The sequence below is a fragment of the Triticum urartu genome, chromosome 1A (genome assembly GCF_056163025.1).
Source record: "Triticum urartu cultivar PI428250 chromosome 1A, HENAU_Tu73, whole genome shotgun sequence".
Lineage (NCBI taxonomy): Eukaryota > Viridiplantae > Streptophyta > Magnoliopsida > Poales > Poaceae > Triticum > Triticum urartu.
The window spans coordinates 483801313-483873401 of NC_141873.1; the positions used below are offsets into that span (position 1 = coordinate 483801313).

The 72089-nt window shown below is 45.8% G+C and overlaps 1 pseudogene; it reads right to left on the reverse strand.

Annotated features, from left to right (window-relative positions):
• Positions 1 to 2388: 2388 nt before the first annotated feature.
• On the reverse strand, positions 2389 to 18823 carry LOC147991827 (uncharacterized; annotated as a pseudogene).
• Positions 18824 to 72089: the final 53266 nt, after the last annotated feature.

The window sequence follows — 72089 nt, forward strand, 5'->3', positions numbered from 1 at the left end:
CAGTAGGTGAAACCACTGTTCACTGGGTGCATCTAGCATTTTTCGGGAGTTTGATCTCGAATGCCCCTAGCCATGGATATAACCAGGTTTGCCTCATCTCTCTTTGGGTGTACCAATTATCGGTGCCCCAACTCGTTTGAATTTAAACAACGGGTTAAAAATTAACCCAGAGGTTTTTCTCCGGAGTTGTTATTTTTTCGTTTGTGTTGTAACCCTAGGAATCTCGAGGACGAGATTCTTTTGAAGGGGGGAAGAGTTGTAACAGCCCCAAAATTGGGTTATCAATTTTTGTGCTGTTATTCTCTCCTGACACTCATTTTCAAAATTTTCTCTTGAGTTTGCTGGATGACTCTGAGAAATTTTATCATTTCCAACCCTTCACAATCTTGCTCATGTCTTTTCAGTGGGCAAGACCTCATTTGCATCCTCCCAAACCCTCTCAAACCCTAATTCCAAAATTTTGGAATTTGAATATGCCCTTTGTGATTACAAAGGAGCTATCATTTCCTTTGATCTGTTGGTCCTTCCAATTGTTCCCAGAAATCATCCTATCTTTCTAAACCTTGGATATGCAAAAATGTTGCTAAGTCCAATGCAATTTTTTGACTTATGGTTTATTCCTTTTCTTGCCTTTCTGAGGAATAAAATCCAAAGGCATAGCTAGCCATCTCCTAAATTCATAAGAATTGGTGGAGTTGATGCTTATGCCTAATCCAAGCTCTGGCAAGTATATTGGCCATAATTAAACAAGGAAAATTGCCTTTTCCTATTTAATGCCAATATTGCATTTCTGCCATTTTCCAAAGGAACTACTATTTTTATAGCAGAGAAAATTCCTACATAAATTTTGGAGCTTGTCCTTGCTATATAATCACTAGTTCCATCCTAATATTATGATTCTTCAGTTCAAAATTTGGCACATGATCCAATGCAAGTTTCTGCCTTCTCTGAAATTTTGCAAAGGAAGTGCTTTATTTCTAACTCCAATTGAGCTACAATTTGGCAGGGTGTTTAACATTGTTAAATAACCCACGGATACCAAAGATGAGCTCAATCCATTCAACCTAGCTCCCTGTGCAATTTTTCAAAGTTTCTGACCAGAATACAAATTTGTGAAGGAAGTACCTTCATAGAGTTTCCAAATGGGATGAAACTTTTCCATCCTCTCATGTATCTCAAATCATTAGCCTCCACCCAAATTCAGTTCATTTAATTGAACTATATGAGCACAGGAGCAATTCTTGTTTTCTGTCCAAATTTTCAGTTTGTGAAGCAAGTGTATTTTATCTTGCTCCATTATGGATGATAATTTTCCCAGACCTTATCCTACTCATATAACCTATCTCCACAAGATTGTGGCTCATTTCATCTAGCCAATTTCCCTGAGGTTTTTTCTGAAGTTTTTAGACAGAAATGATAACTGTGAAGGAAGTACCATTTGGGTGAGTCCATTTGGTATGAAATTTTTACAGCATCATGGTATGTTCAAATCATCAGGCTTTGACAAGTTATAGCTCAATCCATCACTCCTAGTGAGTGCTTCATCATGATTCAGTTTCTAGGTCAGATTTCGTGGTTGTACAACAACTATGGTAAATAGTTGTCAATTTTACCTCAAAGCTCCCAGGACCGTAGTCCTTTCTACCCTAAGCCTCCCAGACATCAATTTTACCTTTTACCCTCTCTGGTTTAACCTCTGGAGTGTGGCCAAGTTTGCAACAACAAACTTGTGGAGCTTGATTTACTCAGCTGAGTTTGTCTCTGCCCATCTCTTTACCATGGTAGTACTCCACGCTGGAAGGACTACGCGGTAGACATGAACTTACCTTAGTAAAAACCCAGAGCGTGCCATGCCAGTGGTGACGATGAGTGTAACCAGCCAAAACGGTCGTCTAGCCACTGTTGTCGTCGGCATCGCTGCTCCGGCCATCTCTGACCTCGCCATTAATGCCCAACAGCTCCCCTTCGACGTAGCGCTCGTCCGCACCCTCCTCATCGCCTTCCCGTGCCTCCCCATGATTGCTGAGCACGGCAGAGCCGCGGCCGGACGTGCTCGGCGGTGCCCGGCTCGGGTGCCCCTGCCCCGGCTATAAATAGCCCGTCCGCGCCTCGTCCGAGCTCATCAGCAGCTCCCCCGCCCTCTTCTACGCCTCCCCAACCTCTCCTCTCGTCCCCGGAGTCGCTCTCTGACCACCATCGTCGCCATAGCCGCCGCCGATCCCCTCGGCCATTCCTGCCCGTGGCCCTTCCCCCGCAACTCGTGTGCATCCTGGATGGATGCGCCACACCCCTGCGACCCTCCCTAGCCCGCCGCCCCTCCGTTTCCCCCACCTGAACCCCATGCCCACCAGTGGCCGAAGCTCCTCTCTGCTGCGAGCTCAACCGCGGCTAGTCCAGCGCCCATCGGCGGCAGATCTCGCCGCCATCCGATGCGCCTCCGTCCCCTGAGCAGATCGGTGGGTCGTGCGCCTTCTGCCGTGGCCGGACGCGCCGGCGAGCGCCGTCGGGGCAGGCGTCTCCCTTGGCCAGTCGCGCCCCCGAGCGGGAGGAAGAAGAAGGCCAAGCGGGCCCCGCGCCTTCCCCGGTCCCACCTGGCAGCGTCTCGGCGTTGACCTCGCCCCGGTCCCGCCACTGCCAGCGTGTATAAGTGGAAGCGTACTCCGTAGAGTACGTTTTCCCTTAGAGGAAACGCATCCATTGGTGCGTCTAGGTAAAAATACGTTTTCTCAGTTCTGAAAGCGTAATCACGTTGCACTTCGGCTCAAAATGCGTTTCCCTGTGCAGAAAAACAATCATAACTTTTTACTCGCAACTCCAAATGAGGTGATTCCAAAGCCCACGTCTTCGTTTCGTCGAGCCCGTTCTGTTGATGTCATTTTCATAATATTTTCACCCAGTAAAAATGACCATTTTGCCCTTGCCCGTAAACAGCCCCCTTCGAAAAGGAACTGTTTCCGGCAAATCTTTTTGCGATCATTTCGCACTTCTTCCCGGAGTATTTGTCCACCCCCAGGCAAGCCAACCTTTTATCATGAGCCCCGAACTTGCATGTTGACTTTGCTTGCACCTTGTGTGTGTGTGTAGTTGCAGTTGTTTCATATCGTTTTTGTCGGCAGTTATTTCTTTATGCCTATCTTGCATGCTTGTGTTTTCATGATATCCTTGTCATGCTAATTAGAATGTTATTATTATTAATAATGTCATGTCACTACTCTATTTTATTTGCATGTCATCGTTATAAAATGTTGTGAGGATTTTAAATGCACCGTTGATATGCTATTGTCATGTTCTTTATGTTAGAGTTGTGCACTTGAGAAGTTCGATATTTTGCCATGCATTTGTATGCTGCATGCTCATTGTTGAAGGAAATATGCCCTAGAGGCAATAATAAAGTTATTATTTATTTCCTTATATCATGATAAATGTTTATTATTCATGCTAGAATTGTATTAACCGGAAACATAATACATGTGTGAATACATAGACAAACAGAGTATCACTAGTATGCCTCTACTTGACTAGCTCGTTAATCAAAGATGGTTATGTTTCCTAACCATGGACAAAGAGTTGTTATTTGATTAACGGGATCACATCATTAGGTGAATGATCTGATTGACATGACCCATTCCATTAGCTTAGCACCCGATCGTTTAGTATGTTGCTATTGCTTTCTTCATGACTTATATATGTTCCTATGACTATGAGATTATGCAACTCCCGTTTGCCGAAGGAACACTTTGTGTGCTACCAAACGTCACAACGTAACTGGGTGATTATAAAGGTGCTCTACAGGTGTCTCCAAAGGTACATGTTGGGTTGGCGTATTTCGAGATTAGGATTTGTCACTCCGATTGCCGGAGTGGTATCTCTGGGCCCTCTCGGTAATGCACACCACATAAGCCTTGCAAGCATTGCAACTAATAAGTTAGTTGTGAGATGATGTATTACGGAACGAGTAAAGAGACTTGCCGGTAACGAGATTGAACTAGGTATTGAGATACCGACGATCGAATCTCGGGCAAGTAACATACCGATGACAAAGGGAACAACGTATGTTGTTATGCAGTCTGACCGATAAAGATCTTCGTAGAATATGTAGGAGACAATATGAGCATCCAGGTTCCGCTATTGGTTATTGACCGGAGATGTGTCTCGGTCATGTCCACATTGTTCTCGAACCGTAGGGTCCGCACGCTTAACGTTACGATGACAGTTTCATTATGAGTTTATGTATTTTGATGTACCGAAGTTTTTCGGGGTCCCGGATGTGATCACGGACATGACGAGGAGTCTCGAAATGGTCGAGACATAAAGATCGATATATTGGACGGCTATATTCGGACACCGGAAATGTTCCGGGTGATTTCGGAGAATACCGAAGTGCCGGAGGGTTACCGGAACCCCCCGGGAGTAGTAATGGGCCTTAGTGGAGAGAGAGAGGGGCGGCCAGGTTGGGCCGCGCACCCCCTCCCCCTCTGGTCCGAATTGGACTAGGAGAGGGGGGGGCGGCGCCCCCCTTTCCTTCTCCCTCTCCCCCTTACTTTCCCCCTCCTAGTAGGAGTAGGAAAGAGGGAGTCCTACTCCTACTAGGAGGAGGATTCCTCCTCCCTGGCGCGCCCCAAGGGCCGGCCGGCCTCCCCCCTTGCTCCTTTATATACGGGGGCAGGGGGGCACCTCTAGACACACAAGTTGATCTTCGTGATTGTTCCTTAGCCGTGTGCGGTGCCCCCCTCCACCATATTCCACCTCGGTCATATTGTAGCGGTGCTTAGGCGAAGCCCTGTGACAGTAGAACATCAAGATCGTCACCACGCCGTCGTGCTGACGGAACTCCTCCCTGACGCTTTGCTGGATCGGAGCCCAGGGATCGTCATCGAGCTGAACGTGTGCCAAGAACTCGGAGGTGCCGGAGTAACGGTGCTTGTATCGGTCTGATTGGGAAGACGTACGACTACTTCCTCTATGTTGCGTCAACGCTTCTGCTTCGGTCTACGAGGGTACGTAGACAACACTCTCCCCTCTCGTTGCTATGCATCACCATGATTTTGCGTGTGCGTAGGAAAATATTTTGAAATTACTACGTTCCCCAACAGTGGCATCCGAGCCTAGGTTTTATGTGTTGATGTTATATGCACGAGTAGAACACAAGTGAGTTGTGGGCGATATAAGTCATACTGCTTACCAGCATGTCATACTTTGGTTCGGCGGTATTGTTGGATGAAGCGGCCCGGACTGACATTACGCGTACGCTTACGCGAGACTGGTTCTACCGCCGTGCTTTGCACACAGGTGGCTGGCGGGTGTCAGTTTCTCCAACTTTAGTTGAACCGAGTGTGGCTACGCCCGGTCCTTGCGAAGGTTAAAACAGCACCAACTTGACAAACTATCGTTGTGGTTTTGATGCGTAGGTAAGATTGGTTCTTGCTTAAGCCCGTAGCAGCCACATAAAATTTGCAACAAACAAAGTAGAGGACGTCTAACTTGTTTTTGCAGGGCATGTTGTGATGTGATATGGTCAAGGCATGATGCTAAATTTTATTGTATGAGATGATCATGTTTTGTAACCGAGTTATCGGCAACTGGCAGTAGCCATATGGTTGTCGCTTTATTGTATGCAATGCAATCGCCCTGTAATGCTTTACTTTATCACTAAGCGGTAGCGATAGTCGTAGAAGCATAAGATTGGCGAGACGACAATGATGCTACGATGGAGATCAAGGTGTTGCGCCGGTGACGATGGTGATCATGACGATGCTTTGGAGATGGAGATCACAAGCACAAGATGATGATGGCAATATCATATCACTTATATTGATTGCATGTGATGTTTATCTTTTATGCATCTTATCTTGCTTTGATTGATGGTAGCATTATAAGATGATCTCTCACTAAATTTCAAGATAAAAGTGTTCTCCCTGAGTATGCACCGTTGCCAAAGTTCGTCGTGCCCAGACACCACGTGATGATCGGGTGTGATAAGCTCTACGTCCATCTACAACGGGTGCAAGCCAGTTTTGCACACGCAGAATACTCAGGTTAAACTTGACGAGCCTAGCATATGCAGATATGGCCTCGGAACACTAAGACCGAAAGGTCGAGCGTGAATCATATAGTAGATATGATCAACATAGTGATGTTCACCATTGAAAAGTACTCCATTTCACGTGATGATCGGTTATGGTTTAGTTGATTTGGATCACGTGATCACTTAGATGATTAGAGGGATGTCTATCTAAGTGGGAGTTCTTAAGTAATATGATTAATTAAACTTAAATTTATCATGAACTTAGTACCTGATAGTATCTTGCTTGTTTATGTTTGATTGTAGATAGATGGCCCGTGCTGTTGTTCCGTTGAATTTTAATGCATTCCTTGAGAAAGCAAAGTTGAAAGATGATGGTAGCAATTACACGGACTGGGTCCGTAACTTGAGGATTATCCTCATTGCTGCACAGAAGAGTTACGTCCTGGAAGCACCGCTGGGTGCCAGGCCTGCTGCTAATGCAACTGACGACGTTAAGAACGTCTGGCAGAGCAAAGCTGATGACTACTCGATAGTTCAATGTGCCATGCTTTACGGCTTAGAATCGGGTCTTCAACGACGTTTTGAACGTCATGGAGCATATGAGATGTTCCAGGAGTTGGAGTTAATATTTCAAGCAAATGCCCGAATTGAGAGATATGAAGTCTCCAATAAGTTCTATAGCTGCAAGATGGAGGACAACAGTTCTGTCAGTGAGCATATACTCAAAATGTCCGGGTATAATAATCACTTGATTCAATTGGGAGTTAATCTTCCGGATGATTGCATCATTGACAGAATTCTCCAATCACTTCCACCTAGCTACAAGAGCTTCGTGATGAACTATAACATGCAAGGGATGGATAAGACAATTCCCGAGCTCTTCACAATGCTAAAAGCTGCGGAGGTAGAAATCAAGAAGGAGCATCAAGTGTTGATGGTCAATAAGACCATTGGTTTCAAGAAAAGGGGCAAAGGGAAGAAGAAAGGGAACTTCAAGAAGAACAACAAGCAAGTTGCTGCTCAAGAGAAGAAACCCAAGTCTGGACCTAAGCCTGAAACTGAGTGCTTCTACTGCAAGCAGATTGGACACTGGAAGCGGAACTGCCCCAAGTATTTGGCGGATAAGAAGGATGGCAAGGTGAACAAAGGTATATGTGATATACATGTTATTGATATGTACCTTACTAGAGCTCGCAGTAGCACCTGGGTATTTGATACTGGTTCTGTTGCTAATATTTGCAACTCGAAACAGGGACTACGGATTAAGCGAACACTGGCGAAGGATGAGGTGACGATGCGCGTGGGAAATGGTTCCAAAGTCGATGTGATCGCGGTCGGCACGCTACCTCTACATCTACCATCGGGATTAGTATTAGACCTAAATAATTGTTATTTTGTGCCAGGGTTGAGCATGGACATTATATCTGGATCTTGTTTGATGCGAGACGGTTATTCATTTAAATCAGAGAATAATGGTTGTTCTATTTATATGAGTAATATCTTTTATGGTCATGCACCCTTGAAGAGTGGTCTATTTTTAATGAATCTCGATAGTAGTGATACACATATTCATAATGTTGAAGCCAAAAGATGCAGAGTTGATAATGATAGTGCAACTTATTTGTGGAACTGCCGTTTAGGTCATATCGGTGTAAAACGCATGAAGAAACTCCATATTGATGGACTTTTGGAACCACTTGATTATGAATCACTTGGTACTTGCGAACCGTGCCTCATGGGCAAGATGACTAAAACGCCGTTCTCCGGTACTATGGAGAGAGCAACAGATTTGTTGGAAATCATACATACAGATGTATGTGGTCCGATGAATATTGAGGCTCGTGGCAGATATCGTTATTTTCTCACCTTCACAGATGATTTGAGCGGATATGGATATATCTACTTAATGAAGAATAAGTCTGAAACATTTGAAAAGTTCAAAGAATTTCAGAGTGAAGTCAAAAATCATCGTAACAAGAAAATAAAGTTTCTACGATCTGATCGTGGAGGAGAATATTTGAGTTACGAGTTTGGTCTACATTTGAAACAATGCGGAATAGTTTCGCAACTCACGCCACCTGGAACACCACAACGTAATGGTGTGTCCGAACGTTGTAATCGTACTTTACTTGATATGGTGCGATCTATGATGTCTCTTACAGATTTACCGCTATCGTTTTGGGGTTATGCTTTAGAGATGGCTGCATTCACGTTAAATAGGGCACCATCAAAATCCGTTGAGACAACGCCTTATGAACTGTGGTTTGGCAAGAAACCAAAGTTGTCATTTCTGAAAATTTGGGGCTGCAATGCTTATGTGAAAAAACTTCAACCTGATAAGCTCGAACCCAAATCGGAGAAATGTGTCTTCATAGGATACCCAAAGGAGACTGTTGGGTACACCTTCTATCACAGATCCGAAGGCAAGACATTTGTCGCCAAGAATGGATCCTTTCTAGAGAAGGAGTTTCTCTCGAAAGAAGTGAGTGGGAGGAAAGTAGAACTTGATGAGGTAACTGTACCTGCTCCCTTATTGGAAAGTAGTACATCACAGAAACCGGTTTCTGTGACACCTACACCAATTAGTGAGGAAGCTAATGATAATGATCATGAAACTTCAGAACAAGTTACTACTGAACCTCGTAGATCAAACAGAGTAAGATCCGCACCAGAGTGGTACGGTAATCCTATTCTGGAGGTCATGCTACTAGATCATGATGAACCTACGAACTATGAAGAAGCGATGGTGAGCCCAGATTCCGCAAAATGGCTTGAAGCCATGAAATCTGAGATGGGATCCATGTATGAGAACAAAGTGTGGACTTTGGTTGACTTGCCCGATGATCGGCAAGCAATTGAGAATAAATGGATCTTCAAGAAGAAGACTGATGCTGACGGTAATGTTACTGTCTACAAAGCTCGACTTGTCGCAAAAGGTTTTCGACAAGTTCAAGGGATTGACTACAATGAGACCTTCTCACCCGTAGCGATGCTTAAGTCTGTCCGAATCATGTTAGCAATTGCCGCATTTTATGATTATGAAATTTGGCAGATGGATGTCAAAACTGCGTTCCTGAATGGATTTCTGGAAGAAGAGTTGTATATGATGCAACCAGAAGGTTTTATCGATCCAAAAGGAGCTAACAAAGTGTGCAAGCTCCAGCGATCCATTTATGGACTGGTGCAAGCCTCTCGGAGTTGGAATAAACGCTTTGATAGTGTGATCAAAGCATTTGGGTTTGTACAGACTTTTGGAGAAGCCTGTATTTACAAGAAAGTGAGTGGGAGCTCTGTAGCATTTCTGATATTATATGTGGATGACATATTACTAATCGGAAATGATATAGAATTTCTGGATAGCATAAAGGGATACTTGAATAAGAGTTTTTCAATGAAAGACCTCGGTGAAGCTGCTTACATATTGGGCATTAAGATCTATAGAGACAGATCAAAACGCTTAATTGGACTTTCACAAAGCACTTACCTTGACAAAGTTTAGAAGAAGTTCAAAATGGATCAGGCTAAGAAAGGGTTCTTGCCTGTGTTACAAGGTGTGAAATTGAGTAAGACTCAATGCCCGACCACTGCAGAAGATAGAGAGAAAATGAAAGATGTTCCCTATGCTCCGGCCATAGGCTCTATCATGTATGCAATGCTGTGTACCAGACCTGATGTGTGTCTTGCTATAAGTCTAGCAGGGAGGTACCAAAGTAATCCAGGAGTGGATCACTGGACAGCGGTCAAGAACATCCTGAAATACCTGAAAAAGGACTAAGGATATGTTTCTCGTATATGGAGGTGACAAAGAGCTCATCGTAAACGGTTACGTTGATGCAAGCTTTGACACTGATCCGAATGATTCTAAATCGCAAAACGGATATGTGTTTACATTAAATGGTGGAGCTGTCAGTTGGTGCAGTTCTAAACAAAGCGTCGTGGCGGGATCTACATGTGAAGCGGAGTACATAGCTGCTTCGGAAGCAGCAAACGAAGGAGTCTGGATGAAGGAGTTCATATCCGATCTAGGTGTCATACCTAGTGCATCGGGTCCAATGAAAATCTTTTGTGACAATACTGGTGCAATTGCCTTGGCAAAGGAATCCAGATTTCACAAGAGAACCAAGCACATCAAGAGACGCTTCAATTCCATCCGGGATCTAGTCCAGGTGGGAGACATAGAGATTTGTAAGATACATACGGATCTGAATGTAGCAGACCTGTTGACTAAGCCTCTTCCACGAGCAAAACATGATCAGCACCAAGGCTCCATGGGTGTTAGAATCATTACTGTGTAATCTAGATTATTGACTCTAGTGCAAGTGGGAGACTGTAGGAAATATGCCCTAGAGGCAATAATAAAGTTATTATTTATTTCCTTATATCATGATAAATGTTTATTATTCATGCTAGAATTGTATTAACCGGAAACATAATACATGTGTGAATACATAGACAAACAGAGTATCACTAGTATGCCTCTACTTGACTAGCTCGTTAATCAAAGATGGTTATGTTTCCTAACCATGGACAAAGAGTTGTTATTTGATTAACGGGATCACATCATTAGGTGAATGATCTGATTGACATGACCCATTCCATTAGCTTAGCACCCGATCGTTTAGTATGTTGCTATTGCTTTCTTCATGACTTATATATGTTCCTATGACTATGAGATTATGCAACTCCCGTTTGCCGAAGGAACACTTTGTGTGCTACCAATGTCACAACGTAACCAGGTGATTATAAAGGTGCTCTACAGGTGTCTCCAAAGGTACATGTTGGATTGGCGTATTTCGAGATTAGGATTTGTCACTCCGATTGTCGGAGAGGTATCTCTGGGCCCTCTCGGTAATGCACATCACATAAGCCTTGCAAGCATTGCAACTAATAAGTTAGTTGTGAGATGATGTATTACGGAACAAGTAAAGAGACTTGCCGGTAACGAGATTGAACTAGGTATTGAGATACCGACGATCGAATCTCGGGCAAGTAACATACCGATGACAAAGGGAACAACGTATGTTGTTATGCGGTCTAACCGATAAAGATCTTCGTAGAATATGTAGGAGCCAATATGAGCATCCAGGTTCCGCTATTGGTTATTGACCGGAGATGTGTCTCGGTCATGTCTACATTGTTCTCGAACCGTAGGGTCCGCACGCTTAACGTTACGATGACAGTTTCATTATGAGTTTATGTATTTTGATGTACCGAAGTTTGTACAGGGTCCCGGATGTGATCACGGACATGACGAGGAGTCTCGAAATGGTCGAGACATAAAGATCGATATATTGGACGGCTATATTCAGACACCGGAAATGTTCCGGGTGATTTCGGAGAATACCGGAGTGCCGGAGGGTTACCGGAACCCCCCGGGAGTAGTAATGGGCCTTATGGGCCTTAGTGGAGAGAGAGAGGGGCGGCCAAGGTGGGCCGCGCGCCCCCTCCCCCTCTGGTCCAAATTGGACTAGGAGAGGGGGGGCGGCGCCCCCCTTTCCTTCTCCCTCTCCCCCTTCCTTTCCCCCTCCTAGTAGGAGTAGGAAAGAGGGAGTCCTACACCTACTAGGAGGAGGATTCCTCCTCCCTGGCGCTCCCCAAGGGCCGGCCGGCCTCCCCCCCTTGCTCCTTTATATACGGGGGCAGGGGGGCACCTCTAGACACACAAGTTGATCTTCGTGATCGTTCCTTAGCCGTGTGCGGTGCCCCTCCACCATATTCCACCTCGGTCATATTGTAGCGGTGCTTAGGCGAAGCCCTGCGACAGTAGAACATCAATATCGTCACCACATCGTCATGCTGACGGAACTCCTCCCCGACGCTTTGCTGGATCGGAGCCCGGGGATCGTCATCGAGCTGAACGTGTGCCAAGAACTCGGAGGTGCCGGAGTAACGGTGCTTGGATCGGTCGGATCGGGAAGACGTACGACTACTTCCTCTACGTTGCGTCAACGCTTCCGCTTCGGTCTACGAGGGTACGTAGACAACACTCTCCCCTCTCGTTGCTATGCATCACCATGATTTTGCGTGTGTGTAGGATTTTTTTTTGAAATTACTACATTCCCCAACAATTGTTGCATTCATGTTAAATATGCTCATGATGATGGAGAAGTTATTAAAATGACGTATTAATAAAAAAACCCTCCGTCATCGATGGGATCGAGTCATAGTGCCGCCAAATCGAACCTTTTCAGTGCAGCCACATTTGCCTTCGTGGGAAGGCCTTAATGCGAGCTATTGTCGTGCCTCTCGTCGGTGCCTCCCACTAGGGAAGGTTATGGGCGTGCTTACCCTGATCAGGTAGGCAGACATAACCTTGTGTGTCTGTTGTTAGAATTTTTGGTCACGGTCCCTGTGAGGGACGTTTTGGCTACGACGGTGGTCGGTGTGTCTTTGGTAGACACGGGGCCACCCAGGACTAGCCCAGTTGGGAGTGGGTCGGAGTGGCCGGGAGAGTGTCATGGCAGTAGGTCGGTTTCGTCGGAATGCCTTTGGTCCACCCGACTGGGATGATGAGGCCATGGGTTCCATGGTGTGGGTACAGTGTGCTACCTCTGCAAAGTGTATATAAAGTCTATCGATAGCAACAATTCGTAGTAGGTCCCACTATCAGGTCTTGGTCGAAATGGAGGATAAACCTGAAATAATTAAGTTGGTAAATAAATATGTGATAACAAAAATATGGTGGCTTGGACTATGAGATAGTCGTGAGAAGTCATGGCGATGGTTTGATATGATCACGAGACGAGGTCTCGGTGAGTGTTGGAGATCAAGTGTTGGTCATGGTTGTGATCGCCGGAAAGATCACCGTTTGGTTGCAAGGCCACCCGTTGGTAAGAGAGTCGGAGGGACTCGGTGCATAAGTTTGGTCGCATTGTATAAGTAATATGTTGCATTTAAATACCAAGGCAGAACAGAAGATGATTGCATAAAGTTAACATGCTATGTCTGCATTGGATATAATTGGTAGTTTATTTTCAGCATAATTTCATGATGCCATGCCATGCTTGGATTGATACGTTAAATTATGCCATGATTGAGATGATATGCTATGTTTTGCCTTTGCCATGTTAGAAGCATGATCTGATATGCCATGTTAGTAGATGCTATGATTTTTGTTCATGCTTAGTTGATTTTTATCATGCCATGTTTAGTAATTGATATGAGATAGGCTATTGCTTGCGCTCGGTTCTCGCTTTTTCTTCTGCTTGTTTGTATGCTATGTATTTGGTTGTCTTGCAAGTACATTCAATGTACTGACCTGGCGTGTCATGCCAGTTTTGTAGGTCATACCCGAGTTGTTCGCTTGATCCGTCGTGCTAGGCCGTAACCTTGCCAGTCCTGTGAGTTGTGGAGCCCAGCCAGAGTTGTTATGCTGTCAAACTAAGACTTCCACCGCCATTTAAATCAGACTTCCACTGTCATTTAATAGTCTTAGGGCTATGCCAGATAATTGTATTCATCAATGATGTAATCTCATGTACATGTATTTGATGAATATTCTTGTACCTTGAATGCTGTATTATGGACCTGTCGTGCGTCAGGTGTTATCCTGGCTGACATGCGAAGGCCCCCTGCTCCATGCGGATCGGGGTGCCACACATCCCAGCGTCAGGTACTGTCTATGATATCAATTCAAAATTTGAACTCCTAAATTTCTGCATGTGCCTTACCTTCTCTCTTGTATGAAAACTAATTTCGGATGAATCTCCTTGCTCAAAGGATCGTAGGATCTCACGACAATACTGGGCTCTGCATTGCTCTTGTCAGTACCTCTTGCCCTTTGTCAGCATACTTACACTCATTGCTGTTTGATTATGTAGCATCACTGTAAATGTTTGCTTCTTTATCCTTCCTTTGCTTGAAATTATAAGATCTATATTTACTCTTAGATAAATGTAGAATTAACACAATGATTATGAAGTTTTGGATTGCTCATGTAAGTACCTGTTGTCATGTACTCCCTCTGTATCGAATTAATTGTTGATCAATTGGATGTATTTAGAACTTAACAGTGCTAGATACATCCATTTGAGTGACAACTAATAACGGACAGTGGTGGTATTACTATACATGCATTGCGAGATAGTTGATTGTCTAGCATTACTCTGCATCTTATCTGCCCGGCCCTCCACTTTCTCCAAATTATCATATCTACATTTACTCTTACCAAAATGTTGAATAAAGCCAATGCCACTGCACACGTTGATGTCTGCATTCCTCTTGTCAGTACCTTTTGCCTTGTAACGCTGTACTTAATTAATTGCTATTTGATTATGTATCATCAGTCTGCACCTGAGCTTCATTATCCTCTATTTCTTCCAATATTATTTGATCTATATTTACTCTTTGCAAAATGTAGAATAATGGCAATGCTTATATAGAATTTTCTTTGGGGAATTTATTGAATTATCTTTCCATCAACATGGAGAAGGGCTTTGTCCAACCCGTGTTAACATGTAATGTAAGTTCATCCTTCTCAAGCCTTCAAACTTTGTTCTAGTATAGATTTGGATATGCATCATTTCCTCCACTGTTGTTTACATCTGATTGGATGTTTGCAACAACTACTACTTTTAAATTGTAGTTGTAAAAACATGTTCCTTATGCAGAACATATCCATTTATTTGCTTATATAATTGTGAAACCTGTTACGTGTCTCCTTGTTTCTCTTTCAGAGTCGTATCTCTTATGCCAGGCAGAACTTTAGGAAAGATAGTGAGCCAAACCATCTTGAGGACAGCGAGATGACCCCAAGGTCCTGTCTTGATGAAGACAGTGAGTTGAAGCTACTCACCAGCAGGTGTGAGACAACCTCTATGCAGTCGTTGCCTCAATCACTTCGACTTCTTTAGTCTCAACTTAAAGCAGAAAGGCTTGCTTCAGCTCAGCTCTGACTTGAAGTCAAAGATGTAATGAAGATGTCAGGGGACTGCCTTGCGCACTATGGTGCCATACAGCTAGGGATGAAGCATCTATCGTTGACACAACTGAGGTCTCATCAGCTTGTTCGGCTGCTTGCGGGGCCCGAGCTTGCCAGGTCTAGTGCCTTCTGAAGTGCTCTCAGTTTTGTATATTGTTTTGTCTGCGCGTTTATATGCACTGGTGGTGACCTTTGATGCCCAGTGTATGTAATCCGCGGTCATGTTGTGCTTTATTATCACCGGGTAGCGAACTTTGATTCCTAATATGTCGTAATTTCTTTGTTGTATAATCTAGGTTTATTCTTTGGTCGGTATGCTGTAATTTAGGCCGGAAGGTTCAGTGGATCTCAGTGTTGTCAGTCTTCAGGCCGGCTTGTTACTCATATGGGCCAAAACATGGGCCTATAATCATCTTGGGCCATTAGCAGGTCTAAACCTATTGTAGTTTCCCGCCTTTAACAGGCCATGGGCTACATATTTACTGTATGACACTGGGCTTCCTACGGGCCATAGAAACAATGGGCCTTCTACGGTCCGTAGAAACAATGGGCCTTTTACGGGCCGTAGAAACAATGGGCCTTCTACGGGCCATATCATCAATGGGACTTAGACTGGCCGTATGATCGATTGGCCAAACAAGGGCCAAAAACAAACCGCATTATGGCCGTAAACAGGCTAGAGTTAGAGTCGTCCGTTCATGGGCCGACCATAACGGGCCGTCGTTAATAGGCCGTATTTGATGACGCTATGAAAACGGCCCAACGTATTAACGGGCCACAAACGGGCCGACTATAACCACGGGCTGAATTTGGACCACAAGCAGAAAATGGCAGTAACGGGCCGTAAGTAACCGAATGCTGGAAATGAGCCCAAGAATAAATGGGCCCTGAGAAGGCCGAAAGATAACATGGGCTGCAAACGGCCCAATGGATTAATGGGCCGTTAATGGGTATAAAGTGATACACTGTTCATTATGGGCCAGTTTCACCACAGGCCATTAATGGGCCAAGAGTTACAAAGGGCCTCATCTGGGCCGAAAGACGTCATGGGCCGGAACTTAAAATGGGCTGGAATCATATTGGATGGCCCAGATGACGCTACTGGGCCTAATTCGGATAGGTCGTAACGGGCCCTGGGTTAGCGGGCTGTAAATGGGCTATATGCGAACAGGCCGTTAACAGGCTTTCCATGGGCCGGCCCGCCACCTTTTGACCAAGTCAAACGGGCCGGCCTTTTCATAGGAATGGGCCTCTGTTGGGCCGTGCCACGTGTCGACGTATCATAGGCGCCTTCTATCCAATGAGTGGATGACATCTGTCCCAATGGTGAGCCAACACGTGTTTCCTCCAGCCAATGATGATTTTACACGTGGAAAATCCCCATTGGTCGGGGCTGTTAGCGGGTTATTGGATCCAAAACCGGACCCGATAGCTTAACGACGTTCCGTTACGGTGGATGCCACGTGTCGGTCACCCTTGACGAAAGCACTTCTGTGATGCGTGATTTATCGTCATGGAAGTGGACACTTCCGTGATGATAATTTTGGTAATGTCATGGAACACTTCTACGAAAGCACAGGTATGACTATCTTGATTCTATCATAAAATTGTCATGGATGTACATGCATGAAAAAAATGAGACCTACTGTGACAAACATGTATCATCACGGAAGTGTATTTTTTTTGTAGTGGCGGCTGTGTGCTCCTCTGTTCGGAGGGAGCGTTCAGTGTTGCCATTGATTGTTATGACGCCGCGTGGACCGGGCATCTTGAGCTTGAGATAAGCATAGTGTGGCACTGCGTTGAATCTAGCAAACGCGGTTCGTCCGAGTAGTGCGTGGTAGCCGCTGCGGAAGGGGACGATATGGAAGATTAACCCTTCGCTTCAGAAGTTGTCCGGAGAACCAAAGACCACCTCCAGCGTGATTGAGCCCATACAACAGGCCTCTACGCCTGGTATGACTCCTTTAAAAGTAGTCTTTGTGGGTTTGATTCATGAGGGATTAATGCCCATCTTCCGCACGGTATCCTGATAGAGCAGGTTGAGGCTGCTACCACCGTCCATTAGGACTCGTGTTAGGCGAAATCCGTCGATGATTAGGTCGAGGACCAGTGCGGCCGAACCGCCATGGCGGATACTAGTTGGGTGATCTCGACGATCGAAGGTGATCGGGAATGACGACCACGGATTGAATTTTGGGGCGACTGGCTTACTGCGTAGATGTCCCTCAGTGCTCGCTTGCGCTCCATTTTGGGGATGTGTGTAGCGTATATCATGTTCAGCGTTTTGACTTGAGGGGGAAATTTCTTCTGCCCCCCAGTGTTCGGCTGCCGGGGCTCTTCGTCCTCGTCCTCACTTTGCGATCCCTTATCTTTGTTCTCGGCATTTAACTTGCCAGCCTATTTGAAAACCCAACAATCTCTATTGGTATGATTGGCTTGTTTGTCTGGGGTGCCATGTATCTGGCACGGACGATCGAGTATGCGGTCCAAGATGGATGGTCCCTCATTGTTCCTTTTGTATAGCTTCTTCCATTGGCCGGACTTGGAGCCGCTGAATCTGGCGTTAACAGTGATGTCATCGGTGTTATCGCCATTGCTTCGGCATTTGTGTCTATTGGGCCGGAGCTTGCCGGTGCTGTTCTTGGCCTCGGAGGGGCCTGCCTCGCTGGTTGTGTTTTTGCTACGAGCCTGCCAGCTGTCCTCACCCGCGCAAAAGCGGGTCATGAGTGCTATGAGGGTTGCCATGGATTTCAGCTTTTCTTGGCCGAGGTGGCGGGCAAGCCATTCGTCACGGATGCTGTGTTTGAAGGCTGCTAGGGCTTCGGCATCCGGACAGTCAATGATCTGGTTCTTTTTGGTTAGGAACCTAGTCCAGAATTTTCTGGCTGATTCTCCAGGTTGTTGGACTACATGACTTAAGTCATCGGCATCTGGTGGCCGGACATAAGTACCTTGGAAGTTGTCAAGAAAAGCTTCTTCCAAGTCCTCCCAGCTGCTGATGGAATTTTCAGGCAGGCTATTTTGCTAGTGTCTAGCTGGCCCTTTTAATTTTAGTGGGAGGTATTTGATGGCGTGGAGGTTGTCTCCTCAGGCCATATGTATGTGAAGAATAAAATCTTCGATCCATTCTGTGGGATCGGTTGTTCCTTCATATGATTCAATATTTAGGGCTTGAACCCCTCGGGGAATTCGTGATCCAGTACTTCATCTGTGAAGCAGAGAGGGTGTGCGGCGCCTCTATATTGGGCCGCATCGCGGCACACCTCTGATGGAGACCGTCTGCGGTTATCGGCTCGGGTGTGACTAGGTTTGTCGCGTCCGTATAGGTAGCCGTCATCCCGAGTCGGGAAGCGTCCTCGCGATCCGTAGATTGATCTGGTGTGTCCTGCTCTACTCTCCAGGTCCTGCCGAAGGTCGTATGTATGGTCCCGAGCTGTTTTGTCCCTGTTTTTACGAGGCAGTGGGGCGGGCTATTGTTCAATCTGAGTTGCCGTTTTATCCCTACCGTGGGGTGGTTGGTCCGCCGCACTATCCCGACCACGTGGTGGTCATTCCGCATTGCGCGAGGGAGGTATGGGCTCCGGTGCCTCCTCATCGAACTGAGGTAGCAGTCTGCGCTTCGGGTAACTCTTGACTGGGCGCTTGAGGCCATATTCTTCGGCTGCCAGGACATCAGTCCATCTATCAATGAGTAGGTTTTGATCGGCTTGAAGCTGCTGCTGCTTTTTCTTCAGGCTTCTTGCAGTGGCTATTAGCTGGCGCTTGAAGCGCTCCTGCTCGAGGGGTGCCTCAGGCATGATGAAATCCTTGCTGCCTAGGCTCTCCTCATCCTTGGAGAGTGGACGATAACTATCGTCAGTCGGATCACTGGGCATGGCCTGTTTATTAGGCTTAACTTGCTCGTTGTCTTGTTCCTCCTTTTCGGATGCTGCTCCAACAGGGTCTTCATTGTTTTCGACATCGTCTGGAGTACTATTTTCTCCAGTGCCAGCGTTGCCATCTTTTGAGCGACGTGGCTTAGAGCGGCGTTTAGGGCGCTGGCACTTGGACTGTGTCTCAGAAGGTTTATTCACAACTGGATCTTCTTTGTCATCGTCACTAGCTTTTTTAGGTGTGTCAACCATGTACACATCGTACAAAGAGGTGGCCGTCCAACGTCCAGTGAATGGCGGGTCTTGGCCTTGCTCCTTGTCGGCATTGTCGTCCATACCGTCGATGTCTTCGGAGCCATAATCAAGCACATCGGTTAAGTCCTCGACAGTGGCTATGAAGTGGGTGGCGGGTGGGAAGAAAAATTCCCCATCATCAGCCTGTAGTTCGAACCGGACATAGTTTGGCTATGAGTCCCCTGCCAAGGACATGTTTTTTAATTAATTTAGCACATCGCCCAAGGGCAAGTGTTGGAAGACGTCTGCGGCGCTGAACTCGAAGATCGATGACCGATCCAACTTGGTGTCTGCAGGCGTACGTGGTTCAGAATTTATAGCCGAGAACGAGTCCGGATTTCTGTTGACACAGATATTCCCTGGTGTTGAGTCTGTGTGCGGCTCCAACGCCGCAGACTCTGTGGCTTCGGATGGTGCAATCTGCTCCGGGTCTAAGGCCGTAGCAGTTACAGGAACCATCTCCTGAATCTGGTCCAATGACAGATTTAAGTCATGTTCATCGGAGTGAGGGGGAGCGATCGCCGCGGTCTCAAATCCATTGAAGATCAAGTCTCCACGGATATCTGCAACGTAGTTCAAGCTTCCAAATCTGACCTGGTGGCCAGGGGCGTAGCTATCAATCTGCTCCAGATGGCCAAGCGAGTTGGCCCGCAGTACGAAGCAGCCGAATACGAAAATCTGTCCGGGGAGGAAGGTTTCTCCTTGGACAGCGTCACTATAGACGATCGAAGGGGCCATCGAACCTTTCGTCGAGGCACAGTGGAACTCGTAATGAAAGCACCAATGTCGGTGTCAAAACCGGCGGATCTCGGGCAGGGGGTGATGACCCACAAGTATAGGGGATCTATCGTAGTCCTTTCGATAAGTAAGAGTGTCGAACCCAACGAGGAGCAGAAGGAAATGACAAGCAGTTTTCAGCAAGGTATTCTCTGCAAGTACTGAAATAAGTGGTAACAGATAGTTTTGTGATAAGATAAATTGTAACGAGCAACAAGTGACAAAAGTAAATAAAGTGCAGCAAGGTGGCCCAATCCTTTTTGTAGCAAAGGATAAGCCTAGACAAACTCTTATACAAGGAAAAGCTCTCCCGAGGACACATGGGAATATCGTCAAGCTAGTTTTCATCATGTTCATATGATTCGCGTTCGGTACTTTGATAATTTGATATGTGGGTGGACCGGTGCTTGGGTGCTGTTCTTACTTGAACAAGAATCCCACTTATGATTAACCTCTATTGCAAGCATCCGCAACTACAACAAAAGTATTAAGGTAAACCTAACCATAGCATGAAACATATGGATCCAAATCAGCCCCTTACGAAGCAATGCATAAACTAGGGTTTAAGCTTCTGTCACTCTAGCAACCCATCATCTACTTATTACTTCCCAATGCCTTCCTCTAGGCCCAAATAATGGTGAAGTGTTATGTAGTCGACGTTCACATAACACCACTAGAGGCTAGACAACATACATCTCATCAAAATATTGAACGAATACCAAATTCACATGACTACTGATAGCAAGACTTCTCCCGTGTCCTCAGGAACAAACGTAACTACTCACAAAGCATATTCATGTTCATAATCAGAGAGGTAATAATATGCATAAAGGATCTGAACATATGATCTTCCACCAAATAAACCAACTAGCATCAACTACAAGGAGTAATCAACACTACTAGCAACCTACTAGCACCAATCCCGGAATTGGAGACAAGAATTGGATACAAGAGATGAACTAGGGTTTTGAGATGAGATGGTGCTGGTGAAGATGTTGATGGAGATTGCCCTCTCCCGATGAGAGGAGCGTTGGTGATGATGATGGCGATGATTTCCCCCTCCCGGAGGGAAGTGTCCCCGGCAGAACAGCTCTGCCGGAGCCCTAGATTGGTTCCGCCAAGGTTCCGTCTCGTGGCGGCGGAGTTTCATCTCGAAAGGTTGCTTCTGGTTTGTTTCTTGACGAAAGACTTCATATAGCAGAAGATGGTCATCGGAGAGCCACCAGGGGGCCCATGAGGTAGGGGGCGCGCCCTAGGGGGCCCCCCACCCTCGTGGACAGGGTGTGGGCCCCCTGGCCTTCATCTTTGGCGAGGATTTTTTATTATTTAATATAAGATATTCCGTGGAGTTTCAGGACTTTTGGAGTTGTGCAGAATAGGCCTCTAATATTTGCTCCTTTTCCAGCCCAGAATTCCAGTTGCCGGCATTCTCCCTCCTTATGTAAACCTTATAAAATAAGAGAGAATAGCCATAAGTATTGTGACATAATGTGAAGTAACAGCCCATAATGCAATAAATATCGATATAAAAGCATGATGCAAAATGGACGTATCAACTCCCCCAAGCTTAGACCTCGCTTGTCCTCAAGCGAAAAGCCGATAACAATAAATATGTCCTCATGTTTAGAGGTAGAGGTGTCGATAAAAATAAAATACGGACATGAAGGTATCATGATTATTCTCATAACAGCAACATATATAGATATTGTCATATGATTACTTATGTTCAAGTGATGATCTATTCACAATGCAAAAGTATGAATCAGAAACCTTATTGAGAACCAACAAACTATAATCTCAGTCATTGAAGCAATTGCAATTTATCATAACATCGGAAAGAGTCTATGTTAGAGCTTAAAAGCAAGTCCACATACTCAACTATCATCTAGTCCTTCATAATTGCTAACACTCACGCAATACTTGTGGTTACGGAGTTTTAATCGGACACAGAGAAAGATAGGGGCTTATAGTTTCGCCCCACAACCTTTTACCTCAAGGGTAATGTCAACAATAATAACTCATGCTCCCCTATATCCAATTATATATATATATATCAGGTTCTTTCCAACATGCTGGGCTTGCCAAAGGATAAAAGGAAAAAAGAAAGGTGAAGATCACCGTGACACTTGCATGAGGTAGAAGTTAATAATAAAAGATAGGCCCTTCGCAGAGGGAAGCAGAGGTTGCCATGCGCTTTTATGGTTGGATGCACAAAATCTCAATGCAAAAGAACGTCACTTTATATTGCCCCTTGTGATATGAACCTTTATTATGCAGTCCGTCGCTTTTATTACTTCCACATCACAAGATCGTATAAAGCTTATTTCTCCCACACCAATCAATCATACATATTTAGAGCAATTTTTATTGCTTTGCACCGATGACAACTTACTTGAAGGATCTTACTCAATCCGTAGGTAGATATGGTGGACTCTCATGGCAAAACTGGTTTAAGGGTATTTGGAAGCACAAGTAGTATCTCTACTTGGTGCTGAGAATTTGGCTAGCATGAGGGGGAAAGGCAAGCTCAACATGTTAGAGGATCCATGACAACATACTTTATCTCAGATATAAGAAAACATAATTCATTATGTTGTCTTCCTTGTCCAACATCAACTCTTTAGCATGTCATATTTTAATGAGTGCTCCCAATCATAAAAGATGTCAATGATAATATATCTATATGTGAAACCTCTCTTTCCTTATTACTTTCTATTAATTGCAACGATGACCAAAGCTATGTCTGCCAACTCCCAACAACTTTTAATCATCATACTCCTTCTATGTGAAGTCATTACTCTCAATAAGATCAATATGAACTTTTGCTTCTTTTTATCCTTTTTCTCTTTTCTTTTATTCACCCAAGATCATGGCAAAATAATCAAGCCCTTGACTCAACACTAATCTTTATTATATATAGCTCACGGACTCGATTACAAAGAGAGATCAAAAAGCAAAACTCAAAACTAGATCATGCCATAAACTTTATTCTACTAGATCAAGATACTACTAATAGGATCGAACTAAGAAAAAGGTAAAGATAGGAGTTGTGATTGTGATATGATACCGGGGCACATTCCCCAAGCTTGGCAGTTGCCAAGGGGAGTGCCCATACCCATGTGATTATGTCTCCTTCTTTGGTGATGGTGTAATATTCTTGGTGATGATTCCCCTCAAGATACGGTTCTCCTCCTCGAGCTTATTGACTTGCTGCTTGAGGTCCATTATTTCCTTACGAAGCTTTCCTGTGAAGGCTAAAGCTCCTTGCACCCAAGGGTGTTGCATAGCTGCGGGAGAACAAGTGACACTCCTCTTCATATTTTCATAAGAAAGAAATCTAACATTGGAAGGGATAACCGAGTTTGGAATAGCTGAGCTCTGTAGTTCCCCCATCGTGAACCTAGCTCGGAAGCGAGAGGTGACTTCTTGATCCTCCCTGGCATCTACCCTCATCAAGTCAGCCTCCATCTCTTCCTCCGTTGCTGGCCCAAAGTGGTCAGCATCGTTGTTTGCCCTTGGTTCTGGTGCCGGATTAGATACCCGGCTCTCTCTGACTGACTCTTGAGAAGACATCTTAATCTAATCTGCAGCAGCAATAGCTCGAAACAAGAACAGAGGATAATTGCGTGATACAGGAGTCAAAACATTCGGTGGATTATATAATGAATTTTTACCGACCAAAATACGTATCATGCAAGAAAACGGAGTCCAGAAGGCACACGAGGTGGTGACGAGGTAGGGGGTGCGCCTAGGGGGGTAGGGCGCGCCCACCACCCTCATGGGGCCCTCGTGTCCTTCCCGGACTGCTACTTATTTTTCTATTTTTCTAAATATTCCAAAACGGAGAGATATTTCCTTAAAAATTGTTTTGGAGTCGGTTTACTTACCGTACCACATACCTATTCCTTTTCCGAGTCTGAAACGGTCTGGAAAGTGACCCTTATGTATTCCTCCGAGGTTACAGTTTCAATAATATTGGTTTCAACATTTATGGGATTACCTGAGATATAATGTTTAATTCTTTGACCGTTTACCACCTTCGGATTTGTGCCTTCGAAGTTGTTGATCTTTATGGCATCGGAACGATAGACCTCCTCGATAACATAGGGGCCTTCCCATTTAGAGAGAAGTTTTCCTGCAAAAAATCTTAAACGAGAGTTGTATAGCAATACATAATCACCTACATTAAACTCATGCTTTTGTATCCTTTTGTCATGCCATCTTTTAACTTTTTCTTTAAACAACTTGGCATTTTCATAAGCTTGGGTTCTCCATTCATCAAGTGAACTAATATCAAATAACCTCTTCTCACCAGCAAGTTTGAAATCATAGTTGAGCTCTTTAATAGCCTAATATGCCTTATGTTCTAGTTCGAGAGGTAAGTGACATGCTTTTCCATAAACCATTTTATACGGAGACATACCCATAGGATTTTTATATGCAGTTCTGTAGGCCCATAATGCATCATTAGTTTCTTGGACCAATTCTTTCTAGACCTATTAACAGTCTTTTGCAAAATTAATTTGAGCTCTCTGTTGCTCAATTCTACTTGACCACTAGACTGTGGATGATAGGGGATGCAATTCTATGATTAACGTCATACTTAGCAAGCATTTTACGGAAAGCACCATGAATAAAGTGTGAACCACCATCAGTCATTAAATATCTAGGGACTCCAAACCTCAGAAAAATAACTTCTTTAAGCATTTTAATAGAAGTGTTATGATCAGCACTACTAGTTGGAATAGCTTCTACGTACTTAGTAACGTAATCAACAGCAACTAGAATATGTGTATATCCATTAGAGGCAGGAAAAGGTCCCATATAATCAAAGCCCCAAACATCAAATGGTTTAATAACAAGTGAATAATTCATAGGCATTTCTTGACGTCTACTAATATTACCAATTCTTTGACATTCATCACAAGACAAGAAAAATTTACGGGCATCCTTGAAGAGAGTAGGCCAATAAAAACCGGATTGCAATACCTTATGTGCAGTTCTATCTCCAGCGTGATGTCCTCCATAAGCTTCGGAGTGACAGTTGCGTAGGATCTGTTCCTGTTCATGCTCAGGTACACAATGTCTAATAACACCATCTACTCCTCCTTTATAAAGATGTGGGTCATCCCAAAAGTAATGTCTCAAATCATAGAAGAACGTTTTCTTTTGTTGGTATGTGAAACTAGGTGGTATGAATTTAGCAACAATGTAATTAGCATAATCAGCATACCATGGAGTACTACAAGAAGTACTTATGACATTTAATTGTTCATCAGGAAAGCTATCATCAATAGGTAGTGGGTCATCAAGAACATTTTCTAACCTAGACAAGTTGTCTACAACGGGTTCTCAGCTCCGTTTCTATCAACAATATGCAAATCAAATTCTTGTAGCAAGAGAACCCATCTAATAAGTCTAGGTTTAGCATCTTTCTTTTCCATAAGATATTTAATAGCAGCATGATCAGTGTGAATAGTTACTTTATAATCAACAATATAAGGTATGAACTTATCACAAGCAAATACAACTGCTAAAAGTTCTTTTTCAGTAGTAGCATAATTCCTTTGGGCATTGTCTAGAGTCTTACTAGCATAATGGATAACATTTAATTTCTTATCGACTCTTTGCCCTAGAACAACACCTACAGCATAATCACTAGCATCACACATGATTTCAAAGGGTAAATTCCAATCAGGTGGCTGAACAATAGGTGCAGAGACTAATGCTTTCTTAAGTATTTCAAATGCTTCTACACAATCATCGTCAAAGACAAATGGTATATCTTTTTTGTAATAAATTAGTTAGAGGCCGAGAAATTTTTGAGAAGTCCTTAATGAACCTCCTATAAAATCTGGCGTGACCAAGGAAACTTCTTATACCTTTGATGTCCTTGGGACATGGCATCTTTCAATAGCATCAACCTTGGTTTTATCAACTTCAATACCTCTTTCATAAACTTTATGGCCCAAGACAATACCTTCATTAACCATAAAGTGGCACTTTTCCCAATTCAAGACAAGATTAGTTTCTTCACATCTCTGCAAAACTCGATCAAGATTGCTCAAGCAATCATCAAAAGAGGATCCATAGACGGAAAAGTCATCCATGAAAACCTCACAAATCTTTTCACAAAAGTCAGAGAATATAGCCATCATGCATCTTCGAAAGGTAGCAGGTGCATTACATAAACCAAAAGGCATACGTCTATAAGCAAAAGTACCAAAAGGGCATGTAAAAGTAGTCTTTGATTGATCTTTAGCCGACACAGGTATTTGAGAGAAACCAGAATAACCATCTAGAAAGCAGTAATGTGTATGTTTGCATAATCTTTCTAGCATTTGATCAATAAAAGGAAAGGGGTAATGATGTTTTTTTAGTAGCCTTATTTAATTTGCGGAAATCAATTACCATCCTATAACCTGTAATAATTCTTTGTGGAATCAATTCATCTTTATCATTAGGAACAACAGTAATACCTCCCTTCTTAGGGAAACAATGGACAGGACTTACCCACTGACTATCAGCAACGGGATAAATTATACCCGCCTCCAGAAGCTTGAGTATTTCTTTTCTTACCACTTCTTTCATTTTAGGATTCAGACGTCGTTGAGGATCACGAACTGGTTTGGCATCTGCTTCCAAATTTATTTTATGTTGACATAGAGTGGGACTAATGTCCTTAAGACCATCAAGAGTATATCCAATAGCAGCACGGTGCTTCTTGAGAGTTTTCAATAATCTTTCTTCTTGATGCTCTGAAAGGTTAGCACTAATAATAACAGGATATATCTTCTTTTCATCAAGATAAGCATATTTAAGATTATCAGGCAATGGTTTAAGCTCAAACACGGGATCACCCTTAGGTGGAGGAGGATCCCCTAAGATTTCAACAGGCAAATTGTGTTTCAGAATAGGTTCCTGTTTAAAGAATACTTCATCTATTTCCCTTCTTTCATTCATGAACATATCATTTTCATGGTCTAGCAAATAATGTTCTAAAGGATCACTAGGAGGCACGGCAATAGAAGCAAGACCAATAATTTCATCTTTACTAGGCAATTCTTCTTCACGATGTTGTTTACTAAATTTAGAGAAGTTAAACTCATGAACCATGTTATCCAAGCCAATAGTAACAACATTCTTTTCGCAGTCTATCCTAGCATTAACAGTGTTCAAGAAGGGTCTACCAAAAATAATGGGACAAAAGCTATCTTGTGGGGAACCAAGAACAAGAAAATCAGCAGGATATTTGGTTTTCCCACACAAGACTTCAACATCTCTAACAATTCCAATTGGTGAAATGGTATCCCTATTGGCAAGCTTAATTGTGACATCAATATCTTCTATCTCAGTAGGTGCAATTTCATGCTTAATTTCCTCATATAAGGTATGCGGGATAACACTAGCACTAGCACCCATATCACATAAGCCATGATAAAAATGATCTCCTATTTTAACAGAAATAACAGGCACGCCTACCACAGATCTATGTTTATCTTTAGCACAAGGTTTAGCAATTCTTGCAGTTTCACCGCAGAACTGAATAACATGCCCATCAATATTATCAGACAAGAGATCTTTAACAATAGCAATATTAGGTTCTACTTTAACTTGCTCAGGAGGTGTATAAGTTCTAATATTGCTTTTACGAACAACAGTTGAAGCTTTAGCATGATCCTTTATTCTAATAGGGAAAGGTGGTCTCTCAACATAAGAAGTACGAACAATAGGATCATTATAAGTGACAGTCTTTTCTTCAACTTTAATAGGTGCTGCTACTTTTAATTCTATGGGAGGATGATATTTAAACCACTTCTCCTTAGGGAGATCAACATAAGTAGCAAAAGATTCACGGAAAGAAGCTACTATCTCAGAGTCAAGTCCATATTTAGTGCTAAACTTACGGAAAATATCAGTATCCATAAAAGATTTAACACAATCAAACTTAGGTGTTATACCTGACTCCTTACCTTCGTCGAGGTCCCAATCTTCAGAGTTGCATTTAATTCTATCCAATAAATCCCATTTAAATTCAATAGTCTTCACAATAAAAGAGCCAACACAAGAACTATCGAGCATGGTGCGATTGTTTTCAGAAAGCCGAGCATAAAGATTTTGAATAATTGTTTCTCTTGGGAGCTCATGATTGGGGCATGAATATAACATTGATTTAAGCCTCCCCCAAGCTTGAGCGATGCTTTATCCTTCGCGAGGCCAAAAATTATATATATAATTGCAATCACAATGAACAAGATGCATAGGATAATACTTTTGATGAAATTCCAATTTCAATCTTCTATAGTTCCATGATCTCGTATCATCACATAGCCTATACCATGTCAATGCGTCTCCCTTCAAAGATAAAGGGAAGACCTTCCTCTTAGCAACATCATTGGGTATACCTGCAAGCTTAAATAATCCACAAACTTCATCCACATATATTAAGTGCTCATCAGGATGCTTTGTTCCATCTCCTGTAAAAGGATTAGCTAGCAGTTTTTCTACCATACACGAAGGAAATTCAAAAGGAGTTTCATTTTCAATAGGTTCAGTAGGTTGAGGAGCAATTCTTTGCTCTACTGGACGGGGTGAAGATACCCCGAACAAGCCCCTCAGAGGATTACTTTCCATAGTAACAAGTGACAGTAAATTTTAGCACAGTATATAAAATTTTCCTTACCAAATTCCACCTACCAAAGGCACTTCACTCCCCGGCAACGGCGCCAGAAAAGAGTCTTGATGACCCACAAGTGTAGGGGATCTATCGTAGTCCTTTCGATAAGTAAGAGTGTCGAACCCAACGAGGAGCAGAAGGAAATGGCAAGCGGTTTTCAGCAAGGTATTCTCTACAACTATTGAAATAAGTGGTAACAGATAGTTTTGTGATAAGATAAATTGTAACGAGCAACAAGTGACAAAAGTAAATAAAGTGCAACAAGGTGGCCCAATCCTTTTTGTAGCAAAGGACAAGCCTGGACAAACTCTTATACAAGGAAAAGCGCTCCCGAGGACACATGGGAATATCGTCAAGCTAGTTTTCATCACGTTCATATGATTCACGTTCGGTACTTTGATAATTTGATATGTGGGTGGACCGGTGCTTGGGTGCTGTTCTTACTGGAACAAGCATCCCACTTATGATTAACCTCTATTGCAAGCATCTGCAACTACAACAAAAGTATTAAGTTAAACCTAACCATAGCATGAAACATATGGATCCAAATCAGCCCCTTACGAAGCAACACATAAACTAGGGTTTAGGCTTCTGTCACTCTAGCAACCCATCATCTACTTATTACTTCCCGATGCCTTCCTCTAGTCCCAAATAATGGTGAAGTGTTATGTAGTCGACGTTCACATAACACCACTAGAGGCTAGACAACATACATCTCATCAAAATATCGAATGAATACCAAATTCACATGACTACTGATAGCAAGACTTCTCCCGTGTCCTCAGGAACTAACGTAACTACTCAAAAAGCATATTCATGTTCATAATCAGAGAGGTAATAATATGCATAAAGGATCTGAACATATGATCTTCCACCAAATAAACCAACTAGCATCAACTACAAGGAGTAATCAACACTACTAGCAACCTACTAGCACCAATCCCGAAATTGGAGACAAGAATTGGATACAAGATATGAACTAGGGTTTTGAGATGAGATGGTGCTGGTGAAGACGTTGATGGAGATTGCCCTCTCCCGATGAGAGGAGCGTTGGTGATGACGATGGAGATGATTTCCCCCTCCCGGAGGGAAGTGTCCCCGGCAGAACAGCTCTGCCGGAGACCTAGATTGGTTCCGCCAAGGTTCCGTCTCATGGCGGCGGAGTTTCGTCCCGAAAGGTTGCTTCTGGTTTGTTTCTTGACGAAAGACTTCATATAGAAGAAGATGGTCATCGGAGAGCCACCAGGGGGCCCACGAGGTAGGGGACGCGCCCTAGGGGGGGCGCCCCCCACCCTCGTGGACAGGGTGTGGGCCCCCTGGCCTTCATCTTTGGAGAGGATTTTTTATTATTTAATATAAGATATTCCATGGAGTTTCAAGACTTTTGGATTTGTGCAGAATAGGTCTCTAATATTTGCTCCTTTTCCAGCCCAGAATTCCAGCTACCGGCATTCGCCCTCCTTATGTAAACCTTGTAAAATAATAGAGAATAGCCATAAGTATTGTGACATATGTGAAGTAACAGCCCATAATGCAATAAATATCGATATAAAAGAATGATGCAAAATGGACGTATCAGGGGGTCCCGAACTGTGCGTCTAAGGTCAATGGTTACAGGAGACAGGGGACACGATGTTTACCCAGGTTTGGGCCCTCTCTATGGAGGTAATACCCTACTTCCTGCTTGATTGATCTTGATGAATATGAGTGTTACAAGAGTTGATTTACCACGAGATCGTAATGGCTAAACCCTAGAAGTCTAGCCTGTATGACTATGGTAATGAGTATATCCTTTCCGGACTAACCCCTCCAGTTTATATAGATACCGACGGGATCTAGGGTTACATAGAGTTGGTTACATAGGAAGGAGTCTTCATAGTTGGTCGCCAAGCTTGCCTTCCACGCCAAGGAGAGTCCAATCCGGACACGGATACAGTCTTCGACCTTCATGTATTAACAACCCACCAGTCCAGCCCATCGATAATAGGTCGGACGCCCGAGGACCCCTTAGTCCAGGACTCCCTCAAAGACTGCATCCACTTCATCACCACCACCTTCTTCTTCATCACGAAAAGAAAATTGAGTATCGGGTATGGGCACTCCCCTTGGTTTCTGCCAAGCTTGGGGGAGGTGCCCTGGTATCGTATCATCCCCACTATCTTTTGCCTTTACTTATTTTAGTTCGATCTTTTGCTTTGGATGAACAAAAGTTTAATTCGATCCTTTCTTTTCGGAGTTTTGCTTAGTGATCTATCCTTGTAATCGTATGCGAGATATATAATAAAGTTAGTTTGAGTTTTTGCTTTACTTACTTTCATGTTGCAAATAAAAATAAAGGAAATGAAATAAATCAGGAAGATCATATGCTAATCCTATGGTAGGTGATGACACCACATAAGGAAAAGTATAAGTAGAAAAATTTATTAGAGATTTACAAACATAGAATTGTTCAATGGTGCAACTCATGAAAGAATTAATAATGGAAGAGAAGATTCACATATGAATATACTATCCTGGAAATCTTTTGTGATTTTGAGCCCCCATCAAAATAGTATATGCCCAAATTGTTGACGTTGGACAAACAAGACAACTTAATGATTTATGTTTGTTCATATTCACATAGAAGTCATGTTGTCATAGATCCTTTAACATGTGGTGGTTGCCCCTATCTTTGCTAGCCAAATTTTTTGCACCAAGTAGAGATACTACTTGTGCATCCAAAAACCCTTAAACCTATATCTTATTTTCAAGAGTCCAGCATACCTACCTATGGATTGAGCAAGATCCCTCAAGTAAGTTGTCATTGGTGCAATAAGGCAATAAAAGTTGCTTCTAAAAGTGTGAGATCATTTAGTGTAAGAGTAAATTGAGTACGAACTTGTGATGGTGAAGAATAAAAGCGACAGACTGCATAATAAAGGTCGCTGTCACAAGGGGCAATACAATGTGACGTTCTTTTGCACTAAGGGGTTGAGCATACAAACGAATAAGCGGATGGCAACCTCTGCTTCCCTCTATGAATGGCCTATCTTTTACTTTTATGCAAGAGTCAAAGTTTTTCTCTCTATTCCTTTTTATTTTTTTCTCCTTTGGCAAGCATCATGTGGTGAGGAAAGATCTAGGCACATATGTCCAGTTGAATATGGGTGGCATGAGTTATTATTGTTGACATCACCCTTGAGGTGAATACATTGGGAGGCAAAACTATAAGCCCCTATCTTTCTATGTGGCCAGTTGAAACGTTTTGCTCATGTGTATGAGGTGAGTGTTAGCAATCATAGAAGACTATATGATGGTTGATTATGTGTACTTGCCTAAAGGCTTCGATACGTGACCCTTCCTAAAAAGATGATGAATTGTAGTTGCAAAGTTGATTGAGAACATAGTTTGTTGGTTTCTAATAGAGTTTGTGCTTTATACTTCAATTGTGTGATGAATGGTCACTTATTCATGGGAAGTCTTGTAGCGATCCGACCTCAGACGGTCAAATCTCTGTGCATAAGTGTCATCCCTAGATCGATAATGCTGACACACACAGTACTTGAAGGATTTATAACAGAGTGCAATCACACACTTATTACATCGAATGTCTCAAAAGAGAACTCATTACAATAATATGGCTTAAGGCCATCTAAATAATATAAATGCGGAAGCATCGAAGGTAAATGAGTCCACCAACTCCAACGGCATAGCTGAGTGCACGACAACGACCTAGCGCACCTTACTCTTCGTCTGAAAAGTCTGCAGCATAAAATGTTGCAGCCCGAAACAGGTCAACACATGGAATATGCTGGCAAAATAACACAGTAGAGCAATGAACAAGGTAAATGCTAACACTACATGCATATATGGCTGGTGGAGGCTCTATGGTTATCTTGTTTTTGCGAAAAGCCAATTTTTCCCTACTGCAAAGGAATATATTTTATTTAACTACAAAGTTGGTTGATAAACATTGAGAATTGAAACCCCATCTCAATCCCAATTAAATAGTAATTAACAACCCAACACAATTAATTTAGAGTGTTGAGATCACATCAATAATTCAAGAACCAGATACTCAAGATGTCCATAACCGGGGACACGGCTAACCATGATAGTTTGTACACTCTGCAGAGGTTTGCGCACTTTTCCCCACAAGACTCGATCTCCTCCGTTGAATTTCTTGCACTTCATGATGTTTGAGAAACGTATGACCGAGACACGGTCTTTCCGAAGAGGTCCCCTTAACCGATAGATAGGCCGGTACACCTACAATCCCCTACATCTGCTAGCCCATCATGGAAAGGTTTCCCACAACTTACTCAACTATGCTAGAGCCCATAATGGCTTGTGGCTGCACACGGAATTTTCTAGCATGAATGATCTTATGATCCCTTTGAGCCTGGGTGGCGAACTATAGGATGATCACACGGATTCCCCAGGATCTCCTTGGACAACACTGGGTTTCTCAGGTGCCCACAAACAATCCACCCAGATGTGTGTTAAAGTAGCAACCTTAGATAAACCCTTAGTTCATAATAATACTCACAACTGTCATGAATCTCTGAAACCAAACCACGTCTATGAGCATAGCATAGAAGTATAAGCATAACGTAGTAACTCACAGGGTTTAAATAAAGGATAATAGGTTCTACCTCATCAACTACTTCCCAATACCCACATGTTATCAATCCTACTCATGCAATGGTTGAGGGTTGAAACAAATGGATAAAAACTGGGTAATGAAGAAGTATGATCAAAGTGTTACTTGCCTTGCTGACGATCTGCAAACCCTAGAGACTCGTAGTAGCACGCTTCGCACTCCAGAAATTCTATCGCAAACCAAAAATAGCATACATAAGCACTCAAGCATAGATGCAAGGGTAAAACTCAGATGAGAAAGCCCAAACTGAAAGTTCAACTAAAGAGCTTCAATTTGCAAAAAGAATCAATCAAATCAGAACTACGGAACTCAAACTACAATCAAAAGAAGTTAGAATTCAAATATGCTTAAAACCAAATTTTAATTTGTCAAAACCATGTTCAAGTTGATTAACTGGAAAGAGGGGTTCGAGACGAAGATTTTGGCGTTGGTTTCACTGGATTTGGACGAACGGTTAAAAAGTGCGAGGGTTTGAAGATCAGGGGCTAATCTATGATAAAAATAATCACGGATAGGTCCCTGGCCGAAAATAAAATAAAAAGAAAAAACTAACGAACGAACGTTCGCTAACAGAACTAAACGAACGAATTTGTTCGTTACCGAAACTAATCTGACGAACGTTTGCTAATTAACGAACAAAATAAAAAGAACCGATCTAAAAAAATAAACCAGAAAAACCGAACGGTTTTTATATCGTTTAACCGGAGAAAACCGGTGGCGAGATCCGGCGGCTCCGGCGTCGGGCGTCGGCGGCGAGGCGACGGCGAGGCGGGGCGGTGGTGCGGCGAGGCGGCAGCGCGGCGCGGGCGGCGGCAACAGCTAGCGGCAGTGGTGAACGGAGGCTGCGGGGCAGCGCGGGCTGCGGCGGCGGCGGCTTTTAAAGAGGGGCCCCGGGGGTCCTCGGCTTGCGCGAGGGGCAGGGAGGCTGACCCGGACTCCTCCTCGCCGGAGTCCGGCGTCCGCATGGGAGGGAGAGGCGGCGGCGCTCGGTTGGGCCGGCTGGGCTTCGGCCCAGTTCGGTGCGGAGTTTTTTTTAAAATAAATTCCACCGAAGAAAAATCCTAATAAAATAGAAAAAATTCCAAAAATGCCAAAAACAATTTTTGCCGTCTAAATAAAATATTTAGAACAAAGTAAACATTTTTCTGGCCTAAAAATGCAATTTTTTAAAAAATGCATATTTTCTAATTCAAATAAAATATCAATAAAATCCAAATAAAATATTGGTTTGATTTTAAAAAATTTCCTCCAATATTCCTCTATTTTTGAAGAAGACATATTATCTTCTCTCTTTTATTTTAATATTATAAATATCCGGAGAGAAAAATATTAAAACCAAATTGATCCTCTTCTCAAATTTGAGAAAATCCAAATATGAAAATTATTGAAATCCCCAACTCTCTCCTTGGGTCCTTGAGTTGCTTAAGATTTCTAGGATCACAACAAAAATGCAAATAAAATATGATATGCATATGATGACCTATATATAACAACCAAATTGAAAATTTGGGATGTTACAAGTCTATGATAAAAGCTCTATGATAAAAAGTATTTTGTTTAAATTTGTTGTTGTTATAATAATCTACATGATGCTTCGATGTCCGTATTTTGTTTTTATCGACACCTCTCTCTGTAAGCATGTGGACATATTTTTTGATTTCGGTTTTCGCTTGAGGACAAGCGAGGTCTAAGCTTGGGGGAGTTGATACGTCCATTTTGCATCATGTTTTCTTACTATTATTTATGATGTTTTTCTGCATAATAATGATTTTTGGAGTAATTCTAATGCCTTTTCTCTCATAATTTGCAAGGTACACACCAAGAGGGAGAATTCCGGCCGCTGGAAATCTGGACCTGAAAAAGCTACGTCAGGCTACCTATTCCGCACAAATCCAAACAAGCTGAAACTTCACGGAGAATTTTTATGGAATATTTGATGAATATTGGAGCAAATAAGTACCAGAGGAGGCCCACCAGGTGGGCACAACCCACCTGGGCACGCTAGGGAGCCCAGGAGAGCCCTGGTGGGTTGTGCTCACCCAGGCCCACCTCCGGTGCCCATCTTCTGGTATATAAGTCATTTTGACCTAAAAAAATTAAAGAGAGGACTTTCGGGATGGAGCTCCGCCGTCTCGAGGCGGAACTTGGGCAGGAGCACTTTTGCCCTCTGACGGAGCGATTCTGCTGGGGGAACTTCCCTCCCGGAGGGGGAAATCATCGTCATCATCATCACCAACAACTCTCCCATCTTGGGGAGGGTTATCTTCATCAACATCTTCGACATCACCATCTCATCTCAAACCCTAGTTCATCTCTTGTGTTCAATCTTGTTACCGTAACTATAGATTGGTGCTTGTGGGTGACTAGTAGTGTTGATTACATCTTGTAGCTGATTACTATATGGTTTATTTGGTGGAAGATTATATGTTTAGATCCAATATGCTATTTAATACCCCTCTAATCTTGAGCATGATTATCATTTGTGAGTAGTTAATTTTGTTCTTGAGGTCACGGGAGAAATCATGTTGCAAGTAATCATGTGAACTTGATGTGTCTTCGATAATTTTGATAGTATGTATGTTGTGATTCCCTTAGTGGTGTCATGTGAACGTCGACTACATGACACTTCACAATATTTGGGCCTAAGGGAATGCATTGCGGAGTAGTAATTAGATGATGGGTTGCGAGAGTGACAGAAGCTTAAATCCCAGTTTATGCGCTATTCCGTAAGGGACCGATTGGATCCAAAAGTTTAATGCTATGGTTAGAATTTATTCTTAATACTTTTCCCGTAGTTGCGGATGCTTGCAGGAGGGTTAATCTTAAGTAGGAGGTTTGTTCAAGTAAGAATAGCACCTAAGCACTGATTCACCCACATATCAAATTATCAAAGTAGCGAACACAAATCGAACCAAGGTGATGAAAGTGACTAGATGAAATTCCCGTGTACCCTTAAGAACGCTTTGCTTACTATAAGAGACCGTTTTGGCCTGTCCTTTGCCTCAAAAGGATTGGGCTACCTTGCTGCACTTTTGTTACTACTATCATTACTTGCTCGTTACAAAATATCTTGCTATCAAACTACTCTGTTACTTACAATTTCAGCACTTGCAGACATTACATTGCTGAAAACCACTTGTCATTTCCTTCTGCTCCTCATTGGGTTCGACACGCTTACTTATCGAAACGAGCTACAATTGATCCCCTATACTTGTGGGTCATCAATGTTGCTATGACTTTGCTATGCTTAATTCTTGTCACTAGCTAGGGCCCGAGTGCCATGATTTCAGATCTGAACTGTTTATGTTTTCACCAATATATTTGTGTTTTAGATCCGATCTTGCAAGTTGTAGCTATGTGTTATGATCCGCATACCCGAGAATAACTGGGATTCTTTCCGGTGATTAGCGTAGTTTGAGGAGTTCATGTATTCATTATGTGTTAATGCTTTGTTACGGTTCTCTATTAAAAGGAGGCCTTAATATCCCTTAGTTTCCTTATGGACCCCGCTGCCACGTGAGGGTAGGACAAAAGATGTCATGCAAGTTCTTTTCCACAAGCACGTATGACTATTTACGGAATACATGCCTACATTATATTAACGAACTGGATCTAGTTCTGTGTCGCCCTAGGTTATAACTGATACATGAGCAATATCATCCAACACATACCCAACATCATCGATCTAGTGCCTATGAGTTCTCACACATTGATACTTACTAAGTTACTACTGTTATTACCGCTGTCACCGTTACTACAAATTACTATCGCTATTTTTACCGTTACTATTGCTGCTACCGTCACCTATCACCAAACGATCATACTACTTTGCTACTTATCACTTTACTGCAGATATTTGTCTTCCAGGTGTGGTTGAATTGACAACTCAACTGCTAATACTTCCAAGTACTCTTTGGCTCCCCTTGTGTCTAATCAATAAATTTAGGTTGAATACTCTAGCCTCGAAAACTGTTGCGATCCCCTATACTTGTGGGATATCAAGACCTTTTTCTGGCGCCGTTGCCGGGGAAGCATAGCAATATTTGTGAAGTCACTTGGGATTTATATCTGTTTGCCATTATGAAGAATCTTAAGGATGACAGAACTAAAATCTTTCCCTCAACTACGAGGACAGGTAAGGAACTGCCATCTAGATCTGCACTTGATTCACCATCTGTTTTGAGTCAGCTCGCAACAACACCACATGCTATGGGTCCTACTATGTCACATGTTATTGATGATGCTGCTTCTGTTATGAATATGAATGATGCTATGAATGATACTACTTCTGCTTTGAATGATGTTCATGATGATGCTAGTACTTTGCTTGATACTACTATGCCACTTGGTGATTTTCTTGATGAACAACTTGCTAGGATTAGAGAAGCTGAGAGAGCTGAAATACCTGATGAGCATTGTCTTGATAAAGAATCTGATTTAGCTATTCTTAATTGCAATACTAGAGAAGAGGCTTTGGCTGTTATTGCTGTGATAAAAGAAAAATCTTTAAGGGAGAGGATGAAGTGTGATCCTAAGTTTGCTACCTCGCCCATCTGTTGATCTTGTGTTGATTACTTTGGTAGAGTCCGACCCTTTCTGTGGTACTGAATCTGAAACTGCTGCGGCACATCTTACTAAACAGATTGATATTTCTACCCTTTTCACTCATGAGGAAAAGATTCGTCATTACTATATTTTGAAGTTATTTCCTTTCTCGCTAAAGGGTGATGCTAAGGTTTGGTACAATATGTTGGGAAACGTAGCATGCAATTTCAAAAAAATTCCTATGCTCACGCAAGATCTATCTAGGAGATCATAGCAACAAGAGGGGGAGAGTGTGTCCATGTACCCTCGTAGACCGAAAGCGGAAGCGTTTGATAACGCAGTTGATGTAGTCGAACTTCTTCTCGTTCCGACCGATCAAGCACCGAATGTACGGCACCTCCGAGTTCTGCACATGTTCAGCTCGATGACGTCCCTCGAACTCTTGATCCAGCAGAGTGTCGAGGGAGGGTTTCGCCAGCACGATAGCGTGGTGATGGTGATGGTAAAGTGATCCACGCAGGGCTTCGCCTAAGCACTACGGCAATATGACCAGAAGCGTAAACTGTAGAGGGGGGGGGCGCACACGGCTAACAGATGTTTGTGTGTCCTCTAGGCGCCCCCTCCCCACATATATATAGGTTGGAGGGGGAAGAGGCAGCTAGGGGGGCGCCCAAGTAGGCCGAGTCCTACTTGGGCTCCCACCCCAATTCGCCCCCCATCCTTGTTTTGGCACTAGAAGGAAGGAGGAGGTGGCGCCCCCCTCTCCTTTCTCCCTTGAGATGGGGAAGGAAAGAGGGCTAGCCCTCCTCCCTTGCCTTCCCTAGGCCTGGCCGGCCTGGTGGAGGGGCGCACCAGCCCCCTGTGGGCTGGTCTGTCCCTCCCTAGGCCCATTAAGCCCATATAGCTTGCCGAGGTTGCCCGGAACCCCTTCCGGTGACCCGATTCATACCCGGTACCCCCAAAACACTTCTGGTGTCCAAATACTATCGTCCTATATATGAATCTTTACCTCTCGACCATTTCAAGACTCCTCGTCATGTTCGTGAGCTCATCCGGGACTCCGAACAACATTCGGTCACCAAATCACATAACTCATATAATACAAATCGTCATCAAACGTTAAGCGTGCGGACCCTACGGGTTTGAGAACTATGTAGACATGACCGAGACACCTCTCCGGTCAATAACCAACAGCGGAACCTGATGCTCATATTGGTTCCTACATATTCTACAAAGATCTTTACCGGTCGTACCACAATGACAACATACGTTATTCCCTTTGTCATTGGTATGTTACTTACCCGATATTCGATCGTCGGTATCTTCATACCTAGTTCAATCTCGTTACCGGCAAGTCTCTTACTCGTTCCGTAATGCATCATCCTGCAACTAACTCATTAGTCACATTGCTTGCAAGGCTTATCATGATGTGCACTACCGAGAGGGCCCAGAGATACCTCTCCTATACTCGGAGTGACAAATCCTAATCTCAATCTATGCCAACCCAACAAACACCTTTGGAGATACCTGTAGAGAATCTTTATAATCACCCAGTTATGTTGTGACGTTTGATAGCACACAAGGTATTCCTCCGGTATTCGGGAGTTGCATAATCTCATAGTCGAAGGAATATGTATTTGACATGAAGAAAGCAATAGCAATAAAACTTAACGATCAACATGCTAAGCTAATGGATGGGTCTTGTCCATCACATCATTCTCCTAATGATGTGATCCCGTTCATCAAATGACAACATATGTCTATGGCTAGGAAACTTAACCATCTCTGATTAACGAGCTAGTCTAGTAGAGGCTTGATACGTCTCCAACGTATCTCTAATTTTTGATTGTTCCATGCTGTTATATTACCATTCTTGGATGTTTTACAATCATTTTATAGCAACTTTATATCATTTTTTGGGACTAACCTATTGACCCAGTGCCCAGTTCCAGTTACTGTTTTTTGCTTGTTTTTTACATCGCTGGAACTCAATATCAAACAGAGTCCAAACACCATGAAACTTTTTGTGGATTTTTATGGACCAGAAGACCACCAGTAGGCCAGAGAAGCACCTGGGGGTGCCCCGAGGGGTGCACAACCCACTAGGGCGCGCCTGGGGGCCCAAGCGCGCCTAGGTGGGTTGTGCCCACCTCGGTGGCCTCCCGCACCCCCTCTTTGCCCTATAAAATCCCAAATATTCCAAAATACCAAAACATCAGGTCTGGTACACAGCATAGCATACATGATAGAACCTATGGCTGAGGCATAGGGAATGACTTTCGTTTTCTCTCTATCTTCTGCAGTGGTCGGGCATTGAGTCTGACTCAACTTCACACCTTGTAACACAGGCAAGAACCCTTTCTTTGAGTGATCCATTTTGAACTTCTTCAAAACTTTATCAAGGTATGTGCTTTGTGAAAGTCCAATTAAGCGTCTTGATCTATCTCTATAGATGTTGATGCCCAATATATGATCAGCTTCTCCGGGGTCTTTCATTGAAAAACTTTTATTCAAGTATCCTTTTATGCTATCCAGAAATTCTATATCATTCCAATCAACAATATGTCATCCACATATAATATTAGAAATGCTACATAGCTCCCACTCACTTTCTTGTAAATAAAGGCTTCTCCAAAAGTCTGTATAAAACCATATGCTTTGATCACCTCGTCAAAGCGTATATTCCAACTCCGAGATGCTTGCACCCGTCCATAAATGGATCACTGGAGCTTGCACACTTTGTTAGCACCTTTAGGATTTACAAAACCTTCTGGTTGCATCATATACAACTCTTCTTTAAGAAATCCATTAAGGAATGCAGTTTTGACGTCCATTTGCCAGATTTCATAATCATAAAATGCGGCAATTGCTAACATGATTCGGACAGACTTAAGCATTGCTACGAGTGAGAAGGTCTCATCGTAGTCAACTCCTTGAACTTGTCGAAAACCTTTTGCAACAAGTTGAGCTTTGTATACAATAACATTACCATCAGCGTTAGTCTTCTTCTTGAAGATCCATTTATTCTCTATGGCTTGCCAATCATCGGGAAAGTCAACCATCTCAGATTTCATGGTCTCAAGCCATTTTGCGGAATCTAGGCTCATCATCGCTTCCTCATAGTTCGTAGGTCGTCATGGTCTGGTAACATGACTTCTAGAACAGGATTACCATACCACTCTGGTGCAGAACGTGCTCTGGTTGACCTATGAGGTTCGGTAGTAACTTGATCCGAAGTTCCATGATCATTATCATTAGCTTCCTCACTAGTTGGTGTAGGCATCACGGGAACGGTTTTCTGTGATGAGCTACTTTCCAATTTGAGTGAAGGTACAATTACCTCATAAAGTTCCATTTTCCTCCCGCTCACTTCTTTTGAGAGAAACTCCTTCTCTAGAAAGGATCCATTCTTAGCAACAAAGATCTTGCCTTCGGATCTGTGATAGAAGGTGTACCCAACAGTTTCTTTTGGGTATCCTATGAAGACGGACTTTTCTGATTTGGGTTTGAGCTTATCAGGTTGAAGCTTTTCAAATAAGCATCGCAACCCCAAACTTTAAGAAACGACAACTTTGGTTTCTTGCCAAACCACAGTTCATATGGTGTCGTCTCAACGGATTTAGATGGTGCCCTATTTAAAGTGAATGCAGCTGTCTCTAATGCATAACCCCAAAACGATAGTGGTAAATCGGTAAGAGACATCATAGATTCACTACAAAAAAGACACATCTGTGACATTTTGGGCCGAATGAAAATCTTTTCTATCATACTTATGACACTTCTATGACGATAATTGTGACAAAACCCGGTATCATCATAGATGTGGTGGGGTCCTATTTCTATGACAAAAAATCATGACAGAAAATGGGCTTTTCGTCCTGGGCGGGCCGGAGACGCAGCTGCATGACATTCTTTGGGCCGTCCATGACGGCAAAAACCGTGGTAGAAGAGAGGGCGAGGAAAATATCAGGGTGTTCCCGGTTATGGTGCGTGGTCGGGGCCGAGCGATGCGCGTTTCTCTCGTACACGCACGCGCGTGGGTGCGAGGCGTTGGGCTCTAACTGAACCCGAGCGAGGCGTTGGGATCTAACTAAACCCGAGCAATTGCACTGCAGGCTACGCGTTACTGAATCCGAGTGATCGATCGATGGCTGTTAACTGAACCCGATCGAGCGATACCTTCGCTACTGCTGCTAACTGAAGTCGATCGATGCTGCCTCTCGATGAACAGTGAGCGTTGTTGGGGGGTTTGGATGAACAGTTCCCGGTGGGGGTGGATGAACAGGACCCCGTGGCGTTGCCTCTGGATGAACAGTGAGCGTTGCTAGGGGGTTTGGATGAACAGTTCCCGGTGGGGGTGGAAGAACAGGACCCCGATCTTTTGAGTCGGTTGGGGCGGGATGAACAGGACCCCGTGGAGGGCAGGATGTACATGACCACCCCGTGGAGGGTAGGATGAACAGTAGACGGTGGAGGGCTGGATGAACAGTAGCTCGTGGAGGGGTGGTTGAACAGGAGCCCGTGGAGAGGGCTGGTTGAACAGTAGCCGGTGGAGTAGCGCGCGGCGGAGGCTGGATGAACAGGAGCCCGTGGATGAACAGTCGCAGGTGGAGGCTGGAGGAGGTCGACGGTGGATGAACAGTAGCCCGTGGAGGCTGGAGGGGGTCGACGGTGGAGATGAACAGTATCCTGTGCAGTCCCGTTTTGCGGTATGCTACACCCCTCCCGATGAACAGGACCCCCATTTTGACCGTAGCGCTCCAACACAAGTCCATTTCCTCCATTTTGCGGTACGCCACACCCCTCCCGATCAACAGGACCCCCGTCCCGACCGTAGGAGGTCTGTTTCCTCCGTTTTGTGGTACGCCAGACCCCTCCCGATGAACAGGATCCCGTTCCGAACGTGGCCGGTCGAACACAAGGCCGTTTCCTCCGTTCTGCGATATGCCAGGCCTTGTTCCCATCGGCTGTTCCGTCCAAGCCCTCCCGATGAACACGACGACACATTCCGTTCTGACCCAGCCGATTGGATCCCCATCAACATGACGACGACGATGTTTGTCCGTTCCGACCCAGCCATGTACACGAGCCCTGTCCGTACGTATGCGCGAGTAGGCGTTGGAGACACTGCCCGTATGTACGTACGTGGCCGTATTTTCTTTCTTGCACACTGGCCGCTGTACGTACGTGTACATGCTACGTGCGCGCCTCTACTACGACACGTGCACGCCTCTACATCGACCAGTATGTACGTACACGTTCGCGACCAGAATGACAACGCTACGTACGCTTCGACCAGCTGGGTTCCGACTGTCAGGCACTTCCTTGCGTGCGAAGATGTAGCTGGTGGGTCCCAGCAGTCACGGGGGATCGTTTTTTTGCCCGGATGCACTTCCTTGCGTGCGAAGATGTAGCTGGTGGGTCCCAGCAGTCACGGGGGATCGTTTTTTTGCCCGGATGCACTTCCTTGCGTGCGAAGATGTAGCTGGTGGGTCCCAGCAGTCAGGGGGAAACATTTTTTTCCGCAAAATACGGTGGCCCGTTCGGTGGGTCCCGCTGTCAGGTGGAGGAATAATTATTTTGCACGTAATAAGGTGGCACTTCCTTGTTGCGGCCGTGGACCCAACTGTCAGCCTCTCCACGTACAGTCCACATCCGATGGAAGCCGTTCCTTGACCACGTTGACAACGCCGCACCGAGAGCACCAGGGCGGTGGACGACGGTGAGGCCTAGGAAGGGGACAACGCGGAGCCGGGGAAGACGCATCAGTGGAAGCCCGCGCAGAGAGGAGTACGAGGGTTCACTGGTTCGGCTGCGGTGTGAGGCTGCCGTCGCCGCAGGGCCTGGCCAGCGGTGGGAATAGTAGGGGGCGGTGAGGCCTGCGTGGTAGCACTGCCGGCCACGGGAGGTAGGAGCATGCGGCACGACCGGAGCTGCTTTGGGCGGCTGGAGTAACAGGACCAGAGGTTGAAGAAGCACTACGGCCGTTGGATGGACATCGTACAGTCACTAGAGCTAGAATCGTTCATATTGACTAAGTTGACAAAGCACTCCGTCCCATCAACTTAGTAGGCCCACAAGTCAGCCTCCCACCAAGGGGGGTCCGAACCAACAGGGGGAGTATTCATTTTTTTGTGCGTAATAAGGAGGCACTTCCAGTGGGTCCGAGCTGACAGCGGGGGAAAGTGTTTTTCACGCAATACGGTGGCCCGTCCGGTGGGTCCCAGCAGTCAGGGGGCAAATGTTTTTTTTTGCAAAATGCGGTGGCCCGTCCGGTGGGTCCCTGCTGTCAGGTGGAGGAATCATTATTTTCCGCGTAATAAGGAGGCACTTCCTTGCTGCCGTCATGGACCCAGCGGTCAGCCACTCCACATACAGTCCATGTCCGATGGAAACCGTTCCTTGACCACATTGACCACGCCGCGCCGAGAGCACCAGGGCGGTGGGCGACAGCGAGGCCTAGGAAGGGGACGACGCGGAGCCAGGGAAGACGCGATAGTGGAAGCCCGTGCGGAGAGGAGTACGAGGGTTCACTAGTTCGGCAGTGGTGTGAGGCTGCCGTCGCCGCGGAATAACAGGGGGTGTGGGTGAGTAGAGGGATGGCCTGGCCAGCAGTGGGAGTAGTAGGGGGCGGTGAGGCCTCCGCGTCATCACAGCCGGCCACGAGAGGCAGGAGCACGCGACACGACCGGCGCTGCTTTGGGCGGCTGGAGCAAGAAGACCAAAGGTTTAAGAAGCACTACGGCCGTTGGATGGACATCGTATGGTCACTGCAGCTAGAATTGTTCATATTGACTAAGTTGACAAAGCCCTTGGTACGCGTCAACTTAGTAGGCCCACAGGTCAGGTTCCGAAACGGTGCGCCCCAAATGTCAGGGGGAGGAATCATTTTTTGGGCGGGTGAAGCTAGAATATCCGAGATTGAAGAAGAAGCACGGCATCCGTTGGATGGACATCCAATGGCCACTGCTGCTAGAACCGTGTGTTGACTATAATAAGTTGACAAAGCCTTGCATACGCGTCAACTTCTTTTTTTAGGGGACGCGTCAACTTAGTAGGCCCACAAGTGTGTGGGAGAGAACTTATAGCCCATTTGCGATTTGTAAGAATGTACAACCCATTTTTGAATTCTAATGGAATTTACTACAGCCCATTTATAGTTTGTTAAAAGTACAACCCATTTTCTAGCTAGGACAGCGATTAATAATTTCAACCAACCGTTCAAGACAGAATTCAATAAAATTTCCCACATTTTGATGGGATCCGAAATATTTTTATCCCAAAATTTCTAGTTAGATTAAATATAAATTTGTATTACGTAAAAATCTAATGAAACATTGCGCGCGCAACAATTAAAAATTAATATTTTCAAAATACATAAATAATATTTTATAAGCTTATTCCGTGCTTGGTGCATTTTTTATAGTTACTGCCCAGTTTTTATAATTACATCCCATTTATTATTTTTTAAAGCCCATTTTCCTGTTAAGCCTAATGCGTCCCTCCTAGGAAAGATTTGTAGCCCAGCGGGGCGGAGAATAACAAGTTGACCTTGCCTGGGTATTCCTCAAAAAAACGTATAGCTGGGCTAGCCATTTTCATCTTGAAAAAAATTAATATCTGGGTTGGATATCTGTCCTGGGCTAGACAAGCCACAGCCTGCCTAGTTAATACCCTGCTCTCCTCTGAACAACAACGAAAACATCGCCAAGAAAAACTCTGCAGTGCTCACGCCTCAAAAACACAAATACTGCTCGAGCTGCTTGGTCCCAGCTTTTGGCCGCCCCTTGTGCAATTCTCTCGTTTATTGACTACATAGGTTGACAATGGTGTGAGACCGTGATGTCAGGAAACTAGGAGGAAGCAAAAAAATGTAGTTGTACATAATAAGGAGGCACTTGCGTACGTACGGCTATGGCCCTAGTGGGTCCCTACTGTCAACCAGTCAAAATAAAGTCATCTCCTGAATCCTCATGTTCATTGACCATGTTAACAATGCTCGGCGCCACGATGAGCGCAACAACTCGAAGGACGACGGAGAGGGCCTCGCGGGCCCTATGGATGGTCCGATACAGCGCCCGCTGCTCATTCAGGAAGCCAGGATCATCGGACACCTAGGAGCACCTTCGAGAGACTGAGACGGCATGAAACGGTAAGGCCGCGCTTGGGAGCTCTGGTTTATTTCACAACTGTATTAAGATACAAGTGTAATTTACTCGTCATCGGAAACAACGCTTAAAATACAGGCGTAATGAAATCGAGGGCCTGAGGTCTGTAAGTAAAACCGGTGGGTTACGCGTGTAATTTGAGAGACCGGTGTATATTTTACTAGTCAAAATCGACCAACCAAGCGCTTCACCCGAGACCATCTGCTTTTATTTACAAGCGTCAGTTTTACAAGCGGTTTTGGTTGGAAAACGACGATCCAATCACGGCCTAAGATGATGAGTTGGTCGGAAGATCATATGGTTTCACGTCTAACCTACCCGACTTGTCGTATAATCTATGAATGAAACATAAGACGATGAACTTCTTAAGCACAGAAACAATAGAAGATGATGATCTTCCTAACAAGAAAATCACTAGCATTAGATCGATATGCAAAACAATACGAAGCATTATTCTCAGGAGGCACGGTGAATAGCTCATGATGCCGCATGCCACAACATTCCAAGCTCAACTTTGCAATCAAACACAAGGCCTGGCATTACATAGACAATATTCATATCTTACATAAGTCAACATTCATGTGACTATGCATCTCAGCAGAGTAAATATTTACTTCTGAACTGAAGACAGGAATAGGAAAAAACGATCGATGTTGCTCATAGCAAAGGGCGTCCCACTCAAAAATATCAAATGCATGTCTTCTGGCTAACATCAATCAGCAAAAATTGACAAGGTTTTCCAATTCCAATATATTAAACTAATGTCAACTTTGACAAGCTTTTCCCATTCAAAATATGTAATGCCTATGACTGTGGTACGGGCAGGGTTTGTCATCAGTGTGTCATCTGATAGTCCGGTGGCTCAAGGTGACGATGAATGATTAGAGAACCATTCGATGTATTGTGCATGATGAAGTATTATTATGGAGGACACGAACCATATGAAAATTTTGTGCAGTTCCACTAAAATCAAGCTCAAAATCCCTATGGATTTCGTATTTATATGCTGCCAGAAAACAAAGACACATCAGCACACACATGAATATTGGCCCCAGTGTCAACCCACCAATCGGTGGACTAACAAACTGAAAGTATGGTAAACAGATTACCATACCCAGATGCCCCATCATTGTTGCATAGAGTGACATTGACAGACTTGGAGTCCTGTCCTGGCTTCTTGGTACTTGTTTGGGCATTTGTTTGCCCAGTGTTCCTCCGAACCACAAGTAAAGCGGCCATCTCTCCTTTTGTCTTTCTTCTTACCCTTCTTAATGGCCGACGCTGGCAGCACCATTCAAACATATAGTCCAGTGGCTCAAGGTGACGACGAATGATTAGAGAACCATTTGATGTATTGTGCATGATGAAGTATTATGGAGCACACAAACCATCTGGACATTTTGTGCAGTTCCACTAAATCAAGCTGAGCATCCCTGTGGATATCGTATTTATATGCTGCAAGAAAACAAAGACAAAGCAGCACACACATGAATATTGGCCCCAGTGTCAACCCACCAATCGGTGGACTAACAAACTGAAAGTACGGTAAACAGATTACCATACCCAAATGCCCCATCATTGTTGCTTAGAATGACATTGACATATTTGGAGTCCTGTCCTAGCTTCCTGTACTTGTTTGGGCACTTTTTGCCCAGTGCACTCCACGAGTTGTAGAGTTTCCTATGTGCTCTCTGCAGACTAGTCATGTCACCAGCATCTACTAATACTCTATAAAGCTTCTCAATCATTCCTTGTGTAATGTAGCGCAAATAGTGACTCCTTCTTTCTTCAAAGTGGTAAGACCAACTGGACCTACTAATGCAGCAGTTTGCCTTGGACACATTGGCTCCTTTTGTGCAGTTCAACTAAAATCAAAGTCAGAATAAAACCGAGCTTTAATTTTGATATCCCCGTAAGCAACAAAAGGTATAAGGGTTGTTTCGTTCACCGGCGATCCACAATGACTCTTGGATGCTCAGAACGCGACGCCTAACCGGCTGAAGGATTCACAGTCCTCAAGTGTAACAAGTCTTCAGGTCACGCGGACAGAAAGACTTCAGTGATGCCTAACACTCTTTGGCTCTGGGTGTTTGGGCTTTGTCCTCACAAGGATTTCTCTCTCTCAAAAGCTTTGGAGGTGGGTTGCTCTCAAACAACAAAAGCCGTGCACTAACTCTGAGCAACCACCAATTTATGGTGTAGGGGGTGGGCTATTTATAGCCACTAGGCAACCCGACCTGATTTGTCTAAAATGACCGTGGGACACTAAGGAACTGACACGTGTTCCAACGGTCAGATTTCAAACACATGCGGCAGCTTGACTTGGGCTACAAGTAAAGCTGACTCATCCAGCTCTGGATAAGATTTGCTCTCACTGTCTTCGCTTGAAGACATAGGATTTGGTTGAGCATCACTTCAGTCACTCTGACTTTGTTCACTGGGACCCCACTTAACAGTACGGTGGTTCCTATGACTAAACAAAGAAGAAAAGGAAATAACGAAACAACTAAGTCTTCGCGCTCCATAGTCTTCACGCGATGTCTACTCATGTCATAGTCTTCAATGTGAATATCTTCACATACCACCATTGTCTTCAATGTCTTCATACATTTTAGGGGTCATCTCCGATAGGTAAACCGAATCAATGAGGGACTACTACCTGTGTTATCCTGCAATTCTCACAAACACATTAGTGTTGGGGAACGTAGTAATTTCAAAAATTTCCCTATGCACACACAGGATCAAGGTGATGCATAGCAACGAGAGGGTAGAGTGTGTCCACGTACCCTCGTAGACCGAAAGCTGAAGCGTTAGCACAACGCGGTTGATGTAGTCATACGTCTTCACGCTCCGACTGATCAAGTACCGAACGCACGGCACGTCCGAGTTCAGCACACGTTCAGCTCGATGACGTCCCTCGAACTTTGATCCAGCCGAGCTTTGAGGGAGAGTTCCGTCAGCACGACGGCGTGGTGACGATGATGATGTTCTACCGACACAGGGCTTCTCCTAAGCACTGCTACAATATTATTGAGGTGGATTATGGTGGAGGGGGGCACCGCACACGGCTAAGAGATCAAGAGATCAATTGTTGTGTCTATGGGGTGCCCCTGCCCCCGTATATAAAGGAGAGAGGGAGAGGCCGGCCCTAGAGGAGGCGCGCCAAGTGTGGGGAGTCCTACTAGGACTCCCAAGTCCTAGTAGGATTCCCCTTTCCTTTCCGGAGTAGGTGAGAAGGAAAGAGGGGGAGAGGGAGAAGGAAAAGGGGGCGGCACCCCTTGTCCAATTCGGACCAGAGGGGGGCGCGCGCCTCCTTCCTTTTGGCCTATCTCCTCTATTCCCGTATGGCCCAATAAGGCCCAATACTTCTCCCGGTGAATTCCCGTAACTCCCCGGTACTCCGAAAATACCCGAATCACTCGGAACCTTTCCGATGTTCGAATATAATCATCCAATATATCGATCTTTACGTCTCGACCATTTCAAGACTCGTCGTCATGTCCCCGATCTCATCCAGGACTCTGAACTACCTTCGGTACATCAAATCACATAAACTCATAATACAATCGTCACCGAAACTTTAAGCGTGCGGACCCTACGGGTTCGAGAACTATGTAGACATGACCGAGACACGTCTCCGGCCAATAACCAATAGCGGAACCTGGATGCTCATATTGGCTCCCACATATTCTACGAAGATCTTTATCGGTCAAACCGCATAACCGAGAAATATTTCCTTATTCCACTAAGGATATTTTTTGACCGCTGTCCAGTGATCTACTCCTAGATCACTATTGTACCCTCTTGCCAAACTCTTGGTGACGTACACAATAGGTCTGGTACACAGCATAGCATACTTTATAGAACCTATGACTGTGGCATAGGGAATGACTTTTCATTCTCTTTCTATTTTCTGCTGTGGTCGGGTTTTGAGTCTTACTCAATTTCATACCTTGTAACACAGGCAAGAACTCTTTCTTTGACTGTTCCATTTTGAACTACATAAAAATCTTGTCAACGTATGTACTCATTGAAAAACTTATCAAGCGTCTTGATCTATCTCTATAGATCTTGATGCTCAATATGTAAGCAGCTTCACCGAGGTCTTTCTTTGAAAAAACTCCTTTCAAATACTCCTTTATGCTTTCCAGAAAATTCTACATTATTTCCGATCAACAATATGTCATTCACATATATACTTATCAGAAATGTTGTAGTGTTCCCACTAACTTTCTTGTAAATACAGGCTTCACCACAAGTCTGTATAAAACTATATGCTTAGATCAACTCATCAAAGTGTATATTCCAACTCCGAGATGCTTGCACCAGTCCATAGATGGATCACTGGAGCTTGCACATTTTGTTAGCATCTTTAGGATCGATAAAACCTTCTGGTTTCATCATATACAACTCTTCTTTAAGAAATCCATTAAGGAATATAGTTTTGACATCCATTTGCCAGATTTCATAAAATGTGGCAATTTGCTAACATGATTCGGACAGACTTAAGCATCGCTACGGGTGAGAAGATCTCATCATAGTCAACTCCTTGAACTTTGTCAAAAACCTTTTTCGACAAGTCTAGCTTTGTAGATAGTAACACTACTATCAGCGTCCGTCTTCCTCTTGAAGATCCATTTATTTTCTATGGCTTGCCGATCATCGGGCAAGTCAACCAAAGTCCACACTTTGTTCTCATACATGGATCCCATCTCAGATTTCACGGCCTCAAGCCATTTTGCGGAATCTGGGCTCATCATCGCTTCCTCATAGTTCGTAGGTTCGCCATGGTCAAGTAACATGACCTCCAGAACAGGATTACCGTACCACACTGGTGCGGATCTCACTCTGTTTGACCTACGAGGTTCGGTAGTAACTTGATCTGAAGTTACATGATCAACATCATTAGCTTCCTCACTAATTAGTGTAGGAGTCACAGGAACAGATTTCTGTGATGAACTACTTTCCAATAAGGGAGCAGGTACAGTTACCTCATCAAGTTCTACTTTCCTCCCACTTACTTCTTTCGAGAGAAACTCCTTCTATAGAAAGGATCCACTCTTAGCAACGAATATCTTGCCTTCGGATCTGTGATAGAAGGTGCACCCAACGGTAACTTTTGGGTATCCTATGAAGACACATTTCTCCGATTTGGGTTTCAGCTTATCAGGATGAAACTTTTTCACATAAGCATCGCAACCCCAAACTTTAAGAAACGACAACTTTGGTTTCTTGCCAAACCACAATTCATACGGTGTTGTCTCAACGGATTTATATGATGCCCTTTTTAACGTGAATGTAGCTGTCTCTAATGCATAACCCCAAAACGATAGTGGTAAATCGGTAAGAAATATCATAGATTACACTATATCCAATAAAGTACGGTTATGACGTTCGGACACACCATTATGCGGTGGTGTTCCAGGTGGCATGAGTTTATGAAACAATTCCACATTGTTTTAATTGAAGGCCAAACTCGTAACTCAAATATTTGTCTCTGCGATCAGATCGTAGAAACTATATTTTCTTGTTACGATGATTCTCTACTTCACTCTGAAATTCTTTAAACTTTTCAAATGTTTCAGACTTATGTTTCATCAAGTATATATACCCATATCTGCTCAAATCATCTGTGAAAGTGAGAAAATAACGATACCCGCCGCGAGCTTCAACACTCTTCGGATTGCATACATCAATATGTATTATTTCCAATAAGTCAGTTGCTCGCTCAATTGTTTCGGAGAACGGAGTCTTAGTCATCTTGCCCATGAGGCATGGTTCGCAAGCATCAAGTGATCCATAATCAAGTGATTCCAAAAGCCCATCAACATGGAGTTTCTTCATGCGCTTTACACCAATATGACCTAAATGGCAGTGCCACAAATAATTTGCACTATCATTATTAACTTTGCATCTTTTGGCTTCAATATTATGAATACGTGTATCACTACGATCGAGATCCAACAAACTATTTTCATTGGGTGTATGACCATTGAAGGTTTTATTCATGTAAACAGAACAACAACTATTCTCTGACTTTAAATGAATAACCATATTGCAATAAACATAATCAAATCATATTCATGCTCAATGCAAACACCAAATAACACTTATTTAGGTTCAACACTAATCTCAAAAGTATAGGGAGTGTGCGATGATTGTCATATCAATCTTGGAACCACTTCCAACACACATCATCACTTCACCCTTAACTAGTCTATATTCATTCTGCAACTCCCGTTTTGAGTTACTACTCTTAGCAACTGAACTAGTATCAAATACTGAGGGGTTGTGATAAACACTAGTAAAGTACACATCAATAACATGTATATCAAATATACCTTTGTTTACTTTGCCATCCTTCTTGTCCGCCAAATACTTGGGGTAGTTCCGCTTCCAGTGACCAGTCCCTTTGCAGTAGAAGCACTTAGTCTCAGTCTTAGGTCCAGACTTGGGCTTCTTCACTCGAGCAGCAACTTGCTTGCCGTTATTCTTGAAGTTCCCCTTCTTCCCTTTGCCCCTTTTCTTGAAACTAGTGGTCTTGTCAACCGTCAACACTTGATGTTTTTCTTGATTTCTACCTTCGTCGATTTCAGCATCACGAAGAGCTTGGGAATCATTTCCGTTATCCCTTGCACATTATAGTTCATCACGAAGTTCTAGTAACTTGGTGATAGTGACTAGAGAACTCTGTCAATCACTATCTTATCTGGAAGATTAACTCCCACTTGATTCAAGTGATTGTAGTACTGAGACATTCTGAGCACATGCTCACTAGCTGAGCAATTCTCCTCCATCTTGTAGGCAAAGTACTTATCAAAGGTCTCATACCTTTTGACATGGGCATGAGTCTGAAATACTAATTTCAAATCTTGGAACATATCATATGATCCATGGCGTTCAAAACGTCTTTAAAGCCCCGATTCTTAGCCGTAAAGCATGGTGCACTAAACTATCAAGTAGTCATCATACCGAGCTTTGCCAAACATTCATAGCGTCTGCATATGCTCCTGCAATAGGTCCATCACCTAGCGGTGCATCAAGGACATAATTCTTCTGTGCAGCAATGAGGATAATCCTCAGATCATGGACCAAGTCCGCATCATTGCTACTAACATCTACAACATAGTTATGCAAATACTATCAGGACTAAGTTCATGATAAATTAAAGTTCAATTAATCTTATTACTTAAGAACTCCCACTTAGATAGACATCCCTCTAGTCATCTAAATGATCATGTGATCCAAATCAACTAAACCATGTCCGATCATCACGTGAGATGGAGTAGTTTTCAATGGTGAACATCACTATGTTGATCATATCTACTATATGATTCATGCTCGACCTTTCGGTCTCAGTGTTCCGAGGCCATATCTGCATATGCTAGGCTTGTCAAGTTTAACCTGAGTATTCCGCGTGTGCAACTGTTTTGCACCCGTTGTATTCGAACGTAGAGCCTATCACACCCGTGTTGGGGAACGTAGCAGAAATTCAAAATTTTCCTACGTGTCACCAAGATCTATCTATGGAGAGACCAGCAACGAGGGGAAGGAGAGTGCATCTACATACCCTTGTAGATCGCTAAGCGGAAGCGTTCAAGTGAACGGGGTTGATGGAGTCGTACTCGTCGTGATTCAAATCACCGATGACCAAGTGCCGAACGCACGGCACCTCCGCGTTCAACACACGTGCAGCCCGGTGATGTCTCCCACGCCTTGATCCAGCAAGGAGAGAGGGAGAGGTTGAGGAAGACTCCATCCAGAAGCAGCACAACGGCGTGGTGGTGATGGAGGAGCGTGGAAATCCTGCAGGGCTTCGCCAAGCACCACAGAAGAGGAGGGAGAGAGAGATGCAGGGCTGCACCAACAAGAGATCGAATCGCATGTATTATGGGCAGCCCTAGGCCTCATATATATAGGGAAGGGGAGGGGCTGCGCCCTCTCTAGGGTTCCCACCCCCTAGGGGGGCGGCAGCCCTAGATGGGGATCAAGGATGGCGGCCAAGAGGGGAAGAGGAGAGGGAGGCGCACCAATATGGGCCTTAAGGCCCATATCCCTTAGGCTTTGCCCCCTTTCCACCTCTTAGGCGCCATGGGCCCTTGTGGGAGGCGCACCAGCCCACTAAGGGGCTGGTCCCTCACCACTCTTAGCCCACGCAAGCCTCCGGGGTTGGTGGCCCCACTTGGTGGACCCCCGGGACCCTCCCGGTGGTCCCGGTACGTTACCGATAAACCCCGAAACTCTTCCGGTGACCAAAACAGGACTTCCTATATATAAATCTTTACCTCCGGACCATTCCGGAACTCGTCGTGACGTCCGGGATCTCATCCGGGACTCCGAACAACATTCGGTAACCACATACAAACTTCCTTTATAACCCTAGCGTCATCGAACCTTAAGTGTGTAGACCCTACGGGTTCGGGAGACATGCAGACATGACCGAGACGATCTCCGGTCAATAACCAACAGCGGGATCTGGATACCCATGTTGGCTCCCACATGTTCCACGATGATCTCATCGGATGAACCACGATGTCAAGGACTTAATCAATCCCGTATACAATTCCCTTTGTCTATCGGTACGATACTCGCCCGAGATTCGATCGTCGGTATCCCGATACCTTGTTCAATCTCGTTACCGGCAAGTCTCTTTTACTCGTTCTGTAACACATCATCCCGTGATCAACTCCTTGATCACATTGTGCACATTATGATGATGTCCTACTGAGTGGGCCCAGAGATACCTCTCCGTCACACGGAGTGACAAATCCCAGTCTCGATTCGTGCCAACCCAACAGACACTTTCGGAGATACCCGTAGTGCACCTTTATAGTCACCCAGTTACGTTGTGACGTTTGGCACACCCAAAGCACTCCTACGGTATCCGGGAGTTGCACAATCTCATGGTCTAAGGAAATGATACTTGACATTATAAAAGCTATAGCATACGAACTACATGATCTTGTGCTAGGCTTAGGATTGGGTCTTGTCCATCACATCATTCTCCTAATGATGTGATCCCGTTATCAACGACATCCAATGTCCATGGTTAGGAAACCATAACCATCTATTGATCAACGAGCTAGTCAACTAGAGGCTCACTAGGGACATGGTGTTGTCTATGTATCCACACATGTATCTGAGTTTCCTATCAATACAATTATAGCATGGATAATAAACGATTATCATGAACAAGGAAATATAATAATAATCAATTTATTATTGCCTCTAGGGCATATTTCCAACAGTCTTCCACTTGCACTAGAGTCAATAATCTAGTTCACATCGCCATGTGATTAACACTCACAGGTCACATCGCCATGTGACTCACACCCAAAGAGTTCTGGGTTTGATCATGTTGCTTGTGAGAGAGGTTTTAGTCAACGGGTCTGAACCTTTCAGATCCGTGTGTGCTTCACAAATCTCTATGTCATCTCCTAGATGTAGCTACCACGTTCTATTTGGAGCTATTCCAAACAACTGTTCTACTATACGAATCTAGTTTATTACTCAGAATAATCTGGATTAGTGTCAAAGTTTGCATCGGCGTAACCCTTTACGACGAACTCTTTTACCACCTCCATAATCGAGAAAATTCCTTAGTCCACTAGTTACTAAGGATAACTTTGACCACTGTCCTGTGATCCGTTCTTGGATCACTCTTGTACCCCTTGACTGACTCATGGCAAGGCACACTTCAGGTGCGGCACACAGCATAGCATACTGTAGAGCCTATGTCTTAAGCATAGGGGACGACCTTCGTCCTTTCTCTCTATTCTGCCGTGGTCGAGCTTTAAGTCTTAACTTCATACCTTACAACTCAGGCAAGAACTCCTTCTTTGACTGATCCATCTTGAACAACTTCAAGATCATGTCAAGGTATGTGCTCATTTGAAAGTACCATTAAGCGTTTTGATCTATCCTTATAGATCTTGATGCTCAATGCTCAAGTAGCTTAATCCAGGCTCTCCATTGAAAAACACTTTCCAAATAACCCTATATGCTTTCCAGAAATTCTACGTCATTTCTGATCAACAATATGTCAACATATATTTATCAGAAATTCTATAGTGCTCCCACTCACTTCTTTGGAAATACAAGTTTCTCATAAACTTTGTATACACCCAAAATCTTTGATCATCTTATCAAAGCATACATTCCAACTCCGAGATGCTTACTCCAGTCCTTAGAAGGATTGCTGGAGCTTTGCATACTTGTTAGCATCTTTCAGGATTGACAAAACCTTCCGGTTGTATCACATACAACCTTTCCTCAAGAAAATCGTCGAGGAAACAATGTTTTTTTTTGACATCCTATCTGCAAGATTTCATAAATAATGCAGTAATCGCTAATATAATTCCAACAGACTCTTAGCATCGCTACGAGTGAGAAAATCTCACCGTAGTCAACTCCTTGAACTTGTCGAAAAACATCTTAACGACAAGTGGAGCTTTCTTAATGGTGACATTTACCATCATTGTCCGTCTTCCTTTTAAAATCCATCTGCACTCAACAGCCTTACGACCATCGAGCTGTTCTGCCAAAGTCTACACTTTGTTTTCATACATGGATCCTCTCTCGGATTTTATGGCCTCGAGCCGTTTATCGGAATCCAGGCCCACCATCGCTTCTCCATAGCTCGTAGGTTCATTGTTGTCTAGCAACATGACTTCCAAGACAGGATTACGTACCACTCTGAAGTAGTGCGCATCCTTGTCATCCCACGAGGTTTGCGAGTGACTTGATCTGAAGTTTCATGATCACTATCATAAGCTTCCACTTCAATTGGTGTAGGTGCCACAGGAACAACTCCCTGTGCTCTGCCACACACTAGTTGAAGAGACGGTTCAATAACCTCATCAAGTCTCCACCATCCTCCCACTCAATTATTTCGAGAGAAACTTTTCCTCGTGAAAGGACCCGATTCTAGAAACAATCCCTTATTGTTTTCGGATCTGAGACAGGAGGTATACCCAACTGTTTTGGGTGTCCTATGAAGATGCATTTATCCGCTTTGGGTTCGAGCTTATCGGCCTGAAACTTTTTTTCACATAAGCGTTGCAGCCCCAAACTTTTAAGAAATGACAGCTTAGGTTTCTCTAAACCATAGTTCATACGGTGTCATCTCATCGGAATTACGTGGTGCCCTATTTAAAGTGAATGTGGTTGTCTCTAATGCCTAACCCATAAACTATCGTGGTAATTTGATAAGAGACATCATGGTATGCATCATATCCAATAGGGTGCAGTTATGATGTTCGGACACACCATCACATTATGGTGTTCCAGGCTGTATTAGTTGTGAAACAATTTCCACAATGTCTTAATTCTGTGCCAAACTCGTAATTCAGATATTCATCTCTATGATCATATCATAGATCTTTTATCCTCTTGTCACGACGATCTTTCAACTTCACACTGAAATTACTTGAACCTTTCAATAATTCGGACTCGTGATTCATCAAGTAAATGTACTCAACATCTACTCAAATCATCTGTGAAGAAAGAACATAACGATATCCACTACATGCCTCAGCACTCATTGGACTGCACACATCAAAATGTATTACTTCCAACAACTTGCTTTCTAGTTCCATTTTACTGAAACCGAGGCTTTCAGTCATCTTGCCCATGTGGTATGATTTGCATGCCTCAAGTGATTCAAAATCAAGTGAGTCAAAATGGTCCATTTGCATGGAGTTTCTTCATGCATATACACCAATAGACATGGTTCGCATGTCTCAAACTTTTCAAAAATGAGTGAGTCCAAAGATCCATCAACATGGAGCCTCTTCATGCGTTTTATACCGTTATGACTTAAGTGGCAGTGCCACAAGTAGGTGGTACTATCATTACTATCTTTTGGCATGAACATGTGTATCACTACGATCGAGATTCAATAAACCATTCATTTTAGGTGTAAGACCATTGAAGGTATTATTCAAATAAACAGAGTAACCATTATTCTCCTTAAATGAATAACCGTATTGCGATAGACATAATCCAATCATGTCTACGCTCAGCGCAAACACCAATCTCGATGGTAGAGGGAGCGTGCGATGCTTGATCATATCAACATTGGAAACACTTCCAACACATATCGTCAGCTCACCTTTAGCTAGTCTCCGTTTATTCCGTAGCTTTTATTTCGAGTTACTAACACTTAGCAACCGAACCGGTATCTAATACCCTGTTGCTACTAGGAGTACTAGTAAAGTACACATCAACACAATGTATATCCAATATACTTCTATCGACCGCCTTCTCATCTACCAAGTATCTAGGGTAATTCTGCTCCAGTAGCTGTTCCCCTTATTACAGAAGCGCTTAGTCTCGGGTTTGGGTTCAACCTTGGGTTTCTTCACTAGAGCAGCAGTTGAGTTGCCGTTTCATGAAGTATCCCTTTGTGCCCTTGCCCTTGTTGAAACTAGTGGTTTCACCAACCATCAACAATTGATGCTCCTTCTTGATTTCTACTTTTGTGGTGTGAAACATCACGAACATCTCAAGGATCATCATACATGTCCCCGATATATTATAGTTCATCACGAAGCTCTAGCAGCTTGGTGGTAATGACTTCGGAGAAACATCACTATTTCATCTGGAAGATTAACTCCCACTTGATTCAAGTGATTGTTGTACTCAGACAATCTGAGCACAAGCTCAACAATTGAGCTTTTCTCCCTTAGTTTGCAGGCTAAGAAAATCGTCGGAGGTCTTATACCTCTTGACGTGGGCACGAGCCTGAAATCCCAATTTCAGCCCTCGAAACATCTCATATGTTTCGCGACGTTTCAAAATGTCTGAGGTGCCCCAACTCTAAACCGTTTAACTGAACTATCACGTAGTTATCAAAACGTGTATGTCAGATGTTCGCAACATCCACAGACGACGTTCGAGGTTCAGCACACTGAGCGGTGCATTAAGGACATAAGCCTTCTAAGAAGCAATGAGGACAATCCTCAGTTTACGGACCTAGTCTGCATAATTGCTACTATCAACTTTCAACTTTCAACTAATTTTTCTCTAGGAACATAACTAAACAGTAGAACTAAAGCGCGAGCTACGACATAATTTGGAAAATCCTTTTGACTATGTTCAGGATAATTAAGTTCATCTTATGAACTCCCACTCAGATAGACATCCCTCTAGTCATCTAAGTGATTACATGATCCGAGTCAACTAGGCCATGTCCGATCATCACGTGAGACGGACTAGTCAACATCGGTGAACATCTTCATGTTGATCGTATCTGCCATACGACTCATGCTTGACCTTTCGGTCTTCTGTGTTCCGAGGCCATGTCTGTACATGCTAGGCTCATCAAGTTAACCTAAGTGTTTTGCATGTGTTCCGAGGCCATGTCTGTACATGCTAGGCTCGTCAACACCCGTTGTATATGAACGTATGAATCTAACACCCGATCATCACGTGGTGCTTCGAAACTATGAACTGTCGCAACGGTGCACAGTTAGGGGGAACACTTTCTTGAAATTTTAATGAGGGATCATCTTATTTACTACCGTCGTTCTAAGCAAATAAGATGTATAAACATGATAAACATCACATGCAATCAAATAGTGACATGATATGGCCAATATCATATTGCTCCTTTGATCTCCATCTTGGGGCTCCATGATCATCTTGTCACCGGCATGACACCATGATCTCCATCATCGTGTCTCCATGAAGTTGTCACGTCATCTATTACTTCTACTACTATAGCTAACGGTTAGCAATAAAGTAAAGTAATTACATGACGTTTATGTTGACACGCAGGTCATAAATAAATTAAGACAACTCCTATGGCTCCTGCCGGTTGTCATACTCATCGACATGCAAGTCGTGATTCCTATTACAAGAACATGATCAATCTCATACATCACATATATCATTCATCACATCCTTTGGCCATATCACATCACATAGCATACCCTGCAAAAACAAGTTAGACGTCCTCTAATTGTTGTTTGCATGTTTTACGTGGCTGCTATGGGTTTCTAGCAAGAACGTTTCTTACCTACGCAAAACCACAACGTGATATGCCAATTGCTATTTACCCTTCATAAGGACCCTTTTCATCGAATCCGATCCGACTAAAGTGGGAGAGACAGACACCCGCCAGCCACCTAATGCAACTAGTGCATGTCACTCGGTGGAACCGGTCTCACGTAAGCGTACGTGTAAGGTTGGTCCGGGCCGCTTCATCCCACGATGCCGCCGAATCAAGATAAGACTAGTAACGGCAAGCATATTGAACAAAATCAACGCCCACAACTACTTTGTGTTCTACTCGTGCATAGAATCTACGCAATAGACCTAGCTCATGATGCCACTGTTGGGGAACGTAGCAGAAATTCAAAATTTTCCTACGTGTCACCAAGATCTATCTATGGAGAGACCAGCAACGAGGGGAAGGAGAGTGCATCTACATACCCTTGTAGATCGCTAAGCGGAAGCGTTCAAGTGAACGGGGTTGATGGAGTCGTACTCATCGTGATTCAAATCACCGATGACCAAGTGCCGAACGCACGGCACCTCCGCGTTCAACACACGTGCAGCCCGGTGACGTCTCCCACGCCTTGATCCAACAAGGAGAGAGGGAGAGGTTGAGGAAGACTCCATCCAGCAGCAGCACAACGGCGTGGTGGTGATGGAGGAGCGTGGCAATCCTGCAGGGCTTCGCCAAGCACCACAGAAGAGGAGGGAGAGAGAGATGCAGGGCTGCACCAACAAGAGATCGAATCGCATGTATTATGGGCAGCCCTAGGCCTCATATATATAGGGAAGGGGAGGGGCTGCGCCCTCTCTAGGGTTCCCACCCCCTAGGGGGCGGCAGCCCTAGATGGGGATCAAGGATGGCGGCCAAGAGGGGAAGAGGAGAGGGAGGCGCACCAATATGGGCCTTAAGGCCCATATCCCTTAGGCTTTGCCCCCTTTCCACCTCTTAGGCGCCATGGGCCCTTGTGGGAGGCGCACCAGCCCACTAAGGGGCTGGTCCCTCACCACTCTTAGCCCACGCAAGCCTCCGGGGTTGGTGGCCCCACTTGGTGGACCCCCGGGACCCTCCCGGTGGTCCCGGTACGTTACCGATAAACCCCGAAACTCTTCCGGTGACCAAAACAGGACTTCCTATATATAAATCTTTACCTCCGGACCATTCCGGAACTCGTCGTGACGTCCGGGATCTCATCCGGGACTCCGAACAACATTCGGTAACCACATACAAACTTCCTTTATAACCCTAGCGTCATCGAACCTTAAGTGTGTAGACCCTACGGGTTCGGGAGACATGCAGACATGACCGAGACGATCTCCGGTCAATAACCAACAGCGGGATCTGGATACCCATGTTGGCTCCCACATGTTCCACGATGATCTCATCGGATGAACCACGATGTCAAGGACTTAATCAATCCCGTATACAATTCCCTTTGTCTATCGGTACGATACTCGCCCGAGATTCGATCGTCGGTATCCCGATACCTTATTCAATCTCGTTACCGGAAAGTCTCTTTTACTCGTTCCGTAACACATCATCCCGTGATCAACACCTTGATCACATTGTGCACATTAGGATGATGTCCTACCGAGTGGGCCCAGAGATACCTCTCCGTCACACGGAGTGACAAATCCCAGTCTCGATTCGTGCCAACCCAACAGACACTTTTGGAGATACCCGTAGTGCACCTTTATAGTCACCCAGTTACGTTGTGACGTTTGGCACACCCAAAGCACTCCTACAGTATCCGGGAGTTGCACAATCTCATGGTCTAAGGAAATGATACTTGACATTATAAAAGCTATAGCATACGAACTACATGATCTTGTGCTAGGCTTAGGATTGGGTCTTGTCCATCACATCATTCTCCTAATGATGTGATCCCGTTATCAACGACATCCAATGTCCATGGTTAGGAAACCATAACCATCTATTGATCAACGAGCTAGTCAACTAGAGGCTCACTAGGGACATGGTGTTGTCTATGTATCCACACATGTATCTGAGTTTCCTATCAATACAATTATAGCATGGATAATAAACGATTATCATGAACAAGGAAATATAATAATAATCAATTTATTATTGCCTCTAGGGCATATTTCCAACAACCCGATCATCACGTGGTGTCTCAGCACGAAGAACTTTCGCAACGGTGCATACTCAGGGAGAACACTTATACCTTGGAATTTAGTGAGAGATCATCTTATAATGCTACTGTCGATCTAAGCAAAATAAGATGCATAAAAGATAAACATCACATGCAATCAATATAAGTGATATCATATGGCCATCATCATCTTGTGCTTGTGATCTCCATCTCCGAAGCACCGTCATGATCACCATCGTCACCGGCGCGACACCTTGATCTCCATCGTAGCATCGTTGTCGTCTCGCCAACTTATGCTTCTACGACTATCGGTACCGCTTAGTGATAAAGTAAAGCATTACAGGGCGATTGCATTGCATACAATAAAGCGACAACCATATGGCTCCTACCAGTTGCCGATAACTCGGTTACAAAACATGATCATCTCATACAATAAAATTTAGCATCATGCCTTGACCATATCACATCACAACATGCCCTGCAAAAACAAGTTAGACGTCCTCTACTTTTGTTGTTGCAAGTTTTACATGGCTCTACGGGCTGAGCAAGAACCGTTCTTACCTACGCATCAAAACCACAACGATAGTTCGTCAAGTTAGTGCTGGTTTAACCTTCTCAAGGACCGGGCGTAGCCACACTCGGTTCAACTAAAGATGGAGCAACTGACACCCGCCAGCCACCTGTGTGCAAAGCACGTCGGTAGAACCAGTCTCGCGTAAGCGTACGCGTAATGTCGGTCCGGGCCGCTTCATCCAACAATACCACCGAACCAAAGTATGACATGCTGGTAAGCAGTATGACTTGTATCGCCCACAACTCACTTGTGTTCACTACAAAAAAAAAGACACATCCATGACATTTTGGGCCGAACAATTTTTTTTCTGTCATACATATGACACTTCTATGACGATAATTGTGACAAAACCTGGTATCATCATATATGTGGTGGGCTCCTACTTCTATGACAAAAAATCATGATAGAAAATGGCCTTTTCGTCCTGGGCGGGCCGGAGACGCAGCTGCATGACATTCTTTGGGCCGTCCATGACGGAAAAAACCGTGGTAGAAGCGAGGGGGAGGAAAATTTCGGGGAGTTCCCGGTTATGGTGGGAGGTCGGGGGCCGAGCGATGCGCGTTTCTCTCGTACACGTACGCGCGTGTGTGCGAGGCATTGGCTCTAACTGAACCCGAGCGAGGCGTTGGGCTCTAACTGAACCCGAGCGATTGCACTGCAGGCTACGCATTACTGAACCCGAGCGATCGATGGCTGTTAACTAAACCCGATTGAGCGATTCCTTCGCTACTGCTGCTAACTGAAGCCGATCGATTGGATGAACAGTGAGCGTTGCGGGGGGGGGGGGGGGGGGTTGGATGAACAGTGAGCGGTGGCGTTGCCTCTGGATGAACAGGACCTCGTGGTGTGGTGGAGGGCTGGATGAACAGTAGACGGTGGTGGGATGCTCATGGAGGGGTGGTTGAACAGGACTCCGTGGTGTGGAGGGCTGGATGAACAGTATACGGTGGAGGGGTGCCCTCGGAGGGGTGGTTGAACAGTAGCCGGTGGAGTAGCGCGCGGTGGAGGCTGGATGAACAGGAGCCCGTGGAGGCTGGAGGAGGTCGACGGTAGCCCGTGGAGGCTGGAGGAGGTCGACGGTGCAGATGAACAGTGTCCCGTGGAGTCCTGTTTTGCGGTACGCCACACCCCTCCCAATGAACAGGACCCCCGTTTTGACCGTAGGAGGTCCGTTTCGTCCGTTTTGCGGTACGCCACACCCCTCCCGATCAACAGGACCCCCGTTTCGACCGTAGGAGGTCCGTTTCGTCCGTTTTGCGGTACGCCACACCCATCCCGATCAACAGGACCCCCGTTTCGACCGTAGGAGGTCTGTTTCCTCCGTTTTGCGGTACGCCACACCCCTCCCGATCAACAGGACCCCCGTTTCGACCATAGGAGGTCTGTTTCCTCCGTTTTGCGGTATGCCACACTCCTCCTAATCAACAGGACCCCCGTTTCGACACAGGAGGTCCGTTTCCTCCGTTTTGCGGTACGCCACACCCCTCCCCATGAACACTACGCATTCCGTTGCCTCCCCATGAACACGAGGCGTTCCGTTGCCTCCCCATGAACACGACGACGATGCCGTTTCTCCGTTCCGACCCAGCCATGTACACGAGCCCTCGCCGTACGTATGCGCGAGTACGCGTTCGAGACCCTACCCGTATGTACGTACGTGGCCGTATTTTCTCTCTTGCACCCTGGCCGCTGTACGTACGTGTACATAGTACGTGTACATAGTACGTGCGCGCCTCTACTACGACACGTACACGCCTCTACTACGACACGTGTGCGCCTCTACATCGATCAGTATATATGTACGTACACGTTCGCGACCAGAATGACAACGCTACGTACGCTTTGACCAGGTGGGTCCCGACTGTCAGGCACTTCCTTGCCTGCGAAGATGTAGCTGGTGGGTCCCAGCAGTCAAGGGGGCGAATCATTTTGTTTTTTTTGCCCGGACGCACTTCCTTGTGTGCGAAGATGTAGCTGGTGGGTCCCAGCAGTCAGGGGGGCGAATCTTTTTTTTGCTTGAACGCACTTCCTTACGTGCGAAGGTGTAGCTGGTGGGTCCCAGCAGTCAGGGGGGAAACGTTTTTTTCATGAAATACGGTGGCCTGTCCGGTGGGTCCCTGCTTTCAGGTGGAGGAATCATTATTTTCCACGTAATAAGGAGGAACTTCCTTGCTGCCACCATGGACCAAGCTGTCAGCCTCTTCACGTACAGTCCAAGTCCGATGGAAGTCGTTCCTTGACCACGTTGACCACGCCACGCCGAGAGCACCAGGGCGGTGGACGACGGCGAGGCCTAGGAAGGGGACGACGCGGAGCCGGTGAAGACGCGGCAGTGGATGCCCACGCGGAGAGGAGTATGAGGGTTCACTCGTTCGGCTACGGTGTGAGGCTGCCGTCGCCGTAGGGCCTGGCCAGCGGTGGGAATAGTAGGGGGCGGTGAGGCCTCCGCGGTAGCACAGCCGGCCACGGGAGGCAGGAGCAGGCGGCACGACCGGCGCTGCTTTGGGCGGCTGGAGCAAGAAGACCAGAGGTTGAAGAAGCACTACGGCCGTTGGATGGACATCATACAGTCACTGGAGCTAGAATCGTTCATATTGACTAAGTTGACAAAGCCCTCTGTCCCAGTCAACTTAGTAGGCCCACAAGTCAGCCTCCCACCAAGGTGGGTCCCAGCTAGTAGGGGGAGTATTCATTTTTTTGTGCGTAATAAGGAGGCACTTCCGGTGGGTCCGAGCTGACAGCGGGGGGAACGTTTTTTTTGCGAAATACGGTGGCCCGTCCGGTGGGTCCCAGCAGTCAGGGGGGAAACGTTTTTTCGCGAAATAAGGTGGCCCGTCCGGTGGGTCCCCGCTGTCAGGTGGAGGAATAATTATTTTGCGCGTAATAAGGAGGCACTACCTTGCGGCCGCCGTGGACCCAGCTGTCAGCCTCTCCACGTATAGTACTCTTCCGATGGAAGTCGGTCGTTGACCACATTGACCACGCCGTGCCGAGAGCACCAGGGCGGTGGACGATGGCGAGGCCTAGGAAGGGGACGACGCGGAGCCGGGGAAGATGCAACAACGGAAGCCCGCGCGGAGAGGAATACGAGGGTTCACTAGTTCGGCTGCGGTGTGAGGCTGCCGTCGCCGCAGAATAACAAGGGGTGTGGGTGAGTGGAGGGATGGCCTGGCCATCGGTGGGAGTAGTATGGGGGCGGTGAGGCCTCTGCAGCAGCACAGCCGGCCACAGGAGGCAGAAGCAGGCGACACGACCGGCGCTGCTTTGGGCAGCTTGACCAAGAAGACCAGAGGTTGAAGAAGCACTACGGCCGTTGGATGGACATCGTACGGTCACTGAAGCTAGAATCGTTTATATTGATTAAGTTGACAAAGCCCTTGGTACGCTCCAACTTAGTAGGCCCACAGGTCAGCCTCCGAAACGGTGCGCCCTAGATGTCAGGGGGAGGAATCATTTTTTGGGCGGCCAAAGCTAAGAATATCCGAGATTGAAGAAGAAGCACGACATCCGTTGGATAGACATCCAACGGCCACTGCTGCTAGAACCGTGTGTTGACTATAATAAGTTGACAAAGCCTTGCATACGCGTCAACTTATTTTTTTAGGGGACGCGTCTAGTAGGCCCACAAGTGTGTGGCAGAGAACTTATAGCCCATTTGCGTTTTGTAAGAATGTACAGGCCATTTTTGAATTCTAATGGAATTTACTACAGCCCATTTACAGTTTGTTCAAAGTACATCCCATTTTCTAGCTAGGACAACGATTAATAATTTCAACCAACCGTTGAAGACAGAATTCAATAAAATTTCCCACATTTTGATGGGATCCAAAATATTTTTATCCCGAAATTTCTAGTCAGATTAAATATAAATTTGTATTACGTAAAAATCCAATGAAACATTGCGCGTGCAACAATGAAAATTTAAGATTTTCAAAATCCATAAATAATATTTTATAAACTAATTTCGTGTTTGGTGCGTTTTTTATAGTTACTGCCCAGTTTTTATAATTACATCCCATTTATTATTTTTTAAAGCCCATTTTCCTATTAAGCCTAATGCATCCCTCCTAGGAAAGATTTGCAGCCCAGTGGGGCGGAGAATAACAAGTTGACCTTGCGTGGGTATTCCTCAAAAAGACGTATAGCTGGGCTAGCCATTTTCATCTTGAAAAAATTAGTATCTGGGCTGGATATCTGGCCTGGGCTAGACGGGCCACAGCCCGCCTAGTTAATACCCTGCTCTCCTCTAAACAACAACGAAATCATCGCCAAGAAAAACTCTGAAGTGCTCACGCCTCAAAAACACAAATACTGCTCAAGCTGCTTGGTCCCAGCTGTCGGCCGCACCTTGTGCAATTCTCTCGTTTATACTGACTACATAGGTTGACAATGGTGTGGGACCGTGATGTTTAGGAAACCAGGAGAAAGCAAAAAAATATAGTTGTACATAATAAGGAGGCACTTGCATACGTACGACTATGGCCCTAGTGGGTCCCTAGTGTCATCCAGTCAAAATAAAGTCATCTCCTGAATCCTCATGTTTGTTGACGATGTTAACAATGCTCGACGCCATGGCGAGCTGTCGGGGGGCTAATCCACGAGCACCTATGGGACCGGCGGACCGAGTCCCTTTCGGTTCGGCGGGGGCGAGGGTCGCACGAAGAGCGTATCGAGGCGAAGCACACGAGCAGTTTACCCAGGTTCGGGCCGCACAGATGCGTAAAACCCTACTCTTGCTTTGTGGTTTGTATTGAGTTCTTGCTCGGGAGCGCGGAGTGCTACAGTACACCCCAGCAGCTAACGAGACCGAGCGTGAGTGTTCTCGTCCTCTCTCCTCCTCTACGTTGCGCATGGGCCTCCTTTTATATGCTCAAGGGGTCACCGATAGGTGGCAACGTAGACAAGGGTAAAAATGGAAAGGTGTTGCGGTTGGTACAGCTACCTGCTACAGTGTATCATACCTAACCCTGACGGCAGGAGACCAGGGCATTAAATGCCCGTCTGTGTCGCCTAAATAGTGCAAAAGGGACCGTCAGGGACGCCACCGCTCGCCATGATGGCAATATTGTCAGCGCTGCTTGCCACCGCGCACCGTTGGCTGCACAGCCTCCCGCCACGTACGCCTGGAAGGGTCCCAGAGCGACACGTTGGTGGATGTGCTGGAGCACGGATACAGAGTGGTGGCTTGCCGCGGCAAGCGCCTTGCCGCGGTCGTTGTCTTATCGCGTCCGGGAGCTTGTCGCTCACCGGGCCTTGCCGGGACGCGTGGCGCGTCGCGGCAAGTTCCTTGAGATGCCTTGGTTGGCCTTCCCGGCAAGCTCCTCTTGCCGGGGTCTTGTCTCCTTGGCTTGGATACTTTGTCCTTGAATGGCTCCAAAGGAACCACGGAGGACCTTGGCGGTCACCCGGCAAGCCTTGCCGCGGGATGCTGCGACTGCCCGTGCACAAGTTCGGGATACTAGGGTACCCCTACTCTAGTACACCGACAGGAGCCCCCGGGCCTGGGCCATACACGGTGCCGAGCGCTGTTGGGCCAGGCCCAAAACAGGGCACGGGCACGCGCGGCCTGGGTTACGCCGTATCTCTCCCCGTATCCACCGCGCCCTCCCCGAGCGACACGTGTTGAATGCGGCGTCGTGGGATAGATCGTGGGTGGTTTCTTTATTCAGAAAGGCGGAACGTCCGCCCCCTCCCTCTTTATAAGCATGGGAAACAGGGGTAGTTCGCCCATTCGCCGGTTGCTACTCCAATCTCGGAAACCTCCGCCGCTCCCTCGTCTTCCCAAAGCTGAAAGAGAGCAGCGCCCCGCCCCCCATCGCCACCAGCACCACCAACGCCGTCGACCTCCTCCACCACTTCCGCCATGGCTCCGAGAGCCGACAAAGGGAAGGTTGTGAAGTCGACCGAGGTGCAGCGGCTTGCGGCGCTGCGAAAGGAGCGGGCAATCTTACCCCCCAAGCTCGCCGCGAGGGAGCTAAGGGAGAATTACTACCTCTTCTGGTCGACGGAGACGCGAGCGCATCCGCGCACGAAGGTACTTCCAGCCGCCGCTTGGAAAATGGCTCCAAACGGATATCCTTTCTTCGCCTTGTTCTTCTACTGCGGGCTCTGCCCACCCTTCTCTGAGTTTTTCTGCGATATTATGAACACCTACGGGTTCCGCCTCCTTGACTTCACCCCCAATGCTGTTCTGACCATGGCAGTTTTCGCACATCTCTGCGAAAACTTTGTCGGAGTCTATCCCAATGTAGCCCTTTTTCGCCACTTCTTTATGCCCCGAGTAGAGAGAGGAGAGCCTTTATCCGGCGGAATCGCCTGGATCTCGAGGGCCGGCAAGAAGGACACTTATCTGGAGGGAGAGTTCCGTGGCAAGTGGGAGGAATGGAGAGCAGACTGGTGCTGGATTGTCGAGGAGAACCCGCAGCCATTTACCGCCCGACGCCAAGCCCCAGTAGCACGCGGCAGCAATTGGAGTGACGTGGCCCCGGAAGACGATAGGCTTAAGATTGCCGTCACCCGGATCCAACACCTCAGGCTTGCCGGGCTCACTGTAGGCGCTGTTGGCGCAGATTTTCTTCGCCGCCGCATCGCCCCCCTGCAGGAACGGAGGAGACCCGCCTGGGAATTCAAGAATGCGGCGGATATCATGAGGCTGCGTCCGGGCCTCAACTTCAACTTCACTGTTCTGGAGCTTAACGCGATGCTCCAGGAGCTATTCAAGTACGACCCTCAACATCCCGAAGTGTTCAGGTTGCCGAAGGGTGTCATTCCGCTGTGCAACATCTCCGCGCTCGACCGCATCCGTGCAATGATGTCGCTGTGCGATTCGCATGGAATTGTCCCAACTTGGCAAGAGCCTACAGGCGACGTCGTGCAGGAGTTCTTTGACGGCTTGGTAGAAGTGCCAGTCCGCTCCGACGAAAAGAATAGCCTCACCCGCGACACCACCGATGCGGAGATGACACGCATCGCCACTAGGCTGGAAGAGGCGGCGGCAGCCGCAGCCGCGGGCGAATTTGGATTCACCATGGAGGAGGCAGAGGCAGCAGAGGCGGCAAGCCGTGCCGAGCGAGAGGAGCTCGTCGGCGAGAAAGAGCTTGCCTGGCATGACGTCGAGTCGAGCGAGCCCGCCGAGGATACGAGCGGCTCGCTGGAGATCAACTCCTCTTCCTCCTCATCTTCAGGCAGCTCGCCGCAAGCAGAGCCTCCATCCCCACCAAGAAGGCGTCTCCGCAAGGCCGGGGACGTAGCGGGGCGGCGGGCGAGTGAATAGTCGCCGCACCGCGCGACACGCTCCACCGCGGTAAGCACTGTTGCTGCGGGAGCACCTCACGCTATTGCGGCAACTGGAGCGGGGTCCACCCGGACCACCGCTTCTGCTCCTGCCGCTTCTCACGCCGCGGCGGCAGCCGAAGCGGGGTCGTCTCAAACCACCGCCACTGTTCCCGCTAAGCGGCCAAGGGAAACTACTCCTCCGCCTCCTCGCGCCGGACGTGAGCCGGACTTCGACTTCTCCGCGTTCAGCTTAGACGAGGAAGAAAAGAGTAAGATTCTCTTGTTGTACTTGTAGTTCTTCAATTCTTGTTGTTTTGTCTTGTATCTCATTTGCTTTACTCTGAACTTATTCCTTTTTAGGACTCTGGCCCAGAGAGCAGCGAAGAGAGCCAAGGTCCCGGTGATTGTCATCGAGGACGAACCCACCGCGACAGCAGGGGGTGCGTCCGAGACAACCTTGCCGGACCCGGCAACTGTTCTCCAGAGCAGCCCCAGCGTAAGTATATGGTTCGCTTTCCGCTGTTAGGCGCGCATGGATACTCTTTCTTTGCTGACATCTGACTGTTGGTTTGTGTAGGAGCAGAGCAGCCCCACCAGGAGCGCCCGGAGGCCGCCCCCGAAATGCCAAGGGAGAGTCCTCCGGCAAGGGAGAGTTCTCCGGCAAGGGACAACACCAGCGTCCCCCCGGCGGCGGAGACTACGACTGCTGAACCCAGTACAGGTAATCTTCTCTTCAAAGCTTCCCTTGGGTTCTTCTTCTTTTTGGGTATTTGCTTGACTTTTCTCACTTTTCCGGCCATCAGACCCATCTGCTGCGGAGCCGATGGAGACCGAGGTTGCTGCCGACGATGCCGCTGCCACTGAAGAAGCAGCCGGCGCTGATGATCCCGCCGGCGACGCGGCCGCCAAAGCTGCCGCCGCAGCAGCTGGCGAGTGGTCTGGCGATCGCACTGATGGCCCTGAGGCCGTAGGAGCGCCAGGCGCTACATCGACCGCCGACCCGTCCGCCGCTGCCGCGGCGCCAGGCTCCGAAGAGCCCCAGCCAGGCGTCTACTTGAAGGCCGGCGATGGCATCTTCATCAACCTCCCATGGGCGTCAAGCTCCAGGGCGCCGGTCGAGGGAGAGAGCTTTGATGGATGGGTGCTCGCCTCCGCTGGGCTGACGCTAGTTGATGCGCCGAGCAGCAGCAGCGGCGAGCCTGAGGAGGAGCGGCTGCTGCGGAAGCTGTTGTCACTCTACCGCGCGCGGCAAGCCAAGCTGGAATCCCGCAAGGCGCTTGTCGCGAAGGCGGGAGCAGACATCGAGAAGCGCGCGGAGGAGCTCCGGGGTCTCAACCAGGAAGCTCTCCGGTCCCTGGCAGAGGAGCGGGAGCAACTCGCCGAAGAGCAGAAGGCCTTCTTCCTCGAGAAGGCCGAAGTTGAAGAGCAACAGCGGCTTGCCGCTGAGAAGCTGTCTGCGCAGGAGGACGAGCTGGTGCAGCGGAAAGTTAACCTCGACAGCCACGAGGAGGAGCTTGCCGCGCGTGAGCAAAAATTCGGCGGAGCCCTTAAGCAAGCAGAGGATGCTGCCGCAGTTGCCGAAGCCGCCAAGAAGGAGCTGGAGACGGAGGTGGCGCAGCTGGAGGCCGATCTCAAGGCGAGTGGTGAAGAGCTTGCCGCGCTCAAGCGTGAGCGGGAGAAGGACGCCCACAGCAACTCAGAGCTGCAGGTTCGTCTCGCCGAGAAGGGCAAAGAGCTTAGCGCCGCCAAGGACTCCAACACAGATCTTGAGTTGAAGCTGACCACTTTGACCAAGACGCTGGACGGCGCCAGGGAGCAGGAGGTGGCCTTGAAGGAGGAGATCAAGGGCGACAAGGCGCTGCTGGCGAGTACTGCCGCCGCCCAGAATGCTTTTAGGGAGAAAGTGGAGCACTGGACAGAGGGTCTCGTGAATGCTGCCGCAGATATCGACAGGGAGCTGGCGCAGCTGGGGGTGGAGGATCTCGGGTATCCCTCTGATGAGAACCTCCAACCCAGCGCCAAGCTCACCTTGTTCTTCAAAGGCGTGGCGACGGCCCTCCAGCGGCTTCGGGAGAAGATCCCAAAGCAGCTGGCCGACGAGTCACGCAAGATCTGCGCGGGAGCTCTTCAAAAGGTGTTGGTGAAGGTGGCCTTCCGCAACCCGAGCCTCAACCTCACCAACGTCCTCAAGACCCTGCCGCCAGA